Source organism: Nuphar pumila, chromosome 13, assembly GCF_984573655.1.
Source record: "Nuphar pumila chromosome 13, dmNupPumi1.hap1.1, whole genome shotgun sequence".
In the NCBI taxonomy this organism is placed as follows: domain Eukaryota; kingdom Viridiplantae; phylum Streptophyta; class Magnoliopsida; order Nymphaeales; family Nymphaeaceae; genus Nuphar; species Nuphar pumila.
In genome coordinates, this window is record NC_143261.1 from 26,187,422 (window position 1) to 26,257,500 (window position 70,079).

The following is a 70,079-nucleotide window of genomic DNA, read 5'->3' on the forward strand; positions in this document are numbered from 1 at the left end:
ATGATCTTCTTTCTATAGTGACCAAATTCACAAATGGTCAAGAGAATCTAGAAAAACTTCTTGGTTCTCAAAGATGCTCGGTTAATAAAACCGGATTGTGATATAGCTTCTTTGATACTCAAAATAGACCAAACTATGTGGTGAAAAATCAAAGACATTGTTCTCAACCTTTTCTTCATAAAACTAAACTTTCTAGTTCTAATAGAAATGCATCTAGAAATGATTATTCTAGAAATGTTTATTCTAAATCCTTTTATAGAAAGAATATTTATTATCAAAGGAAACCAAAATCCAAATGGATATGGGTTCCTAAGACTAACTCTCATGGACCCGAAAATAGAAAGGGGTCAAATGCTCTGTTTTCTGATTTTGTTGTAGGTACACAACATAAGGAGCAAATGGATATTGGACAGCGGCTGTTCCAAACATATGACTGGAAGGCCGGAGTTATTTTCCACCCTCCAAAATAAGGATGGAGGAACCGTCACCTTTGGTGACAATAACAAGGGAAAAGTGATAGGTATTGGTAATATTGGTAATCCAAAATTTCCCTTGATAGAAAATGTTCTTTTAGTAGATGGTTTAATGCATAATTTAATATCTATCAGTCAATTATGTGATAAAGGTTTTCATGTTTCTTTTGAAAATGATTTATGCTTAATTTCTGATTTTCAATCTAAAAAGATCATTTTTAAAGGTAAAAGAAAAAACAAGGTGTATGAACTATATCTAGATGAATTACCCTCTTTTAATGAAAAATATCTTATTGTTTCAAATGAAATTCAATGGTTATGGCACAAGAGACTTGGACATGTTAACTTTAAAATTATTTCAAAGTTATCCAAGAATGATCTTGTAAGAGACCTACCTAGAATACCATATAAAAAGGATCAGTTATGTGATGCTTGTCAAAGGGGTAAACAAATCAAGAGTTCTTTTAAAGCAAAAGATATAGTTTCAACAAAACGTCCTCTTGAACTTTTACATTTAGATCTATTTGCACAATCTAGAATTCAAAGTTTGAATGGTAGCAAGTATGCTTTTGTTATAGTAGATGATTATTCTCGGTTTACATGGGTGATTTTTCTAAAAAGCAAAAATGATGCTTTTTCAGAATTTTCTAAACTTTGTAGAAGAATTACAAATGAAAAATCTACATCTATTATTAAAATTCGTAGTGATCATGGTGGTGAATTTGAAAATGAATCTTTTCTAAAGTTTTGTGATTTACATGGTATATCTCACAACTTTGCTTTTCCTAGAGCGGCTCCACAAAATGGAGTTGTTGAAAGAAAGAATAGAACTTTGCAAGAATGTGCTAGAACCATGCTTCAAGATAAAAATTTACCAAAATACTTTTGGGTTGAAGCAATTAATACAGCATGTTATGTCTTAAATTATGTTCTTATTCGACCAATTTTACATAAAACATGTTTTGAATTATATTATGATCGTATACCAAAAATCTCATATTTTAAAATTTTTGGTAGTAAATGTTTCTTGTTAAATACCAAAGATAATCTTGATAAGTTTGATTCAAAATCAGATGAATCAATATTTCTTGGATATTCTTCTAGAAGTAAAGCATATCGTATTTTCAATAAAAGAACATCTTGTATTGAAGAATCTTTACATGTTGCATTTGATGAGAATTGTGAGCAGGTTATACCTCTAAGTGAAGAAGAAGTAATACTTCAAGAAGAACCCTTGATAGAGAGTACTTCTCAAGAAAATATTCCTCTTCAACCGGTTTGGAAAGAAGTTCCTAATCATCCACATGAACAAGTTATTGGTGAAATAAAGAGTGGTGTCCAAACTAGAAGGCAGTTGGAAAAATATATTGCAAATGTCGCTTTCATATCTAAATTAGAACCAAAGAATATCAATGAGGCATGTGATGATGAATTTTGGCTTTTGGCCATGTCTGAAGAACTTAACCAATTCACTAGGAATGATGTTTGAGATCTAGTTGATAGACCAAAGGATCATCCGGTAATTGGAACAAGATGGGTCTTTCGAAATAAGCTGGATGAAAATGGTGAAGTCATTCGTAACAAAGCAAGGCTAGTAGCACAAGGCTATAATCAAGAAGAAGGCATAGATTTTGATGAAACCTATGCACCAGTGGCTCGATTAGAGTCAATTCGAATGATGCTTGCTTTTGCTAGTTACATGAACTTCAAGTTATATCAAATTGATGTTAAGAGTGCATTCTTAAATGGACACATCAATGAAGAAGTTTATGTAGAGCAACCTCCAGGCTTTGAAAATGAGAAATATCCAGAAAAAGTCTACAAATTGAAAAGAACTTTGTATGGACTTAAACAAGCAACAAGAGCGTGGTATGAAAGACTACGAAATTTTCTAGAGCAATCTGGTTTTTCCATTGGTCGGGTAGACTCCACTTTATTTATTAAACATTTTAATTCAGATATTCTTATTGTGCAAATTTATGTTGATGGCATAATATTTGGTTCTACTAATGATTCTCTTTGTAAAGAATTTGCTAAAGCTATGCAGGAAGAGTTTGAAATGAGCTTGATGGGCGAATTAAACTACTTCCTTGGACTACAAATAAAGCAAACTGAAGAAGGAATCTTCATCAATCAGGCCAAGTATACAAAAGAACTTCTCAAGAGATTTGGGATGGACTCATCGAAATCAAGAAGGAATCCTATGAGTACAACTACTTCTCTTGATAAAGATGAAAATGGTAAAAGTGTAGATACTAAGATCTACAAAGGTATGATCGGATCTCTATTATACTTAACTGCTAGTCGACCTGATATTATGTTTAGTGTTTATATGTGTGCAAGATTTCAAGCTAATCCAAAGGAATCTCATTTAACTGCAGTAAAACAAATTCTTCGTTATTTGAAAGATACTTCAAATTTCGGTTTGTTTTACCCAAAATCATCTTCCTTTGATTTAGTTTCATATAGTGATGCAGATTTTGCAGGAAGTAAATCTGATCGCAAGAGTACTAGTGGAACTTGTCATTTCTTAGGAAATTCCTTAGTCTCTTGGTTTAGTAAAAAGCAAAATTCAGTATCACTCTCAACTACTGAAGCAGAATATATAGCGGCTAGTTTAGCATGTTCACAAGTACTATAGATGAAACAAACCTTAAAAGATTTCGGTTTGAATTACTCCACAACAACTATTTATTGTGATAACACTAGTGCTATAAATCTTTCGAAAAATCCTATTCAGCACTCAAGAACTAAGCATATTGAAGTTAGACATCATTTTTTAAGAGATCGTGTGTTAAAAGGAGATATTTCGTTAAATTTTATTTCCACTAAAGAACAACATGCTGATATCTTCACTAAACCTCTTAAAAATGAAGATTTTATGAGAATTAGGAGAGAACTAAGTATTTGCTCGTTTTTGGATTTATAAAAATTCTGATTTTTGAACAAAATCTCAAAATCGCACTATATTAGTCGATCGATAAAATTTTAGTCGACTGGTGTTTTATATTTTTTTTGGAATGTATCGCACCATGTTAGTCGACCGATATATTTCTAGTCGACTGATGATATTTTTAGAATAAGTCGCACTTTTTAGTCGACCGATAAAGTTTTAGTCGACTAAATTTTTTAAAAAAAAAAAATTTAAATGAAGGGACCCGACACCCCTTGGATTTGTTTTAAAACCCGTTTTTTTTAAAAAGAGGCATCGTTTCACTTCGTACCATTTCGTTTTTCTTAAAAACGAAACCCTTAAAAACGAAAACCCTTCTTTCTCTCTTGCCTCTCTCTCTTCCGAAAAACCCTTAGAGTGCCATTCGACTCCATTTTTGCTGGGATTTTCTTACCGTAACAGGGAGACGCCAGAATCTTCTGGCCGTGATCTTGAAACGCCGGAATCCTCTTGCAGTAACTGGCGCATCTTTAAAACACGCCGGAACCCTCTTGTGTGACAGTGCATTGCCGGAATCCCCTTGTAGCCGACTTCTCACTCGCCGTCAGCCATTGTATCCTCCTCTGGTTCTGTTGTTGTCTGAACTTTCATACTTTATGGGTTGTAATATTTTAAACTTGTATCTCTATTTTGCTTATGCTATTTCTGCCCTTACTCTTTTTTATTCTGATAAAGGGGGAGAAAAAGATAAAGATAACATTACATTGAAATTGCAGGAGATCTTGAGAAAAAGATGATATCAATTACATTGCAGGAGATCTTGCATGAGAAATGCAAAATTAAGAGAAAAAGAAAGCTTTGAATGAATGTATTTCTAAATGCATGAAGAAATCATGAATGGAAATGCAAATCAATCAATATTTGATATATGTGCTTTAAATGTGCTAACTTTTAATGTTTTGCAGCATATTGATAGGGTGAGTAAAATCTCCATCTATGCATCTAAATGCTTCATCTTTGATTAAGTTTGTCATCATAAAAAAGGGGGAGATTGTTACGACAATGAAGCCAAACATGATACTTCAAGTACAAGGTTTTGATGATGAGCAAGTGGAATCAATTGCATTTCAGCCAAGGCTATGAAGAAATTGAAGAATTCGATGAAGAATCTTTGAAGACTTGTGTGCAAATGTTTAATTCATTAAAAGTCTTAGATTCTTGTAAGAGCCTTACTTAGAATGCATATTTAGGTTGCATTTCACCTTAAAAGTCTTTAGAAAAACTTTTCTAAAAAGAACCCTCATGAAAATCTTTTTAGAAAACTCTTTTCTTAAATTTTCATGTTTATTAGTCGACCAATAGTCTTACCAGTCGACTAATTTTGTCGCGTCATATTTTCTAAAAAATCATTCTTGTCAAATTAGTCGACCGAAGATTTTATCAGTCGACTAGACAGAATGTCTGTTTTCTGGAAAATTAGCAGCAGTCGACTAATGGTTTTATCAGTCGACTGAACAGAACATGTGTTTTCTGAAAAAAAAATTAGCAGCAGTCGACTAATGCTTTTTATCAGTCGACCGAACAGAATGTTTGTTTTTCAGAAGATTTTAGCAGCAGTCGGCTAAAAGGTTTTTCAGTCTACTGATGATATTATCAGTCGACTAACTTTTCTCAAGTCGACTAAGTTTCAAAAGTTCAGATTTTCAAACGGCTCGATTAACAGATCAGTCGACCGACGATAACTGTCAGTCTACTAATAACTAACTATTAGTCGACTAACTGATGTTTCAGTCGACTAATTTTGTCGTTTTCCTGAAACTTCACAAAGGCGTGTCTTTTCATTTTTCAAACGTTTTGATCGTTCGAAATAGACCGTTTTGACACCCTTTCATACTCTCAACGTATGGAAAACTTTTAGCTATAAATATGAGTGCATTCTACACTAAAAAACAATCAAATTCAATAGAATTATATTGAATTACTTCTTGTTTTTCACTCCTATTCATTCAAATATTTGTTTTCTCACTCACCTGATATTTTCACTTCAGTTTTTCACTCAAATCACTTTGAGAGATTGTGAATTCGTGAGTAGAGTGTTTCAACAACCTCAAAAGCCAATTGCATCTCATTTGCATTCAAAAGGAAGGCTCATAGGTTGTATTGTAAGTTGTTATTTCTTTTCTGTAAAAAGGACTCCTTGGTGTAAAGGAGTTGTTTGCTTTCAGTAGTATTGTTACTGAAAGTGGGACCGGTTATGGTCTGTGTGATCTTGTAGTTTACAAGGTTGATAGTGGATAATCTCAAGCGGGTTTTGCTTGGGGACTGGATGTTGGTCGGGTTAGACCGAACCAGGATAAAATCTTGTGTTCTTTGTGTGTTTGCTTTGAGATTTGCAAAATCATTCTATATTCCGCAGAATTTTTTTTAAAAGCACTATTCACCCCCTCTAGTGCTCGTTGCCTCGATCCTAGTGCACTTTCAAAGAGTACTAGTGGAACTTGTCATTTCTTAGGAAATTCCTTAGTCTCTTGGTTTAGTAAAAAGCAAAATTCAGTATCACTCTCAAGAACTGAAGCAGAATATATAGCGGCTAGTTTAGCATGTTCACAAGTACTATGGATGAAACAAACCTTAAAAGATTTCGGTTTGAATTACTCCACAACAACTATTTATTGTGATAACACTAGTGCTATAAATCTTTCGAAAAATCCTATTCAGCACTCAAGAACTAAGCATATTGAAGTTAGACATCATTTTTTAAGAGATCATGTGTTAAAAGGAGATATTTCGTTAAATTTTATTTCCACTAAAGAACAACATGCCGATATCTTCACTAAACCTCTTAAAAATGAAGATTTTATGAGAATTAGGAGAGAACTAGGTATTTGCTTGTTTTTGGATTTATAAAAATGTTGATTTTTGAACAAAATCTCAAAAACGCATTATATTAGTCGACCGATAAAATTCTAGTCGACTGGTGTTTTAAATTTTGGAATGTATCGCACCATATTAGTCGACCGATATATTTCTAGTCGACTGATGATATTTTTAATGAGTCGCACATTCTTAGTCGACCGATAAAAATTTAGTCGACTAAAATTTTTTAAATTTTTAAATGAAGGGACCCGATACCCCTTGGATTTTTAAAACACCCGTTCTTTTTAAAATAAAGCATCATTTCACTTTGTTTTCGTATCTTTTCATTTTTCTTAAAAACGAAAACCCCTTTTGGTCTCTTTCCTCTCTTTCTTCCGAAAAACTCTCTGAGTGTCGTTCGATCCCATTTTCGCCGGGATTTTCTTGCCGTGACAGGAAACGCTGGAATCTTTTGGCCGTGATCTTGAAATGCCGGAATCCTCCTGCAGTAACTGGCGCATCTTCAAAACACGCCGGAACCCTCTTGTGTGACAATGCATTGTCGGAATCCCCTTGTGGCCGACTTCTCACTCACCGTCAGCCATTGTATCCTCCTCTGATTCTGTTTCACATCGCCAGACAGCGTTCTACTTCTGCCAGAAATCATTTGGAAGCCGTCATTGTTTTTGGTAACTCTATTTTTTTTAACCATGCCTAGTACGAAGTCTGCATCTGCAAAAGATACCCTTCACTATCCGTTTCTTATTCACTTGTTTTACACAAATTTACAAATGGATCGTCTCTTCCATCTTGCCTAAAATCTGTGGAGAATCGACATCCCTTTTTCAGTGGGTTGTTACTTTTGATTATTTTGGCTCAATTTACAGAAAGAGATTACTTCAATCAAGGATTTGCTCAACTCACTTTTCTAATCTTTGTTGTCTGAACTTTCATACTTTATGGGTTGTAATATTTTAAACTTGTATCTCTATTTTGCTTATGCTATTTCTGCCCTTACTCTTTTTTATTCTGACAAAGGGGGAGAAGAAAAAGATGATAGCAATTACAATGCAGGAGATCTTGCATGAGAAATGCAAAATTAAGAGAAAAAGAAAGCTTTGAATGAATGTATTTCTAAATGCATGAAGAAATGATGAATGGAAATGCAAACCAATCAATATGTGATATATGTGCTTTAAATGTGCTAACTTTTAATGTTTTGCAGCATATTGATAGGGGGAGTAAAATCTCCATCTATGCATCTAAATCCTTCATCTTTGATTAAGTTTGTCATCATCAAAAAGGGGGAGATTGTTACGACAATGAAGCCATACATGATACTTCAAGTACAAGGTTTTGATGATGAGCAAGTGGAATCAACTGCATTTCAGCTAAGGCTATGAAGAAATTGAAGAATTCGATGAAGAATCTTTGAAGACTAGTGTGTAAATGTTTAATTCATTAAAAGTCTTAGATTCTTGTAAGAGCCTTACTTAGAGTGCATATTTAGGTTGCATTTCACCTTAAAAATCTTTAGAAAAACTTTTCTAAAAAGAACCCTCATGAAAATCTTTTTAGAAAACTCTTTTCTTAAATTTTCATGTTTATTAGTCGACCAATAGACTTACCAGTCGACTAATCCTTTCACGCCATATTTTCTAAAAAGTTATTTTTGTCAAATTAGTCGACCGAAGGTTTTATCAGTCGACTGGACAGAATGTCTGTTTTCTGGAAAATTAGCAGCAGTCGACTAATGGTTTTATCAGTCGACTGAACAGAACATGTGTTTTCTGAAAATTTAGCAGCAATCGACTAATGCTTTTTATCAGTCGACCGAACAGAATGTTTGTTTTTCAGAAGATTTTAGCAGCAGTCGACTAAAAGGTTTTTCAGTCTGCTGATGATATTATCAGTCGACTAACTTTTCTCAAGTTGACTAAGTTTCAAAAGTTCAGATTTTCAAACGGCTCGATTAACAGATCAGTCGACCGACGATAACTGTCAGTCTACTAATAACTAACTATTAGTCGACTAACTGATGTTTCAGTCGACTAATTTTGTCGTTTTCCTGAAACTTCAAAAAAGGCGTATCTTTTCATTTTTCAAACGTTTTGATCGTTCGAAATGAACAATTTTGATACCCTTTCATACCCTCAACGTATGGAAAACTTTAACTATAAATATGAGTGCATTGTACACTAAAAAACAATAAGAATTCAATCGATTTGAATCATTTACTTATTGCTTTTCACTCCTATTCATTCAAGTATTTGTTTTCTCACTCACGTGATATTTTCACTTCAGTTTTTCACTCAAATCACTTTGAGAGATAGTGAATTCGTGAGTAGAGTATTTCAACAACCTCAAAAGCCAATAGCATCTCATTTGCATTCAAAAGGAAGGCTCATAGGTTGTTTTGTAAGTTGTTACTTATTTTCTGTAAAAAGAAGGACTCCTTGGTGTAAAGGAGTTGTTTGCTTTCAGTAGGTTTGTTACTGAAAGTGGGATCAGTTATGGTCTGTATGATCTTGTAGTTTACAAGGTTGATAGTGAAAATCTCAAGCGGGTTTTGCTTGGGGACTGGATGTAGGTCGGGTTAGACCGAACCAGGATAAAAGCTTGTGTTCTTTGTGTGTTTGCTTTGAGATTTGCAAAATCTTTATATATTCCGCAGACAATTTTTAAAAGCACTATTCACCCCCCCTCTAGTGCTCGTTGCCTCGATCCTAATGCACTTTCACTGCGGACCAAAGAAAGAATGCTGAAGAACAAAAGATGCAGAAGAAGGATGACGAAGAGAAGGCAAAGCAAATAAATACGGAGGAGAATGAAAAAAGAAGGCGGAGGAATAAGGCAGAGCAGAGGGAAAGGCAAAAAAAGAATAAGAAGGATTGAGAAAGGTATTTTAACAAGTTAATGATGGAGGATAGGGTAAAATTGGATAAGGGGACCTTAGAGAATAAAGCAAGGCGAAACAAGGCAAAGCTACTGAAGGAGGTGGAGGAGAGGCAAAGGCAAATGAATAAGGAGGAGGAAGAGAAAGAACATAATAAGCCTCAGGATGAGGAAGAAAAGGAAAGGCGAAGGAGGGAGAAGGAATTTGAGGAAGGTAAGGAAATGCAAAGGCAGGAGAAGGAGGATGAGGAAAAGAAGGAAAGGCAACAGAAGGAGAAGGAGGAGGAGAAACAAAAGGAAAGAGAAATGAAAAAGTAGAAGGAGGAAGTGCAGGAAAGAAGAAAACAAGACTTGAAAGAGGAAGAAAGGCGGCAAAAAGAGAAGAAGGAGGAGAAAGAAAAGGAAAGAGAAAGGAAGAAGCAGGAGGATGAAGTGCAGGAAAGAAGGAAACAAGACTTGGAAGAGAAAGAAAGGCGGCGGAAAGAGAAGGACGAGGAGGAAGAAAAGGAAAGAGAAAGGAAGAAGCAGGAGGAGGAAGTGCAGGAAAAAAGAAAACAATATTTCGAAGAGAAAGAAAGGCGGCGGAAGGAGGACGAGAAAAAGAAGAGAGAAAGGAAGAAGAAGGAGGAGAAAAAGGAGAGAGAAATGAAGGATAAGGAGGAGGTGATAAAGGAGAGAGAAAGGAAGAAGAAGGCGGAGAAAAAAGAGAGAGAAAGAAAGAAGAAGGATGACGATGAAAGGAAGGAGAGAGAAAGGAAGGAGAAGGAGAAGGCGAAAAAGGAGAGAGAAAGGAAGGAGAAGGAGGAGGCGAAAAAGGAGAGAGAACGGAAGGAGAAGGAGGAGGAGAAAATTGAGAGAGAAAGGAAGAAGAAGGAGGATGAGCAAAGGAAGGAGAGAGAAATGAAGGAGAAGGAGCACGGGAAAAGGAAGGAGAGAATAAGAAAGGAGAAGAAGGGCGAGAAAAAGAAGGAGAGAGAAAGAAAGGCGATGGTGGAGTCGGTAGAGAAGGAAAGGGAAAGGCAGTTGGAGGCAGTGGACCCACCAGAAAGGCCTAGGTTGGAGGGAGAACAGGAGAAAAGAGCGACCAAGGTAAATAAATTTGTTCTGTCTTTGAAGATTTAATAATATGTTTAACGATTTTGGTATAGCGATTATTGTGTTAGGTATTAATATATATAACAATTACTGTGATAGTCTGTGTGCAACCAAAATTATTTATAGCGATTAGTAGAATATCATTTATAAGTACAAATGGAACTAATTGACAATTGGTAGGAATAATATGTTATTTTGTGTTACAAGGAGGTCGCAAGAGAAGTAGAGCACCAGGTGAAAAGCTCGAAGGTCGGTGTCAATGGTCTGTAGTTATGTCGTGGTATGGTCAGCTGAGTGCATATCAGAAGGACCGATTACGAAATATGCACTTTGGTGCCCTTTTGAACTAGTAATATTTTGAAACTTGCTGGAATACCATGACCCACCTGGTAAATAAGTGGAATGATAAGACTAACACATTCCAGTTTAATTCTTTTGAGATCACCATGATTCTACAAGATGTGACAAGGATCACTGGCCTTAATTACGATGGCAGTGCTGTCCTATTACGACATTCAAACTATAACGCAAGGGAAAAATGCACGGCCCTTTTAGGAATGTCGATGAACGAATGGAGTCAATGTATTTCTGGTGGAATGAAGTCCACATCAATGAAAGTCTCATTTTTCCATAATAAATGGGAAGGCCGCTCCGCTACTTGTGCATCTGAAATAGCTGACCAAGAGTTGCGCGACTTCCTTCTTTATTTTTTTGGTCTTACATTATTTTCCGATTGTTCTGGTTCGAGAATAAGTTTCATGTGGTTGCTGTACCTGGCAGACTTATACGAAGTCAACAACTATGCCTGGGGTGCCGTTATGCTCGCACACTTGTACAGTCAACTCTACCATGCGAGTAATGGTACGAAAACAGTTGGGGGATTTTGGCCATTTGTTCAGGTATTTGTTGATTGCATACTTGGTAATTGTAGACTAATCTCATTGAAGGTTGTAGTGTATCTAATAATAATTTTTTTGTTAGGCTTGGGCGTGGGAACATATTATCCCATTGCGTTCACGTTGTGGCCCTTCGATTTGTGGTTTTCCAAAGATCAGTCGCTGGGCTAGAATAAACGTCACAATTCATAATGCTAAGTCCATTTTAGATGGGCTGCAACTGAATGAGGTAAACGTTCTAAAATTGTTTACAATCGTGTCAGCATTTATCATTGAGTATTATAAATTATTGTAATATTTAGCATTCTTAAGTAATCATCGTTGCAGTATTGTCTTCCGTAGTACATATCATTGTCGTCATATCATGCTTAAGTAAATTGTAATATATTTGTCACTCGTTATTAAAAAGAATTACCAATGTACAAGTTTTGTGGAGACCTTATGGAGATGGGGAGGACGATGACCAAGACGTTGTTGCAGAGGTTGTTAGATTGTCTGACCGCGATTTGTGGCTGTTTTGCAATTATGAAGCCGAGTTGCAGCATGGTAGTCGAGTTCTCCTACAATCTGGCTTGGGGCAGTCTATCCCAAATATGCCTTTGGAAGTGAGAAGAAAGATGAATAGTGGTGGGTGCAGGAACGTGAATTGGCGCGAACGCTACATGGACGAATTATTCATTTGGAACTCAGGTGGTGTCCGTGCCGTATCATATGATTCTAACGGACGACAATTTGATCCCTTCTATTTCGAAAGCTATTGGGAACCAATGCGCCAAAATCTGTCGATTGATAAAATTGAGAACCCATGCCTCCCAACTGCCCCCTCTCATGTTGCAGCCCAGCCTCTACAACCAAAACGTCATCTCTCTTTGGTTACAACAACGATTCCCTCAATAACAAAGCATGATGAAGAGCGAACACTTGCTACAAAAGAGAACATTGTCTCTGCCGCAAGGTTCGATCTTATGGAGAGGGAGAATAAGAAATTAAGGACAGAAATTAGCAATATGGGGATACAATTGAACTCAGTAGTAGAGATGATGACCAATTTTTTTAGTAAGATGAACACAACCCAGAGGCCACCCAGGATAGACAGTCCACCAATAAAAAGAGAGAGACAAGTGTATGATATTTCATCTGATTCGTCAAGTGCCTAGGAATAAACCCTGGGCATTCTTTTTTATCACGATAGCTATTTGTTGTATTTGTATAATTAATTGTCGTAACATGACATTCTTTTATTTTTTAATTCTTTATTATTACATGTAACAGACACATTTCGTCTGTGGATCTCATAAATAAATAAACTTTGATAAAAAATAGATGTATGTTGTTCAGAATCCGTGGCATTGCTCTCTTTTTGAGTCATTGAGTTTTTTTGGGTTTCAGGGAGAAGCTTATTACATCATCTTTCATTTTGGGGATGTCCTGACTTTTCTCTCTCTCTCTTTGGGAAGGGTATGTCACAAACTCCTTCATCTTGAAGACGCTCTGATCCTTCTTTGTCTCAGGAATTATGCTGATGATATTGGCTCAATGGTCAAAAATCTCTAGATGATAGCAGAAATCAAATATCTTTTAGGGTTTGTCGGGAGATTCATTGCAGTCACCTTGATCTTGACGGTGATTTGAACGTTCCCTGGAAGAATCCATCACAAACTCCTTTATCTCGGAGATGATCCAAATCTTCTTTGGCCCCAGGGGTCTAGCTCGCATATTCGTCTTCATCTTGACGATAATTGAGAGATCCCTTTTTCAGATATTTGATTTGCAGCTTAAATGACTGAGGAGATATGGATGGGGTAGATTCTTTTATTGCTCAGGATATTTCCACTGCCTTACTGCCAGAAGAATGGTCTTTAAGAATGTGTCATAGCTATTATCAATATCAGTTCACTTATAGCTTCTCAACATCATTGAATTTTCCTTTGTCGGTCATATCAAAGATTTTTCTTTATCCTCTTGGTTGACCAACAGAAAAATATGAATTTTGAGTCTTTTTTCACAAAAGCTTTACCCTTTTGGAAAAAATACTAAAGAAGTTTTGAGGTAATTCTTTATGTAATAAAAGCTTGAGATCAACAACTATTTTTTTATAGCAACTTTGGCAAACTGTTCTTGAAATCCTTGATGGCGAAAATTTTGGTTAACATCGAGTTTTGACACCCCAGTGGGATTCTGGAGGAAAATCCAACACGAAGCTGAATTCTGAAGGACAATACAAATTTGGAGTTTTGAAGGCAAGCTTGGCATAAAACTGGATTTTGAAGGTAAGCCTAACTCAAAGGTTTAGTTTTGAAAGAACATCTGAATCAAGTCTCAGATTCTACAAGGAAAGCTGAAAAATTCGAGTCGAAACTCGAGCCTTCAAGGGAAAGCTAGGAAGTTTGGTTTTTAAGGAGATAAAATTTGGGTCAAAAAACCCAAATCTTCAAAGAAAAACTAGACCAACTCGATTTTTTGAATAAAGAAAATTCGAGTCAAAACTCAAATCTTCAAAGGAAAGTTGGAAGGTTCAAGTCGGGGATCGAATCTCAAAGGGAAACTGGAAAGTTCAGATTTTGAAGGAAAGAAAACTTGAGTTAAAACTCAAATTTTCAAAGGAAAGCTGAAAAGTTCGAGTCAGGGCTCAAATCTCAAAGGGAAACTGGAAAGTTCAGATTTTGAAGGAAAGAAAACTAAACAAAAAAAAAAAACTCAAATTTTCAAAGGAAAGCTGGAAAGTTTGAGTCAGGGCTCGAATCTCAAAGGGAAATTGGAAAGTTTGAGTCAAAACTCGAATTTCAAAGGAAAAATCGGAAGTTCGAGTCAGAACTCGAATCTCAAAGGAGAGTCGAAAGTTCGAGTCGAAACCCGAATCTCAAAGAAAAATCTTTAATCAGATTGAATTTTGAAAATCGCCAGTGCGAGGACTGGGATTGAAAGTTTTGAGAATGACCAGTTCGAGGATTGGGTTATTTGACTTGCAATGAAGAAGACCATCATAGTTACTTGCATGTGGTCTGATTTCAGGATTATCCCCTTATTCTGAAGGGGAAGGAGAAATGCCTCGACGAACGAGGTTCAAGTTTATCCCTTAACCTGAAAGGGGAAAAGGAGATAGGAATACCTCATGGAAAAGAGGCATCAGGTTTATCCCTTAACCTGAAAGGGTATGGAATAAAGATTTGACCAAAATTTGATGAGAAATCGATAAAATTTAATAAAGGATATAAAAATTGGTAAAGTTGATAAAGACTGACAAAAGATAAATGAAAATTGATAAGAAATTGAGAAAAGAGTTTATTTGATCCTGCCTGCAAGTAGGTTTTCAAAACAAGTGTTTTTTCATAAAAAAAATGCCCCAGTATAACTGGAAAAGAAGAATAATGTTTGAAGAATGCTATTTGAGAAAAATAGGAGAATTTAAAAATGGGATATTTAGAAAAAGAATTTTAAAAGAAATGGTAACAAAAGAAGGAATTAGGTTGACAAAAATTGATATCCCATTACCAGGGATCACAGAAATTGCGACAATTGCATTGTCTCTCTGTGAGAAGGAACAAACAATCGAAATATAAAGGAAAATGCTATTTTGAAAAGGATATCTCTTGACGAAAAGAGATTTTATTAAAAAGGTAAACAAGAATTTTTGAAATAGAATCAGAAGATACACTGGAAGATATGAAGAAAAAAGAGTTTGAAAATAGATGGCAAAGATTTAAAATTTGAAGAATTGCAGGCAGGATCAGAGAATTTGAAGAAATCAAAAGAAGAAAGGAAAAATACACCTGGGTTTTAAAAACAAAGAGAAAATTTTGAATAATATACCCAGGGTTTTAGAAAATATAAGGTAATATATAAGAAGTAAATAAACATCACAGAATCACAGTTATACAAACAATGATGCACAAACAACACTCCCTAAAGGCTGACTCTAAATGTAGTATTTGAAATGACTTTTAGGACCTTAATCCTAACACTATGGTTCAGATCATCTGATTTCAATCAAAGTATGCCGATACACTCAAGCCAAAGCTTGAAGTACGTAGCATAAAAATATCTCTCCGGTTCTAAAGTAATGGTTTCCCAACATTCTTGAGCACCTACCGATATACCTCAGACTATGGCCCTTAGGTACGTGGTAGGGGGGCGCTAACCCAAATAAGTGGTCCAGTTGTGAGGCTCTCTTCCAAACTATGGTTTAGTGAGATAGCCCAGCAACGTGAAGACCGGGACAATATAGATAGGGATGTTTTTGAAAACATGTTCAACATGCAATAAAACCAGAAAGCTCTAATGCAAGTCCTAAAGAGATAGAATTTAAATGAAGAGAAGCATACACTTGCATACATTGTTTACATTCAATCCCTAGAATTGAGGAGAGTTGTATTTCAGACCTAAGTCTAAGTGAGCATGTATAGATCTCCTCAATATGGTCCTACCAAACCATACTTAAATCCTATATGCATTATGTCAGCTGGGACAAAATCTAGGCTCCTAAGGTTTGCATGGAAATGAAGCTGACATTTGAAGAATAAATACTTAGAAAATATCAAAACAAAGCAAAAGGCACAAATTCGACCGGACGAAGACGAGTCTCATCACGGTCGCCAACTTCTGTGATCATGCAAAAATTTTCCTCTTAATATCTTTTCCTTCTCTTTGCCTTTCCAGCCTCTATTTCCCTTTTTAAAGGGGAAAATAAAAGACAGAAAAGAAGAGAGAAAAGAAAAGGAAGAAGAGAGAGGAACCCTTTTGCAATGTCTCATTTGACCAAAGAAATGTTTTGAAAAATCACTCACCTCCGTTTTGAAAAATTTGCGGGAAAATGGAGAGACGGGATTCGCTCATCGGTACGAGGTTCAACCGTTCCTGGCACCTTTACCAGGGGTAATCGAACCAAGGATCGAATTTATGCCTTTTTTGCTTTGCTAAAATATTATCTAAGTATTTATTCTAAGTTCTAAATGCACATTGAATCATGCTTGTGCTATAATCTTGAACTTGAGAAGAATGCATATTTTTTTAAAAATGCTTCAAAAAATTTGAGAATTTCCAAGTGATTTTGGGAATGAATTTTTGAAAACATCCTTTAAGAAACGGCTTGAAAGTTCAGAAATTGATTTAAAATTTATTAAAGAATACTGTAAATCGCAACAATGATTTTTTGAAAGACGTGATAAATCGCAATACCGTAAATCGCAGGATGATTTGCTAAAAGTCATTGTAAATCACACAATGATTTATGGAAAGACACGGTAAATCGCAATAGCGATATACTGAAAGATGTCACCAATCAGATGACGATTTTGAAATTCAAGAATTTGAAATGAATTTAAAAGCATTGAAATCGAAGATTTGAAAATCGATTTTTGAAATTGAATTTAAAATTTAAAGTTGAATTTGAAAATCAAAAGTTGGAATTGAATTTAGGAGTTAAAAGATTGAACTTTAAACTTAAAATTGAAGAATTGAAGAAGTGAAGTTTGAAATTGAAAATGTAATTGAATTGAGAGAATTTAATTTGAAAATTAGGAATTGAAATTACATGAAATTGAGAATGAAATTAGAAAAGGATAACTTTGAAATGAAAACTGATTTTGAAAAATCATTTCAAAATTCACTTGGAAATTTGAAAATGGTTTCAAAGAGGTGAAAAATGTTGATGCAATTCTATCTTAAATGATGAATGCATTAAAAGAAATTTGAAATTAGGTTTGAAAAGCATATTTCATTCTTTAAGTGAATTGAAATAAGATTGAAGATATAATACATTTCTAACTATGGCCATAAAATGTATTATATAATATTCATATTTAAATTCATTTGAAGAATAAAATACATTTTGGTGCCTTTATAGAGTTTAAAATAAAATTAACTCTCAATATATCCTGGCTATGGCCATTGATATATGTTTTGAATTAATTTTAAATTAAACTCTGATAAAGGAAGAAAATATTTAGAAAAACAAGATGATTTTTGGAAAGAGATCCTGTATTGACCCAATGTTATTCGATAAAAGATGAAAACCCCAAGTTTTGTTCACATTTTGACTATGGCGATAAATGCAAATCGTCAACTTAGGATTTAATCACCTTTTATTAGAATGGTGCTCATGCCATTCGTGTTTCACCATAGTGTTATTGAAAATGAAAATAAAAATGCAACATATTGATTATGAGAAATGAAAAGTTAAACTACATGCTTATTAATTCTAAACTAAGCATAAAGTAAACTTCTCATTAATTGATTTATTACAACATTTGAATTGATACAACAATTGAAAACGAGATAACAAAAATAGAAAATCCTGCAAAATAAGCAAACTTGTTAGAAATAAGTGTAGGCTTTTATGGATTTTCCCTCAATTATTGAAAAATTGAAGAATACATCCAAAATTAGCCTTTTATGCCTCAAAGATAAAGAAAATTAAACAAAATAAACACATATGATGCATGATTTAATGAAAACATTTGAAAATGGTGCTTTGGAGTTTTGAAATTTTGAAATTGGCGCTTTAAAACATATAAATACATTTTAAAGCTTGAGTTCAAAGTGAGTTTAACCTTGAAATTGAGATTTTTATGAAAATCTATTGAAAATTATTGAAATAAAGGCAAATAAACTCCAAAGCTTGTTTGAAATGAAGTTAAGGCATTCCAACTTGATAAAATTCATTTTTAATTTATGAAATACATGAGTTATGTTTGAAAATTTGAATTTAAAAGTGATAAAATGCCCATTTTAACTTCATTTTAACAAAGGAATGCTTCTTTATGAAATCAATTTTTGAAAGATGCAATGAATGAAATGTCAATGACCTTAGAAATTTCTAAAAATGATATACAGATGCCTAACAATCTGATGAATGTTGTAGAATTGACAATGCTAAGCCATCATCTGAGGAAAACTCGAATTTGGATTCTCTTATCCAGATAAGACAAGATTTTGCAGAATCAGGATTTTGCAGATGAACCTGTCAGAGCATTCTGAGTAGACAGAAGTCTTAAACGATTTGATTTTAACTCAAAATGAACCCCTAGATTTACAACGTAGCAAGAAAGCATTTCTTTTTTACAGAATATCAAAATCATTCTTGAAATTAGAGTTATGATCAAAACATTAGAGCATTAATTTCAAAAACAAGAAATTAGATTTTAACAGACAGGTTTCAGTAAACTGGATGTTACAGAGACTAAATAGACTCGATTTCTCCTAAATTTAAAGGAAACGTTGCTCAATTCAATAAAAAAAACAACCCAATTTACAGAACTGAAAAATCGATTTTGGTTTGAAAATGGCGACTTCGAGAAGTCACTGTTTCCAAACAGAAAATGAACCTGTTACAGAATTTGAAATTATGTAACCAGTCTCGGTATTCAACAGGTTTGAAAGATCAAATGAGCATAAAAAGTTATAAAACTTTCTAGATATAAACTAGACACATAGAGTAAGAAAACCTTTTTTACGGATTTGGAAAATGATCTTTCGTTGAGGAGATATGACTCTTACAAAACGAATTAAAAACCTATGTCACTCAAATAAGGTAAACTGATAGGGATATGGTTTTAGATTTAAATGGGGTATCAAATAACCATAAAAATCTTTGAAAGTTCACAGGAATAAATTAGACTCCATAATAAAGACACCACTTTTTACGGATTTGAAATTCGATCTTTGGTTAAGGAGATATGACCCTGACAAGTTGGTCCTAATTCTGGTAGCGATTTACAGCGATTTGTATCACAAATCACTGCAGTGTTTAGCGAAAAACACTACAAATCGCTATAGTGAGGTCCAACAACACTATAAATCATTGTAGGTCTCCTTGGAGACCTAAAAATACTACAAATCATAGTTAAAAGATCAGACAATACTATAAATCATTGTGGGGCTCGTTGGAGACCAAAAAACACTACAAATCATAGTAGAAAAACTAGATAGCACTATAAATCGTTGTGGGGCTCGTTGGAGACCCAAAAACACTATAAATCGTAGTAAGAACTCATTGAAGACCCAAAAAAATATAACAACGATTTGTTGAAGAATCTTGCCAATCAGATAGAGATTTGTTGAAGGAGTGCTACAACAGTCATGATATGGGGGCCAAAATCAGAACATATACAAAATCTGGATACAGGGTTTTGGTATTTAATCAAAATAAAATAGCAATTTGCCATGAAAAATTCTAAAAATTTACAGGGATGAACTAGACATATAAACAAAGAGAACCCGTTTTATAGAATTTAAAAATGGTCTTCCATTAGGAAAATAAAATTCTCACAAAATGGATCAAAATCTGAACCATTAAAATAACATAGGGTGATAGGGTTGTGGTTTTTGACCCAAAACAGGTATGAAAACACCATAAAAATTGCTTAAATTCGATATGAACAAGCTAGATTCAATTTAAAAAACACTCTTTTTTATGGATCGGAAAGATCATCTCTGGTTAGGGAGAAATCACTTCCGCAAGTTGGTCCTGATTCTGCTAAAATCCTGACGATGCAAAATAATAGGTTCTGAATCTCGATTTTTAAAGTGGATCAAACAAACTCAGAATGATATGATTTTTGGTGGAAAGCATGAAGACATATGCATAAAGTTGCAGTAAAAAAATCAGATCAAAATGAGCTCTGATTACATACGAATCGATAGATCTAAAATGCATCAGAATTGAAAATACAATCTAGGAAGCAACTGAACATGATGAAAGCAAACTGCACATGCGTAGATGTTCAAACATGAAATCTAATGCCTTAAAACATGAATGAATGCATGTATGATAAAAAATTAAGACATAAAATGCATTAAAAGAAAACCAAAATGGCTGAGGCACAAATCTAACTTGTTGTAGCCCATTTAAAAAAGGATTTCATCTAAAAAGATCAAACTACTTCAATTCTTTTGGCTCAATCAAAATATGTTAAATAGAGATTAAAATGCAGCAAATAGGAAGATGAAAATTCAGATTCTAATCTATTAATCATGTTATGACAAGAGATTTAAAGGAAATAGAAGAAGAATATGCACCTTGGCTGAAGGGGTCTGAAAGAAAGGGCTGAAAGCTTCTCCAAATTTTATAAACTCTAGGTGAAGAGGAGAGATGAAAGAGAGAGAGACTACTGACCACCAATCGCTGAATGTCCTTCTCTCTTCCTTCCTTTCTCTTCTTATCCTTCTTTCTCTTTTTTTGCTCATTTTCTTCCTTCTTTTCTGCTTCTTTTCCTCCTTCTTTCCTCCTCCTTTTCTTCCTTTTTTTCTTCCTATGTTTCCTCCTCCTTTTCTTCCCCTTTTTCTAGAAAGTTTAGAGCTGAGGCAGCATCAGACGACCTTTCTAAAAAAAACATTTTTTATGATTTTAAAGGTTTTAAAATCTAAGTTAAACAAAATATAAAGGAGAATTTTAAAAATAGCAGATTTAAAAAGAAATTTTTGCAAAATGATGGTTGTTTTCAAAAGTTTTTTCTGAAAAGGGGCTCCTTAAGCTAAAAGAGGCTTTTAAAAAGGAGGTTTCTAAAATCGATTTGTATTTTTTTTTCTGTATTTTTTTTGTGTTTTTGAAATAAAACTCAAATAACTGAAGAGAAATAAAGGGGTTTACAACTATTTTTTGTATTTTTGAGAAATATTTACGAAAAAGAGGTTTTCTGAGAATTCAGGTTCGATTTCTTTAGAAAACGGATTTGGATCCTGGTTTTGAGGAAATATTCGAGTTTTGAACCTCGAATTGAGAAACACAGAGTAAATGGATCCAAATGGATACCGAATGGACTGTCTGAGCTTTTCAGAAATTATTTTGGTATTTTTGTAAAATTGATTTTGAAAATTGGATAACGAGGCTCAGATTGGAATTCTAGCACTGTATCCGGATCTGAAGTTGAGTCAGATATATAACATGAATTTGAATTCCAGTGAAGCTGAGAAATAACTGAAATTTGGATTAAAAAATGACTCAATTTATTCAGAAAGTTTAGGTCAGAGACCAAGAGGGAAATTTTATAAAATTTTGAAAATTTTGGGGTATTCACAGATTCCTAAACGACTATGTGGGTCTCGACATTGTCGAGTGGATGTTGCTTTGTGCTGACGATGCTCTTGTACAAAGTAATGGGATCGATTGTGGCATATTCGTAATGAAGCATATTGAAGCAATATACAAAGGAGAAGAACCCTTTTTCGACGATGTATGAGCTTTGTATCCGCTGTTATTGGGGATTCCTGTTATATATTGGTTTCACATTACATATTTTTGTTGCAGGAAGATATACCAGAATTACGCAAGGAAATATGCAGAAATTTGATTGAGTTTAAAAAGAACGGGAGACAAAATATGTAATATGAAACCTATCGATTGCTCTCTCTGTACAACATAACGAGCTCCGCCATCACCGTTCTCGCCCAACTCAGGCGGTGTTGTCGCAACATGGTGAGGAGCGGTCGGCGGAGGTGGAGTTGGCTGACGTGGAGCTGCCGGCGGTGCAGTCGCGGGCATTTAATTTGCGGTCGTCAGCGATGGCGAGGGATGCAGTCGGTGCGCTGAGGGTGGCCATCAGGAGCTCCCCCGCGTCCTCTTCCTCTCCTTCGCGAGGAGGAGGTTTCAGAGGAGTGGTCGTTCCAGTGACGGGGGTTCATCTAACTCAGTATCTGAATCGTCTTGTTTTTGGTATCAACAAAATCGGAGAGACAGACACAAAGAGATAGAGACAGACTGGAGATATGTAGGAGAAGGACTTCCGGTAGGAAAATTTTATAGGACTACAAATTTTGTAAATCTGTCTCCGTTGAAATATAATTTGAACATTACAAAACACTCTTGTAAATCATTGTACTGCTTCATCTACGAAAACTAAATCGTATCGAGAAATAGTTTTGTGTTGTATGCGCTTAACAAATGCTAGTAATGATGCTCTTCGGTAATTAAAAATACTATACAGTGAAAGATATTTTGTTGCTGTTCTGAAATCGTTGTATAGCTCTCATTACGTGAACGAAAAGCCTGGAAATAGATTTCCGCGATTTGTGGTCCACAAAGGCACGTAATGTTCGCTTTGAACAAATGACAAAGTATTTATCGATAAGAAAGGTTTGTTCTCAGAAATCGCTGTGTTGCTGAACTTGCGAGAATGAAATCGTAATATATATGCCACATCATGAACGAATGTAGTGCATGGCTAGATGAGAGTGACTCGCGACGACCAATGTCGAGGTGTAAATCTGTAATGTACACCTAAGGCGATTTGTTGGAACGCATGTGGACGAAGTTGTGGATTTATATAAGAACAAAAAATATTTCTACAATCAAACCCACACGCTACGTGCTCCCGTGAGTTGAACTACCAGGTCCAATCACATTGATTAGTTTTGAGAATAGCTTTCTGACGTGCCATTCTTCAATGTCATTAATGCGGAGGGTATTTTATTTGAGATTTGCCCTTTGTTTATTAAAATTGTCGTATTTATTTGAAAACTGACGGAGGGTGATAGAATGTTTCATTAATATTTGAATGACCCATCACACAGGTTAAGGATGTGTTCCACTTTGCTTCGCGAATAAGGAACCGACAAACCGACAATTTCTGCAAAAAATGACTTGTTCTTGAATTGAGTGTATAGGCGGCTTCGACGCAATTGTGTTATCCGTATAGACTCTTTTCATATGTATGCAATATCATAATTAAAGGAAAAGTCATTTTAAATTCAAAAAAAATTCAAATTCTTACACGAGATTTCATGGTAGTAGTAGTAAAGATGACGTCCGACCACCATTTCTCAACAGCAAACCCGTCTTATCGCTGTGTACTATTTGTAATTACGGAAGCGACATTAATGGCTCTTGTTCACCGCATTCATCTCGAATCTCTTCTGCGATTTTCATTCTGTGCGTGTCAGCAATAAGGCGATGTTTAAACATCAAACATTTCATAACGATATTGAAAATTATCATTTCGAACATTAGAAGGCTTCATTCATTGCAAACATCGCAATCTAATTCTGCGACTGTCAATCATGCGGGTTAGGCACCGTTGGTCGTTGCCTTTTAGATCCTCGTGGCGGCTCGGTTAGTTTCGCCTCCGCAATTAGAAAGGACGTCAATTTTTGGCAGAGTTCTTTGCGGAATCCAGGTATATCAACCTGCAAAAACAAATTCTAATGTGGAACCAACAGACATGCATTTAATCACTAATAACAGAGGCCAAGAAATGACATACAATGTCGAAACAGGGTTCTGCACCATTGTATATCGCTTCAATGTACTTCATTACAAATACGCCGCAATCAACACCATTATTTTATAAAGGAGCATGGTATGCCGTGCGATAGATCCACTCGCTAACGTCGACTCTCAAAATGGCTTTGACGAAATTGATCTGAGAATAATGCGGCCGAAAGTAAATTCATGAACCCAGTACACGACATAATACTCATATAGATGGAATCTTACGAGATGGAAAATGTCAAGCCGTAACCCACTGCCAACTTCCAATGAATTGTAACACCATAGTTGTTTTTCGTGTAAATCCATCACGTATAAGACCCAATGCTTTTCAGCATTCCAGAGTGTAGGAATCAATATTTGCAAATGGATCGTAAAAAATGCTGTTAGCACTGTTATGCTGTGACCTTGAACTCTAGGGGTGTTTACTTGCTTTTCCATTAGACAAAAGGTCTCCGCAATAATTACCGTTAACCCAATAAGGTAGGCCGTCTTTAAATCCACTGGAGTATGGCAAACGACGTAAGATAGTCTGCAAACCGAAACCTTATTAACAACAATGTTAACATATAAATCAACTGGACTAAATCAATAACCAAAAACAACATAAAATACAACTGATATACCATGAAATATGAGCTGACGATGCTTATAGTCTTGCTTGGCGCGTTGCTTTTAATATAACTGATGAAATCGGATATAGTCTGTTTGCAGCAAATATGTTGTTGTTAACGTACGTACACATGGCTTACGTATATATACAACTCCTACCACTTTCATATGAACAAAATTATTGATCATGTTGCACTGTGCGAATTCATTGTGCATTCTTTTGATGTCTTGCAGGAGTGATTGACTCAGTTCTCGCCCAACTTCGGCGGTGGATGTTCTACTGAAATGAACAAGGACATTGCAAAGAACAGTATTGAAATTACATTATAGAGTACACAACACAAAGCGCAAATACGGCATGAAAGAGACGGATTTTGATGAAAATGGAGACGATGTGTAGACAATATCGTACTGATTCGCCATTGTTGGTCATGTAGTTGTCTTCCTTTGCCTCATATGTTCGAGGGAGGAACTCCAGGTTTATAAAGGTATCGTCGGTTTGACTATTGCTGGTTCACGAAGTAGAAGATAATCACACCGTCCAGTGCTTGTGCGACTATCTATGAGCCAAAAGATCTACTGCTCAACCACCATGATAAATGAATAATGTACGATTAATCAAAAAACTTACGATACATCCTTTGCTGTCCGTACGCAACACATATGTGTATTGTGATTTGTAAACAACAAATGTTTCGTTCCTTACTAGGCCAGCCTATTGAGGACCTATTTCCCATTACCCGTAGAGTACTGTGGAACATGCGAGGCGTGTAAGTAGTACATCGATTGGATGAGGTGGTCTTATGACCTTGATCAATACAGACGAAGAAGAAGAGGAAGGAGAAGAGGAATAATTGTCATAGTCCACTGGATTTCAAGAAGGCCTACCTTACTGGGATAACGTTAATAATTACGGAGACCCTTTTGTCTAGTGAAAAATTAAGTAAACAATCCTCGAATGCAAGCTTACAGCAAAACAGTCCTAACACCATTGGTGGACCGATTTGCATATATTGATTCTTATACTCTAGCAATCTTAAAAGCATTCGGTCTTATAAGTGATGGATTACAATCGAAAATAATTATGGTGTTACATTCAAAGCTGTTTGTGATTGGTTTCCCTCCTTATTCAATTCCGCAGCAGAATTCCAAGCACGCCGCCTGATCATGTTGAGGTTGTCCTTCCTATTCGCTGGACAACGATTTGTAGTAGTGATTATCAGCTGAATGACAATTTGTAGTAGTGGTATGTCTGTGTCTATGAACTCAACTCCATTTTCATCCTTTGTTGTCCTCTCCTCTTTAACAGCCACAACTATCTTTTGATACTTGTCAACAAGCCACCGGTAGAAGGATGGCACACCCATCGCTGGATAGTTTGTGCTATGAGCCGGACAACGATTTGTGGCTTCTGCAAGAAGTTGATTCATGGCATCACTGAATGGCGATTTGTGGCATTGCAGCATAGTGATTTGCGGTTGTCCTTCGAATGTTAATCTAAGCGGGCTGAGAAGGGTTGTTCAAGTAAGCTTTTTTTGGCCATTGATCAAGGTTGCGATTCATTTTATGATCTGAGTAAGCTTTCACCTGCGTTTTTCAGGTAGGTGGTTGCACAATGTTGGACTTGAGTAATGATAATAAAAGGAAATCATTTTATGATCTGAGTTTTTTTTGTTGATTTAAACAAGTTCTTTATTTATTGAATTGCGATTTACATCCAATAAATAGAATGTGTCCCAACATAGTTGTCAATCTACTTCCAACATTGAAATAGAAAATATAAGACACATACTACAAGTTTCACAGGAAATGCAAACCTCATTCCGACATTGATTATATACCAAAAGACTTCTAAAGCGCAATTTACGATAAATAAAATAATAATCTATTTTACAAGATTTTTATACATACAAGTACACAGAAAAAGAAGGGCACTCGTAGCTTGTGAACATGACACTATCTTGGAAGTAGATTGGCAGCTATGTTGGGACACATTCTATTTATTGGCTGTAAATCGCAATTCAATAAATAAAGGACTTGTTTAAATCAACCAAAAAAACTCAGATCATAAAATGATTTCATTTTATTACCATTACACAAGTCCAACATTGTGCAACCACTTACCTGGAAAACGCAGGTGAAAGCTTTTTTACATCATAAAATGAATCGCAACCTTGATCAATAGCCCAAAAAAACTTACTTGAACAACCCTTCTCAACCCGCTTGGATTGACATTCCAACAATACCCACAAATTACTATGCTGCGATGCCACAAATCGCTATTCAACGATAACCACAAATCGCCATTCAGTGATGTCATGAATCGACTTCCTGTAGAAGCCACAAATTGCTATTTATCGGTTTAAGCAAATTCAACCACGGACCGCAAGTCGTCACTGACAAATCACTATAAACTCTTAACAAATCCGACAATGTGGAAATCGGGTCATGCAAAGAGGCATGACAGCTAAATTAATAGCCCACACGAGATTTCGGTGTCCTATACCTATCTGTCGAATGCATCAGAGCCTGTCATGCAATAGAAAGTATAAGACACTGCATTAAGTTTCACAAGAAATGCAAACCTCCTCCCAACATTGATTACATACCAAAAGACTTGTAAAACTGAAGCTATCGTTGCAGGAAATCTGGTCGGGAGGAATGAAGGTTTCAACGTTTGGTGTTACTTCTATAGGGTATTGCTGCATGTTGGACATTACACGAGTTAGATATTGACAAGCTTCACATAATGTAAAGCAATATAATGTCTTACATACCTGTTCATTCGAAGAGCGTTGTTGTTTTTTATTACAGGTTGGTTGTTTCTTAGTCCTTTTCTTGCCAACCAATTTTATTGCACCCTTTGCCCCCCGACGACTGCGATCAGAGGTAGGTTTTCTTTTCATACCCTTCGCTTCATAAATATGTCCATCATAATAAAAAACGTTCACTACTGACTTGTTGAAGATAATGTTTACGCTTCGGCGCAACTTCTCAGGAGTGTCAAGCGAAACATGATTTTCACCTACGCTGTTCGATCACATTATCTTCGACTGGTATTCATTCGCTGCAACGGACTTAAGGTGAATTAACTCCAAGTTTTCAAGTAACTACATTAAAGCTTTTCTCACGCATACATAACCTTATTCACTTCTCGATGCCAAATCAGCAACATGCATAAATGACCTACACAGTTGTTGGTAACGGGAGGCTATGTGGCACTTCTCGTCAACACCAGATTTACTCACATTGTCCATAACAATGGTTTCAATCTTTGCACGTCTCTTCCATCTCCGCATTACGTAAGACTCAGGTATTTCTTGTATCTTCGCTTGATTGAGTGTCTTTAATGCATGCCAACATAAAATACCTTTGAATTCGTACATTTTGCACGAACATTCAACTCTTCTGTTGTCAACATTGTACGTGACATGTGCTTCTTGCCTTTCGTGATGCTTTTCGCCCTGCCATAAAATATGGTATTTGTGCATATTCTCAGTTTGCACGAGTCCTTCTATTTTGCAATTCATGACATGTAACACCTCTTTCTTGATCCATTCAAATACAGTTAGTGTATACAGAGCTGCAGGTCGCATCAATATTTTCATGCCAAGAGTTAGAGGTCGTGTGTTGAAGCATTTCACGTCTTGTTCAAGCTCATTCTGTCTTAGACCGTCTATAAATAATTCATATTGTTCCATGAAACGAAACATTGTTAAACATGAATACAGAGTTTTCTTCAGCGTGGCATGCATAGATTCAGCTCTTTGTGTGCTTATCATACCAGCATAAAAGTATTGTCTTCCATATGCCAATGCCCACTTCTCTTTTTCTGCATATAAATTTTGTAACCACAAACAATCTTGAAGGTCGTATGTCTGAATCATTTCCTCCCAATCAGACATAAAGGTGATCTCATCTACGCTCTCAAGCACACACCTAGTAAACTTTTTGTCAAACCCTGTCTTCTGATTAAATATGTGTCCTATGTTCTTTGTTGCATTTTGAAAGATATGCCACAAACATAGGCGATGATGCGTATCTGGCCACACATGAAGCACTGCAGCCGCAATTGCGTGATCACCATCTGTAAGTACAACTTCAGGTTGCTTCCCGTTCATTGCCTGTGTAAATACTCTAAACAACCACTAAAAGCTTTTCTTGGTCTGGTCATACAAAAACGCCCCGCCTAATATACAACTCTGTGCGTGATGGTTCACTTCGACAAACTGCGCAAATGGCCACTGTTCAGTATTAATCTTTACTGTAGTATCAAATACAAGCACATCATTGAAGCATTCATAATCTACTCTTGACTTTGAATCTGCCCAAAACATATTCACAGCATATCCATCTTCTTCCACTTGCATTGCACTAAAGAAACCATGTTCATTGCTTGATTTATTCTGTAAGTAATCAACCAAAGAACATATTTCTCCTTTCTTCATGTTATCTGTCATCTTCCTTCTCAAGTGGTTTCTTAGATCCAAAGGTGTGAATGACACATTATCGCGACCACTGTCGATGTGGGCAAACAAATTATATGTCTTCCTTGGTGCAATGCTGGCGCTATCGGCTATTTCAGCCATTGCAGCATGCGCTACAGTTACTTTACGATGTGACCTTAACATAGGAGTCATAAATGATGCAGATAAATCATGATTATGATCACTGATTAAAGTACAAACTACAAATTTCTCATTCGGATGTCTTCTCAAAACCATTCTCGCTTGACATCCACATCTTGATTCTGGCATGCTCCTTGTTGGATTTCCCATTGATTTCTTCCGACCTTGCTTGGAACAAACATACGTCTTTCTAACCAAGACACTCAGTGCATTTTTTGACCAAGAAAACCTTCTTACACTGAAGCCAACTTTTAAGGCATAATCATTGTAAAATTTATATGCAGCTTCCTCGTTATTAAACTGCACTCCTTTTACAGGAACAGAGTCAAGTGTAATTCCATGTACATTCCCAGTTTCTACACTTTTATTATGTGTACTGACATCAAAATCTACCTCATTATTGAATTCCATTTCCACTACTGGAACATTCAAGTCTAGTGTGCTTCCATTTACATTCTCGGTGCTTACTCTTTTATTATGTGTACTATCATGGTAATTTACCTCATTATTGAATTGCATTTCTTCTACTCGAACATTCAAGTCAAAAGTGGGTCTAATACCTGCACCTTTCTTTTCATGTGGATCATTAGCGCAGATGTTCAATTCTTCAGTTGCGTCATTAGTATAGATGTTCAATTCTCCAGATCTTTCAATTGATTGAGTTACATCATCTTTATTACAACCTGATGATAAGCTCAACAAAGTTTTAAGCACTATATCAATTGGTGTTTGTAGCAAAATAGCAAACAAATCGATATTAACTAACAAAGATATATCTCACAAAAATGGGAGTATGTTACTATTACAACAGTTTGAGATACAATGCATATAATGAGTGAATGTAGGACACCTGATGGGGTAGAGGGCCTTCCTAGCATTTGTAAACAAGCATTCTTGTCAACAGGTCCCAGCGTCTTACAAATATCGATAAGTTTCCAACCATCGTAAGAACAAGATCTACCTGCAATAAACAAACAATGCCTTAATGGCACACAAGACGACATACCTTCTTCATCGATAGCATGATAAGATGGAAAGCTACTCACGCTGCCTTAATGGCACTGGTTGGAATGTTTGTGCATCATTGCTTTCTTCCATAATGCCTAACAACAACGAAAAAGAAGAGAAGAAAGTGGAATGTTTTGTAAGCAATATATCAATTTGCGTTAGCAAGCGCATACGTTTACTGCGATTTAATCAGGATGCATATAACAACGGATACTGATAAGGTTAAGCAAGTCAAAGCAACGATTTAATGAATGACAGTATCCAAGCAAGTGCGGTTTGATATTTGCTTATACTGAGCATCGAGTTGTCACTTACCATGCCAATAAAAGATACATGTCGTACATGTGTGTTGACGATAACGCTCTCATTATATCCACGATGCTGTAAAGCGAGTTCAATAGAAATCGCTGACAGAGCAGCGGTATGAATGCGAAAATTGCTCCCGCAATCGTGTAACGATGTGTTTCTGCACGCACACGTTTTCAAAGTTTGTGTACAAATATCTTAGAAATACATATTACAAAACATATAATATCTTACAAAGCGATATGAATATCGAATAATATATTGAAAATCGATACGGCAGTTCAGCATAATAACTTGCAACTCGACAATACAAAACCATAATATCTAAAAGGTCGATAAATATATCACACAATAAATTACAAATCGATACAGAAGAAATCGAGCAAAATAGCAAACAAATCGATATTAACTAACAAAGATATATCTCACAAAAACGAGAGTATGTTACTATTACAACGGTTTGAGATACAATGCATATAATGAGTGAATGTAGGATACCTGATGGGGTAGAGGCCCTTCCTAGCATTTGTAAACAAGCATTTTTGTCAATAGGTTCCAACGTCTTACAAATATCGATAAGTTTCCAACCATCGTAAGAACAAGATCTACCTGCAATAACCAAACAATGCCTTAATGACACACAAGACGACATGCCTTCTTCATCGATAGCATGATGAGATGGAAAGCTACTCACGCCGCCTTAATGGCACTGGTTGGAATGTTTGTGCATCATTGCTTTCTTCCATAATGCCTAACGACAACAAAAATGAAGAGAAGACACGGGAATATTTTGTAACACAAGGCAGACACGAGAAGGAGACAATGTGTTGTAAAACAGGATAAAAAACAAGGCGGAAACCTCGATTGGAGACGAAGGCAAAGTTTGGGTTGATAATGGGAGCTACTGTTACAGCAGATGGCGCAGGAGTTTCATGAATAGGGAACGTCTCCACTTTAAATAGTTAACATCAAACTTTCTGGATGGAGGACTTTTTTGTCCTTTTCTCGAATTGTATTTTCCCAACTTTTGAATGGAGGATATTTTTGTCATTTCCTCGAACCGTCATTTCAGGGTAAGAAAAGCAAGTAAGGGTGATTAAGTCTTTGCAACAGCACCAGAGTCTGATGCAAAGTTATGTCATCATACATGGGAATACGAGCCCCATGTGCCTAAATGTGTGCCGCTCATTCGACCCCTCGAACACAGACGTGGGATTCAGTGAATCATCGGGGGCGAACATACACCACCCTCTCATCGTACCCCCTATTTAGCCATGATCAACTCTCCGTACATGTTAAACTCTGATATTTCATTCAATAAAAAGAATGAAATAAATTTTGTTACTTTAAATGAATGAATGATTTTTACTTAAAATCTGTGTTGTGCCCGAGTTTAACGCTGTTTCAAAAAAAAATGAGGCTTCGGATATGTTTTTAAAGGAGTTATTATAAGAAAAATAATCTTTCAATATTTGGGGTGCCACAATACAAGTACATGCCACAATACAAGTACATATGGGGACGACATTCTTTTTATGTGGCTTGTAACTTGGGAGATATTAGGCTTGAGTCTCCCCATCACTAAAAAGTTCTTTGTTTTTTTAGGTTTGTGCTTGATCATCATGAGCTTGGACTTAGCTTGGCTCACCACGAGCTCAAGCTACGGGTTGGCCTAGACTAGACGAGCTTCAACAGCTAGCCCAAGCTCGTCTCGTTCAGCTCATTTACGAGCCTTGCTGAAAATGTCCTAATTCATACTCGAAACGAAATATCTGTCACCCCCATTGCAGTTCCCTAATTTGCGAAAAAGAGCACATGTGCACACCAAACATGGCGGCCAAGGGAAGTCTTTCCCGGATAAGGAAATGTATCTGCCATCTGCTCACCTTCGTTGATCAGATGGATGAAGAGTCGTGGAAATTCATCGTGCAGGATCTTCACTTGAGGTCGACATTTTTGTTTTGTGACTGAAGTCGGTTCATCGCGGCCGCTCCCGAGGAACAGAAGCAGCCACTGACAGAGCTAGCAAGCAAATTGATTTGTTGCATTGAGGAGGTATGTGAATTATGTTCACTAAAAAAGACTTGGTTGAAATTTATGATCTTCTAACAAGGAATTCATTCTTTTTGCAACCCTGCCATGTTGAATGATATTAGCACAAAAATGAAGTGTTTTGAAAGAGAAAGAAAGAAAAAATATAGTCAAATGACATAAAGTAGAGGCTGGGCATAGATAGCGAGAAAAGTTTAAATTGACAATTATTTGGCAGTGAATTTCTCACAACCTCATTTTCTAAGGTTTGTATTAGAAAATTCTCAACAAATTGAAAATGTTATAATATATACAATAAAATGAAATTTTTAAAAACTATGCAAAAAATAAATGTTTTTTAAGATTTTGCCGTTAAAAGCATGGTTATTATGATAAAATTGTCATATATGTATTTAATTACAATGTGTTACCATGGCTTGCCTAACTTTAGGCCTGTTTAGACAAATTAAAGTTGGGCTTTGTCTGGACCTTATCCAGGCAAAAATCTGGCACACTTGCACCTTAAATGTACTTCTATCTTTTCAGCTCTTTATTCTTAATTTTGTTGTGGGTGATGATTGTGATGATGTTAGTGTATTTGATGTTTGCAGCTAAGATGAAGCCATCAAGACCAGAAGCATGCAGCTGGCCCAAGCATGCTACAACGATGCCACTCTTCTGTTACAAGAAGTCTTGATAGCTCTCATCTCTCTCTCTCTCTCTCTCTCTCTCTCTCACACACACACACAGAGAGAGAGAGAGAGAGAGAGAGAGAGAGAGAGAGAGAGAGAGAAAGCGAGAGATTGGTGTTGTCAATATGCCCTCCTCTTCTTGATCAACGTCAAGACCCTTCTCCAAACATTAAAGAAAAAAATTGAAAGAAATGAATGAGAAAAAGATAAAGAATGCCTCACAGTTTAATTTCTAGAATTTGAGCAAATCAACCCAGGAGTGTAGCATTTTTTCATTTTATTTTTAAATTCTGACCGTAATTTGTAGGGATCAGCTCTTGAAGTGTTCGATTCCGACACACGGTTGGGTTTTTATAATGTTCAAAAAATCAAAGGTCCAAAATCTTTGTAAATTTTTTAGGCTCCAAATATCATTTTTTTTCATCAAAAACACATGATCTAGGTGTGGATTCTTCATAAATCAACCATGCCCAACACATTTATGGGGTGGCAACTGAAAAAGAACATGGAAAGGATAGAAAAACTCATTTAGCACGTATCAATTTCGCACTTACCCGTTTCTTCCTATAAAAAAGAAAGTCATGCTATCACCATCATCACCCATCACCTCCGGGGACACCAATTTTGATGGTGAGATGTTTGAAGGGAGGACAGTGTTTGTACCTTTATAACATTCTTGACACTTTTCTCCATACTAGATTCCACATCAATCATCTTTCATGTGTGTGCCCAGCAGCCCCCAAAGGGTTTGGAATAGCCGGACGGGGTCTAGGCTGCTAGGCAGGCAGTCTAGGCTCAAATCCCATCAAAGTCACCCCTTGCGCTAAACGTGGCGACTCTTTGGGGGTAAGGGGTAAGCCCACACAGTTTTACCCTGTCAGGACAGTGATCATAAGTACAACATGCAGACCTAGCGCAGCTAGGTCTATGATCCTGAGGGCGGTTTCTCGGTGTAAATATCAAAAAAATGTGTGCCTGGTGTATGAATTTTGAGGTGAACTTCCTAGACAAAGATGTGAATTAAAGCATAGGGTGGAGCCTAAAGCTTACTGCATGGACAATTAATTAGGTAAAGGAATATGAAAAATCATTGCTTAAGTGTTTTTTACCTTAACAATAGAATTGGGGAGATCAAATCATATTGATATATAATCGATTCAATCCGCACTGTCGATCTGCATGGGCCTACTCTTACAGTTTGCAAACGATGTGCAGTGGCAATTGAATATAACCATTGATGGATAGAAAGGTGGCGAGCCCAATAGAATTACAATATTTCGAGAACTGGCCTAAAAAAAGAGGCACAACTTTTCGTAACTCCATTGGTATAACATTCTCTCAAAATCCATTTAAGTCAGCCAAACACATCCAAAGTAAAGTTTGGAAAATGACCTTTATGTACGACAAAAATGATGTATTTTTCAAAAAAAAACTTATAATTTTCAATTTTTTTACATATATGCAAACTTCCCTCTCAAACATCCAAATATATGAAATTTCTCCTTTATTTGAAAATTTTCTCTAAAATATGTGAATTTTCTCACACATTTACTAATTTTCTCTCAAAATATGAGAATATGTGAATGTCTTCCAAAAAAATGCAATTTTTCTCTCAAAATATGAGAATATGTGAATGTCCTCATCCATGCTTCTACATTTGAGAATGTCCTCACACATTTGTGAACGTTCTCATGCTTGTCCCCCACCGTGATTTTTAGTAAAAGGAGTTTGTTGGGGAAAAAAATGATACTTCAAAAGCGCAATGGGTCTTTAGCAACACTTTAAAAGTACTGCTTTTAATGATGCTTCAAAAGCATATATTTGAGGAAAAATCACAAAATACAGTACGATATTCACATATTCTCTTATTTTGAGAGAAAATTCACAAATGTGAGAGAAGTTTAGCATATTTGAGAAAAACTTCACAAATAAAAGAGAAAATTCATATCGAATATTTGAGAGAGAAGTCCACATATCCGTAGAAAATTCACATGTGCCAAGTGTGAAAAAGTTTTTTTTACATCGAAAAGTGGGCATTGGGCAAATTTTCAAAAATTACAGTTTTTCACTAAACATGTCATTTTGTCGTACAGTAGTATCTCAAACGTTGGTCGACTATTTTGTAAATAGAAAGTGAGGCGGCTTCTTGTAGGTCACCCTTTTCAGCAACGACATCTTAAAAGCCTTTACAAATGGTCACACTTAAAAATAAATAAATTACAAAAAAACTGCCATCTAAAAGATGGAGGAGAAGCATTGAACAGAGCTCTTGATCATATTCTGCACCATCTCTGAGATAATAGGTACTCGGTCCAGTCACTGGATGCGACGTATCCATCCAGTGGGGGTTGCGGAGATGTGTGGCATCCACTCGTTGTGGGGAGTACACCCGCGCATTGGCTGGCCTCCCCTCCTGCCCACGGGGGAGTACACCCAACATCGACCTTGCGACAAGGGATGTCACCTGTGGATTTCGAACTTGTGACATCCTGTCAATTTGGGTGGCATTCACAAGTCACATCTACATCTACAAGATAAGCGGAGCCCTTGTGGGCGGGCGTCTGTAAAACATAATTATGTCACAATAAAAAGGATAGTCCTTTGGTTCTACTTTTTCTTACCTTTCTCCAGAACATATAGCTCTAAATTTTCTTTTACAGTACAGCAGGGTGGAACACACTTTGCCATGAAAAGAGGGACAAATTTGTTAACTCCAAACCTTTTGAAAAGCTGGGAGCCTTGTAACAATTTTAGTGACAAAAAAAGTCCTTTCTTTTCTATTTTTCTAGGTTAGATAATTTCAAGTTCATTTGAGTTTTTCCTCCAGAAATAATCTTAGAAAATGAGAAAATAGGTTCCTAAGGGGGCGTTTGTTTCACCCTGAATGGAGGGAAAAAGCGCCCCCTTTCAGGTGAAGAACCTTGATGTAGTACGGCAGCCTAAGACCAGGGTGGCTAGGTCTTCGATCCTAAGTGCAGTTTCTCAATATAAGAAACCCAAAAAAGAAAGAGAAAAAAACTACAGGTAAATGCTGTCTTGTGTTGGTTGATGCTTAACGCCCATGGGCACTGTGGGGATTCAATAAAAATTGAAATTTTGACAAAACAAAAATACCACTTCATATCAACCATGCTCAGCAGAATAAAGCTCCACTGTTTTGGTGTAGCAACGGCAACAAACTAAGTTACCTGCTTAAAATTCTGCCAGTTTGGTTGAAAATGAGTTCCACGGCACATGTTATGCTGCTGCATCTAAACCGCAGAATTATCATCTTGGTGTGAAAGCTCCTGCAGAATTCATTTTCACCAAATCCAATCACAGTTTAAAGACGAGAATAAGAAAAGAAAGGGAAAGATGACATCTTGCGCACGCCAACTCCATTTCCTATTAGAATTTAGCAATAGGAGGAAAGAGCAAAGCAGATATTTTATTTCCAGCAGCTTCATTCAGTAACTTACATTTGCAGTGCTCTAAATGAGGCCTTGCATGCGGGCATGTGCACATAGGTGCACTCGCAAGTGCATGCTGCGTGTGTGCATGTGTAGTGTTGTGTTACATTTGAAGCAGCTCCAACCAGCTCTTGTATTTTACACAAGCAGGCCATCCTACTCACAGACCGACCATCTCTCTTTCTTTAGCCCATCATCACATCAGCTCTTGCTTCAAGCGAATTGCTGGCTCACAATATAAGCCCCCCTACATCACAAGATAAATAAGTTCTCCAAGCAAATTCAACCAATCTGGAAGCCAGAAAGTTTTAAAGAAATGTAAACTCCACAATGAAATGGGGGAAGGTCAAGATCATGGAACAGATATAGGAGTCTAGTCACAATCAGACTGGATCGCCACCTCCTGAATGACCTAGCAAAATGAGAGACTTACACCAACAGCACCAAAGAGCATCCAGCTCAGCCCAAGGAACAGGATACAGCTGATGTTCATGTAAGACTATTTGATGCAGAGCAGGTCCGGAACGTCCCAGACGTCACAAACCCAACAGCAGTATGAAGACGATCCGGGTCTCAACTGGGTCCCAGACTGGATCCGAGACCCGGATCCACCAGCAGCTATAAAAACCCTCTCCTAGGGTTGCTTGCGGCAGCCTTGAAGTTTCAGAACACGTCGTTTACTATCAGTTTTTTCTTTATTTTTGATTTCTTCTCTGTCACGTAAGTTTTGACGCAGTCTTTATTGATTGTTTATTTTTTCATCCCTTTTCAGTCATTCTGTTTAATCTCTGTTAGGCACTGTTTTCTTTCCATGTTATATTGAACTGTTATTGAAATAAAGTCAACCACAGTTCAGCCTGAAAAGAAGTCGTTATTGGATCTTGGACCCAACTCGTGTGTGTGCAGGACCCAACCCGACCCATGTACTGGATCGGGTCAAGATCCGATTGTTGTGCAATGTATTTTAAGTCTGTTGTTAGAGGGTATTTTCGTACCCTAAAAATTATGTACTCAATATATATTTAATACAATGAAAGACGCAGGTGAATGGTCTGACGTCTTCTCTCCCTGCAGCCTCTTCTCTCAATACCTCGTTCTCTCTTTTCCTGCACAGGTGAACGTGAAGCCCCTTTTCTAAGATGGTATCAGAGTGGTAAGCCTGGCCTGAGATCGCCTTCTCCTCTGCATGCGCCTCCTTCCTCCTCGTTTCCTTCCTTCTTTCCTCCGTGTTATTCAGTTCCGGTAAGATCGACAACATCTCTTCCGTCAACATCTCCTCCTTAAGATCCCCTCCGTCAACATCTCCTCTTACCTTGCTCTTTAAGATTTGATTCTCTCTGGAATCAAAGCAGTCTTTCAGTTGGATCTGCCGACGTGAAGAGACGCAGACAAGTTCTCCTCTCTCAATCTGAATATTTCATTTGCTGAAGTTAATACTTGTGTTATTTCTGTGTGCATAAACTCTTGTTTTGAAATATTCATACCTCTATTTCCCTTTTGCTTAATCTTGAATTATCTCCATTATTGGGTTGCTTCAGTTTGAATATTGCTTCAGTCTGAATACTCTACTTTCTGAAATTAGTATTATGCTGTTTAAGTTTGTAATACAACTATTCTGAAACATTTACAATTTTGTTACACGCTTTCATTGAGTATATCACTGATTCAATTACTGATATTTAGTTTTGATTAGTTACCTCTTTTCTCTTTGATCATACCCGAATATACATTATATCTGTCTCTGCAAAAAAAAAAGGACGGAATATTCGGGTGACTGATTTCTTTGTCTAGTCCAGACATTTCTCCTTTTCTTTCCTTCTCTCAATATTTCAAATGGATTCACCTCATCCGCAGTCAGGCCTTTCCTCTAACTTTCTCGGCCAATTAGTCTCTGCAAAACTGAATAATTCCAACTTCTTGACCTAGAAAAGGCAGATTATTCCTTTTATAAGGAGCCAAGATCTCTCTGGTCATTTGGATAAATCGGTCTCACCCCCTCCAGAGTTCACTTCGCAGGAAAAGACGGACGATAAAGGGGCGCAATCTATTGTTCTTCTCAAAAATCCAGAATATGTTGCTTGGATGAAAATGGATCAATCGTTAGTGGCATACATCACTTCAACACTCTCACATGAGGTCCTTGTAGCCATTCCTGATGATTGTTTAGCCAAAGAGCTGTGGGACAAGCTAGTTCAGACATATTTGCAGATCTCTGAGGCGAGAATAATGTTCTCAAGCGAGAATTTTAAATGTTGAAGAAAGATTCAATGTCTATTATGGAATACCTGAACAAAATGAAAAACATCACGGATCAGCTGGCTATTGTGGGATGTCTTGTCAGTGATAACGATAAGTTGCAGCAAACCTTGAGTGGGTTGGGGCCAGACTACCATGCTTTGACGTCTTTATTGTGTCTCCCAGAGCTTCCAAAGTTTGAAGACCTTCGTGCAAAGCTATTGCAGTATGAAATGACCCTGAAAGGGTCTTCTGAGGACATTCATGGGCTTTCAGGAACCCAAGATGTATTGGCCACAGGGATGACTTATGATAGAGGTAGAGGAAATTTCTTTCGAGGAAAGGGAAGACAAGGGAGAAATACCTTTGGGGGTCGTGGTATACTTCCAACGCCCAATATACAAGGACAAATGCACATGAAAGGGCATATTAAAGCAAATTGTTGTTTCAACCCTCAAAATAAGGGAAAAACTCCACGAGCAGAGGCTAGGAGGGATGGAGAAGTAAAATAGTTGCGATTGGCAGCCTTGACAGGCTTGAATATGAAACAAAATGATAAAGGCACTTGGTATGTCGATTCCGGAACAACGACCCATGTCTCAGGTGATGCGGGTAAACTCTTGAATCTTACTCCTTATGTTGGTAAAAATAGCATAGTCACGGGAGATGGTTCTCATCAATCCATCTCACATATTGGAAATGCCATTATACCCATGTCCAAGTCCTCTCTTAATCTTTCAAATGTTATTCATGCTCCTAATATTTAAAAGAACATTGTTTCTGTCTCAAAACTTGTTGATGATGTTAATGCTTCAGTTGAATTTACTCCCTCTTCTGTTTATGTCAAGGATCTTCGCATGAGGAAGACATTAGCTGAGGGAAAAAGATGGGGCAACATGTACATATTTCAAGAAGATCCTTCCTTTATTCATTGTTCATTCTGCCTATTCATCCTTGAAGCCTCATCAACACCAATCTCTCCCTCCTTCTGAGTTTGTGTTTGCCATTTCTGAATGTAATAAGCCAAGACTTTGGCATAGTCGTTATTCATTCACAGTGAACGAGATGTTACTACTCTTCTATTGATATATGTAGATGATATCATTATCATAGGGAACTGCAAAAATCACATTGAGGAGGTAAAGAAGTTATTAAATACGAGATTCAAGATGAAAGATCTGGGGGAGCTGCGGTATTTCCTTGGGGTGGAAGTTGATAAAAGATTTGATACACTCACACTTACTCAACACAAGTACACGTTGGACATTCTCAATAGGGCAGGCATGAAAGATTGTAAGCCACTAGCAAGTCCAAGTGTCATTCATCAGAAATTGAGTTCTAAAGGAGGAGATATATATGGAGATCCCACTAAGTATCCCACTAAGTATCGTAGCATAGTTGGCATGCTGCAATACCTGACCTTTACTAGACCTGATATAGTGTATTCGGTTAATCAGGTGTCTCAGTTTATGCACAAACCTCATACACCGCATATGGAGGCAGTTAAACGAATACTTCGTTATGTGAAGGGTACAATTGGTGATGGGCTGGTGTACAGGAAAAGTGAATTAGATCCAGGAGGCGATCATGAGATCATCTCTGCCGCAGCATACTGCACGACTGCCACAGTCATGAATCTCATCTCTGCAGCACCAACGTGCATCGTTACCAGCAACATTCGTTGTGTCACGTGCAATCCGATCTCCTCACTGCATCACGTCAACACCCATTAACGTGGGTTGTATGCTGACCGAGTAGCATCAACGTCAGCCCCATTAGTGTCTCAACGTCGACCCCTTTCGCTGCACCGAAAGCACGTCAACACCGGTACCCATTACGTGAAACCGAGCCTTTCTTTGCTTCACATTGTTTTTGCGTTATTATATGTTGCACGACGGTACATTGAAAGCAGCAGCCAACGACAGCCTGTTAATGGGACAACATCGATTCCTTCACTGCACCAGCCCCTCACGTCGGTACTCATCAAAGCTAAGGTTGCGGTTCTCTCACTGCATCAAAATGGTATCAGAGCCCAGCCCCTCTTCCTTGGTCAACGGCATGTCGCAAGAAGCGAGGGACGATCCTACGAGCGAGAAGGCACGAGAGGAGACTGGCAACGAAGATCCGATGATGCGGATGATGGACATGTTGAAAAAGATCCAGGAAGATCTTCTACGCCTAGACAAGGATGTAGCCGGACTGTCAAAACGTATGGTTGGACTTGAAGATCGGCTCGTGGTCCTCGAGTCGTCGGGGAAGATGCACACAACGTCCACGCTGAAAACAAGTGGTGGATTGGGCGTCGATGTTGTTGGCCTCCTGAGTGCAATGGCGATCGAACCAGTCCAACCGAACGTCTGACAAGCTGCTGTGCAACCGAATGACATTGAGGCGGGCCTGCACAAGGATGTCGGCCGCGCGACCATCCAGCAGATGGTGTCATATCCATGATGGTTTCTTGATGCATTCAATTATGCCATTGCAACAAATATGGACATCTTAAATTTGCGTATTGGTGGACCTGATTACTTAGACCTTCCATTTGTCGAAACGGTTTGGGAGTTGACTGCAAATAATATTATTATGGTTTTGGCAATTGGGAATGACGGGCCTCTTTACGGAACATTGAACATTCCAGCAATAATTGATCTTTTGAAGCCGTTTGGGGTTGCTTTTGGGAACAAGATCCTGAACGAGGATTTCTCTATGGACGGTGAGCAGAGCCACTATGCATCCAGGACAGATATAGTGAAGTTTCCAGAAGGTGGTCCAGTTTTTGGTAAGCATGCTTGTATCGTTGGTATTCTAGCCAGACCCCTAAGACCGCGTGCTGGAGGGACAGAAATTCAGCTTGTGCTTCCATGGGGTGCAATAGCAGATGGTATAGATGGTCAGCTTCAAAACCAATCTACAGGATTTGATTTGGAGACGTCCAGGAATATCGATACATGTTGCCTGTCTTCAATGTGTCTGATTTATATGCTTACTGAGGAGACAAGTCGTCAGAGCCGACTTCTTCCCAACCAGGGGAGAATGATGCAGAGCAGGTCCGGAACGTCCCAGATGTCACAGACCCAACAACAATATGAAGACAATCTGGGTCCCAGACTAGACCTGAGACCCGGATCCACCAGCAACTATAAAAACCCTCTCCTAGGGTTGCGTGCGGCAACCTTGAAGTTTCAGAATACGTCGTTTACTATTGCCTTCCTGCAGTTTTTTTCTTTATTTTTTATTTTTTCTCTGTCACGTCAGTTTTGCAGCAGTCTTTATTGCTTGTTTATTTCTTTATCCCTTTTTAGTCATTCTGTTTAATCTCTATTAGGCACTGTTTCCTTTCCATGTTATATTGAATTGTTATTGAAATAAAGCCAACCACAGTTCAGCCAACGGTGGTTTTCTTGTTAGCATTTGCAGAATACTGCACGATTGCAGCAGTTGTGAATCTCATCTCTACAGCACCAACGTGCATCATTACCAGCAACCTTCGTTGCGTCACGTGCAATTCGATCTCCTCACTGCATCACGTCGGCACCCATTAACGTGGGCTGTGTGCTGACCGAGTAGCATCAACGCCAGCCCCATTAGTGTCTCAGTGTCGACCCCTTTCGCTGCACCGAAAGCGCGTCAACACCGGTACCCATTACGTGAAACCGAGCCTTTCTTTGCTTCACGTTGTTTCTGCATTATTATATGTTGCACGACTGTGCATTGAAAGGAGCAGCCAACGGCAGCCTGTTAACGGGACGACACCAATTCCTTCACTGCACCAACGCCCCTCACGTCGGTACTCATCAAAGCTAAGGTTGCGGTTCTCTTGCTGCATCACTATTTGACTAAGATTTGGGGCTGACTCTCAGCCCAAGTCATGCAAGAAAAGGGTCCGGAATTTAATGCTGGGTAACACTGAGGAAATGGCCAAGAACTGGGCATAAATTTTGTTTAAGCCGAAGTCTCTGAGATGTTAGAAACATATCTTGGCACAGGACATCATAAACTTGAATTCATGTGACTCTTGCTGTATAGTTTTTAAATAACTAGCACAAACACTGGCTATTCAGATGTTAAACCCCTGCAATGCACTTAAATTCCTGGTTTAAAACATTGGAATACACACACATGCACAGACAGCATATATATATATATATATATATATAGATAGAGAGAGAGAGAGAGAGAGATTCACCTGAGTGCTATTGGGCAGAATGGTATTTGCAAGTTCTTCATTGATTGTGACGTGTAATGGGGGCATCTGACTCATTATCCCGAGCATCTCACTCATGCTGTACACATTTAAGCAGGACCATCCACAAGACAGAAATCAGAAACAGCACATAAGAATATAAATCAGAACGAGGAAACACCAATGCTTGCTGACATACTCATTCAGGATAGCTTCAATATTGCTTCTGCTACGACAGAAAAGATCAATATTGTCCTGTACCTGAGTACATTTAAAAAGAAACTCCACATTAATTGGAAACAAAATGAGCTTTCCTGCAGAGTAACTATATTGCAAATTGATTCATTCAAATCTTCCCAAGAATTAATTTACATGAAAGTCCGATTGTTAAGATAGTTGAACAATGATATGAATCTACAGTAACATCAAAATAGAAAAGGAACATGTATTTTAACTTAGAAAATCTTTTAAACTGACTAGATACTAAGTACAGTTGACATTAATATTCCCATGAGAAACACGAAATCATGGACAGTTGCTCGCAGAAGATACAGCCCAAATGGTTTTCTGGAGGTGTTCATTTGAAACTGTTCAAAGAAGCACCATAATTAACCAAACCATGAAAAGAATGAGTTGTAAAACAAACTACATAACATACTTCTTGTTTGCATTTACTTCAGCAAAATATCGCAGCAAGCATCTGCCACTCTTTTATTTCATGATATTTTAATCACCGATTGATATATTAAACAGCCTTCGCTACTGGGGTAATATGTTCACATATATAGACATAACAGAATAACCAATTGAATATTTCCCAGAAGGTGTCCTATTACCTATATACACGGTTTATCAGTCTTTGCTTTTTGTCACGTTACTTGTTGAATGCATATCAGATCAGATGCCTTTTATGTGATGCCGCATAGACCTAACATTTTAAACTTTCTTAAAACCAATATGAGAATCTTATTATTCTTATTCCTCCCTAAGAGGAAGAATCGACAAAAAGACACTTTCTAAGAGGGATCAGCGGTGTGTGTGTGTGTGTGTGTGTGTGTGTGTGTGTGTGTGTGTGTGTGTGTGCAGAATCTTGGGAGGGCTAAACCTGCCAACAGGTAGGACCTGCATTGGACCCATATGGATCCAGACCCAGATCTGACTTTGAGATGTTGGTACCAGGCACAACTCTTTGGTCCAACCAGTTCTTGCATTCAGAATCACAAAAATCTGAATATAGATAGCATAAAGCAGATGCAATGAAATTTCAATTTCATATTTTTTAAATTGAAACAATGGATCTTAATTGAAACTCAGGTTGGACCTCAATCTGGTGTGAAATTTCATAAACAATACCTGAATTCCGCACACTTGAATCCTGTGAGACCAACCTGAATACTTAACGAGATATTTGATTATGCATGATTATGGTTGGAATCAGGTCATACCCTAATTTGACCTAACAAGTCAACCTTGGCAGTCCTAGAATAGGGTCGATACCAGAGTTACCGGAAACACATATGCATAAGGGGAAGCACGCTTCCCCGAGACGCGCTTCAGAAGCGCGAAACGCGGTGTTTCTGAAACGCACGGGGAAGCACACGTAAAAAAGAAGAAACACGTCCCTCTTTAAAGGGAAACACGTCCCCCTTTAAAGGGAAGCGCATCCCCCTTTAAAGGGAGACGCGTCCCCCTTCCATGGGGTACGCGTCTCCCTTTAACGGGGGACGCGTTTCCCTTTAAAGGGGGACGCGTTTCCCTTTAAAGAGGGACGCATTTATGAAATGTCTTTTTTACCCTTTTTAAAAACGAAATTAACACGTGAAAAACAAAAAACTAAAAAAAAGAAATTCTGAATAAGGGTAAAACAGACATTTAAAAAAAATCATGAAAACTTAATAACGAAGGCTCAGGGTTTTGTTTTTCACCCGACTCCTCTCTCTCTCTCTCTCTCATTTTCGGCCACCGACGACTGACGACCTCCGACGACCGACGACCTCCTCCTTTGTTGATATCCGACGACTGAAGACCTCCTCGATCGACGTTGGCAATGTCTCTGTTCGGGTATGTTCTCCTCTCTCATCCACTGACGTCCGACGACCTCTCTCTTTCGATTCACTCTCCTCTCTCATCAACTATTCTTGTGTTCAGACTCTTGATCCATCAAAGTGATAGTGATATTCATGTATACCTCTGTGAATGGTTTGTTTCGTGAGTAGAAAGTTGTAGGGGCTCAGGCTGGTGAGAAAAGCATTGGTTTCCAAAATAGGTTCTGAATGGTCTTGTGTCTTGATTAAAAAAGAAACCCTTGTTGACAATGGTCAACCCACAAAGGCGTAGCTAGGGGGGGGCAGAACTGGGCTGTAGCCCACTCCTGCCTCCCGAAACAGTTACATTTTTTTTTTAAAGCCCAGTCCTAGCCCATCCCTGATTCCATATGAAATAGATTTTTATCCATTTTTGTAGCCCAGCCCAGTCCTAGCCCAGCCCTGACTGCAGCAAATAGTTTGATTTGTCCATATGAAATAGATTTTTATTAATAATTATAGTCATTTTTTATTTTATCTCAAAAAAAAAATTTTGGGGCGCTTCCTCCGAACCCCCGACTATCACACAAATTTTTTTTTTGCTCCACCCCTTGTTTGCCCCCTCCCTCACATGAATCCTAGCTACGCCACTGTCAACCCAGGACTTTGCAAGTTGCTCTGCATGAGAGCTACAACACATGCACCAGCCATGAAAGTTCAGACGATAAAAAAATATTAGACTCTGATACGTGGAATCAGCGAGCGCAGTTACCATAGATATGTTGGTACACCCCTTGTGATACGGGCTTTAGACTCGAATGATCAAGATTGTTTCCTTGTATAGACTCGAATAGGGGCTATCGCCCCCTTGTACAGGAATAGCTGTGGGTACACCCCTTGTGATACGGGCGGAACACTGACTGTCTTTGTTGATTCGGGTATCAGTTTTCTGATTTGGGTTTTAGATGAACATAAAAAGATCTAATTTCTTTTAAGGACTTTTGTTGAGATTTTAATTTTGTTTAAATTAGATATGTTGGTTTAAATGTTGATCTGCTTGTTTCTTGTACTAGGTTCACGAATGATCAAGATTGTTTCTGTTTGAAATAAATTGATTAGCGTTATAGATTTTTAATATGCATCCTTCTAAAATGGGTTCACAGTTTCACAGTGATTGTAGTTAAATCGATTGATCGATGCTTGTGTTCCGATGTTTATTACAGACAGGTTTTCAAGAATCATATATAACCTTATGGGTTTTAGACACAAATTTTGCTATATGCATTGAGTCTTGGACTCTTGGCTGATTCATGTACTGATTCTTTAAATTTGATTTGATGGGCATATTCTGATAAGAATAAATAGAACTAGTCTGCAGTTCTTTTTAGATTGGATTTATCAAGCTTCTACCTATTTGTGATTTCCTGGTTTAAATTAAATTTGTGGTGTTTCAAGTTTCAACTGTCATATTTGTTTGAGATTTAGTTTAATTAAACTTGAATTTTAAGGCTTGATGCTTTCCTCTGTATTCATTACGGGTGTTAATGCTATTGGAAAAGGAAATCCGATTGGTTTCATAGTTCTGAAATTTAGATTGTGACTGTAAAGCTGTGTGTGATACATATTGTCTGGATTATTTTAAGAAATGAGCATGATTAGTTTATGTACGCTGACACTGAAGTTGTTTAGTAAACCCCACGGTATTTTACGGGAATTCGATTGCAAGGGACGTTCATGGTTCACTTTGGGTCTCTTTTTTTTCCCTTTTGTTTTGGCATTCCACTCTCCATCTTTTGTTGTTAATAATAGTTTTTTTAAAGTGTTCTAAAATGATTCCTATACTTTTATGATGCAGGTATATTTGCATGTTCTTTGCTTCATTAATGACCATCACAAGCTATGATCATGATAATTATGATGACGATGATGATTCTTTATACAATTTGGAGCATGAATTGTCTAGTAGTGTTGGGAAGGGCAAGACCAAGAGATTCTTCTGATTGTCCATATCAGTTTGAGGATAGAAATGAAAATTGTTTTGACGAGGAAGATGGAGAAGAATATGACTACTATTCTGAAGATGACCAAGATGATGAACCACCTAGCATGCATAAAACAACAGTGCTATGGCGCCATGTATTGAAACAAAAGAAGAGTGGGCAAGGAAAGCAAGGTGGAACCTAGGTTTTTATGTGCAGGCACTGCAAAAATATTTATCATGGGTCATATACTCGAGTTTTTGCACATCTCTTGGGATCTTCAAAGGGACAAAGTATTGGGATTGCCTTTTGCCCTGTAGTTGCAAAAAATGCATAATTGGCAAAAAAAATTAAGAGGCAAGTTCGCAGAGTGGAGGTTTCATCAAGTGCATTTGAGTTAAGGAGATCAAGAATTGATAATCCGAAGAAGCCTATTAGTATGACTACATCATCTAGTGGAAGCCGAAAAACAGTTGATATTCATGATACCTTTAAAAAGGTAGAAAGAGATGATGTAGATCACAAAATTATTAGATTTTTGTGTGCAAATGGCATACCTTTCAATGTGCTTTGATCACCATATTGGGAAGAGATGATATCTGCAGTTAGTAAAGTGCTTGGATATAAACCCCCATCATATGAAAAAGCACGAACAACGTTGTTTTACAGTGAGAAAGAGTGTATTCACAGAGAGTTAAATGAATTTCGAGAAAAGTTTGAGGAGTTTAGAGTTTCCATTGTCTCAGATGGTTGGACAAATATCAAGAACAAACACTTGATAAATATACTTGCCTCAAGCTGTTTTGGCTCGATGTTCTTATATGCAAGCGATTTTTCTAATGTGCAACAGTCAGCTGCAAACATTGCCGAGTTTTTGAAGACGGAATTTAGACTTGTGGGGGATTCTAATGTAGTGCAAGTGGTTACAGACAATGCAACAAATTGTAAGTTAGCAGGTGAAGAATTAAAATAAACGTATAAGTATATTTTTTGGTCACCTTGTGTTGTGCACACACTTAATTTGATCTTTAAGGATTTGGCACATGAGTTTCATTGATTGGGAGAAACATATTTGCATAGTAAAGAAATTGTGAAGTATATTACAAATCATTCAAAGGCACTAGCAATCTTTAGAAGCAATGAAAAATTAGAGTTAATAAAGATTGCAAAAACAAGGTTTGCTTCACATTATACTACTTTGAAGCGCTTGCTTGATGTGAGGGAGAGCTTGAGGCTCACAGTAATTTCAAATAGATGGAGTGAGTGGAAGCAGTCATGCACGGATGAAACTATGAAAAAAGGGCTGTTACAACAGAAACAATTGTTCTTGACGAAGAATATTGGGATTCTGTACGTTTAGCATTATTGATTACAAAACTCATATATAAGATGATTAAATTTTGTGATCAGGAAGGCCCTATAATTGATGAAGTGTATGAAGGCATGGACAACATGTTGGGGGAAATCAAAGGCAATCTAAAATGACAACCAGATTTGTATGAAAAGATTCATAAGATTGTCTCAAATAGATGAGATAGAATGAATGTGCCTCTCCATAGTCTAGCCCACGTGCTTACTCCAAAATATTATGAGTCGGAGTATCTCAAGATCCCAGCAGCAGGAGCGGTCAAACGAGTTTCTCCTGGTAAAAAATTTATTCTATCTATTTAATAAAGTTTAAAGTTTAATAATTTAATTATTTTATTTGTATTTTTTTGTTATAGTTATTAAATATTTTTTTTTGCAGAAAAGGATAATGATATCTTAGACGGTGCAATGCTCGCGCTTGAAGTGATATCTGTTGGAAATGAAGAGCTATCTACACTTTATAGGTCACAACTTATGGCTTTTGCATCAAGAAGTGAAAGATTTAGCCGAAATGAAGCAAGAATAGATGCACTGAATCCTACAATGTCGGTGCTTAATTGGTGGCGTTTTTATGGTGGTGATACCTATTAGCACATCTTCTGCAGAAAGAGCGTGGAGTACCTATAGTTATATTCACAATGTTAAAAAAAATAGGCTCAATGAAGATCGTGTTGATACCTTAGTGTATATTTATTCCAATCTTCGATTGATTGACAGATATAATTAAATTATGTTGTACTTTTGTTTTGGTATTTTTTTTTCTTTTTTTCTATCATTGATTATTTATTACCATTCATATTTTATATTCTTGTTATAAAAAGATGCAACAATCACTACAAAGAAGGACCTAGTCGAAAATGGGATATCAATCCAGAACTTCTTATTATAGAAGAAAATACATTGAGATTAGAGGACATGCGTTGGAGAGATTTGGATGATAGTGCACAACAATCAAACACTATTTCCAAATCCAAACATAAAGATGCACAACCAAGAGCTTCATTACCTCCAATAATCATACGTACAAATGAAATTGAAGACGATACAAATCAATCCAACAGAGTTAGTAGAACTGCAGATATACAAGAGCGACCATCAGTTCCTCATGGTCGGATTGATCATTTCTTTAGCCGGAGACCTAAGCAAGGTATGTTGATATTGTATTTTTTATATTTTAAATTATGGTTTTTGAACATATTAATTTTTTAAAGTATTCATTATAGGAAATGAAGGAAGGAGCGGAAGACATGGTCATGGAGGATAAGAAGCGCGTGATGATGCAGAAAATTCGCGATCTATTGCTGACTTGAAGGGAAAGAGAAAGATGACAGATTAATGAACTCCTGAATTATTAATTCTTTTTTTTTGATGATGTAGTTGGAGTAGTCCAACTTAAAAACTTTTATGTTACTTTTTTGTCATGGTCTTGTAATCTTTTTTTGGTATACTTTTATTTTGAATCTTGCATGATGAAGTGAAGTAGTAGATTATGTTAATTTTAAGTTTAGAGTTTAGAACTTTGTAGCTTATAATTTACAATTTAGAAATTTATAGCTTAAAAATTTAACCATATCTCTATGTAATCTTTGAGTTTATTGATTTCTCATTTTCTATGTTTCAGAGATGACAAGATTTACAACATCAAATAACAAGTCATTTGATTCTTTCGTTGAAAAAGGTACGCTTTTTAATCAAATTTATTTGTTTTCTTAATGCATTATTTAGTGTTTGCATGCATTTGTTAAATGGTTGCAACAAGAATGTGAATTATGATCTTCTCTTGATGTATGATTTTTTAAATGCTTGACAGTTGCAATATGATGCATTTGTTAGATAATTACAACTTATATTATTTATTGTCTATATACATGTTTTATTTTGTCAATGATGACATAAATCTTATTTTTTGATAAAATAAAAATATATAATTATATTTTCGCTTTCCTTTCGATTTTTATTCGCTTCCCTTTCGCTTCTCACTCGAATCCTATGTTGTTTCCTTCTTCGCTTCTTAGGTCGCTTCCGGTTCGCTCCCTAGGTTGCTTTCGAGACGCTTCCTAGGTCGCTTTCGAGACGCTTCCTGGTTCACTCCTAAGTCGTCCTGCACTTCCCGCTTCTTAAAATTTTAGAAGTGCCTCGCTTCCTGCTTTCGCTTCCCGTATCGCTTCCCGCTCCCACTTCCTCGACTGGCAACTCTGGTCAATACCTTTTTGTTTACCGACCAATAGTCTTTCCGTACACATTTCTTTTCCATCCATTAGTTTATTTTATTTTCCATTGGTTTATGCATGCTTTATTCATTTATAAGAAGAAAAATTATGATGAAAAGAGAATACTGCGATCCAAAAACTTGAAATCTAAATAGCACCTTTAAATCCAAAGGAAATTCTATGAAATTACATCAAGTAGTGTTAAACAGAAAAGAAAAACAGCATATACCCCTTGAGGAAGACTTTGGATCTAAGCGCAGGCACAAAGTTAGGCTGCTCACTGGATCGTGGCGACCTGGCCTGGTCTAGGCTGACATTTTGGGCCCAGTCTGAAGACATAGACCTTGGTGCCCTCATAAACCTTAATAGGTCCATCTTTATTCAGTTCAACAAAAAAGAAAGGAAAAAAAAAGAGAAAAAAGAGGAATCATAACAACCTTCACACCCCCAAATCTCTTGTTTATCCAATGCCTCTTTAGTTAGGATTTGGGATGGTGATAGCCATTGGTAACAATGGACAAAGACGAGCTACAGACAAAGGGAGGGTGATCAGAAAAGATATCGCTGTTTTTCTCAATCTGCAGGGTGTATTAAATTCTCTTTCTTCATTTTCTTCATCATTCTCTCTACTCCCCGTTCAGTTTTGACTTACCTTCCCCTCTTCTCTTCCAGCTGTCTCCCACTTTTTCAGCGAGGTGGAAAACTCTCTCTCTCTCTCTCTCTCTCTCTCTCTCTCTCTCTCTCTCTCTCTCTCTCTGGCAGGAAAGTGACCAAAAAAGGCCAGCAGGTCATCTGAGAAGGTTAAAGGACTAGCCTTGTGCAGATGCCAATAAAGGGAAGGACCATAAACAACCTGACAGACTGTTAGCACAAGTCCATTCCTGTCCAGGCCATGCAAAAATATGAAGGCCATGGCCTATCAGGTTCTCTCAAAGCCAGTCCCTAGATCTGCTGCTGCTTGAGTTTCATAGAACATTTTCTGGAGCTGCATTGAAATTTCAAAGGGAGTAGAATATGTTCAATGAAAATATCAAAGTTTCATCAAAATTTTATAGGCCACAGTTCCCCATGCTGAAAGATGTAACTGATGGAAAAGCAGTCTTAACACAGATCCTGCCCAATGCCATCATCTAAAGATAGCCTACAAACCCAAACCCAACTCTTTGCACACCTATTCAACCACAGCTTACAGACCCTACCTTCTGTCACTTGTCTAAACACAACTTAAAGGTTGAAGATGTAACTGAAAAGAATGCAATTTGTGATATTCCATGAAACAAAACAAAAGGTCTAGATAATTTACCTTGTATGCTGCAAGATTGGCAGCAATCTGGTTAAATACCCGGACATTTTCTTCCAAAAGATGTCTGGTTGTGCTAGTCATTGTTAAAGCCATTGCTGCAGAAAGAGCATTGCCTCATAAATGTAATAAAAAAAAAGAGACTAAAAAACTATAATAGAAAAGGGATAAAAAATTGCATGTTATCCTGAAAAATCATTTCAATATTACCAATAATAGGAAGAGTGTTCAATTGTACAATAAAAAGTTACATGTCTGTGTATGTATATATGGGAAAATATTTGCTACAAACATTTGTATATATAAACGCCTCTGGATCGTCATGGTGCAGGTTGTTTCGATCCAATCAAAAGATCATAGCCGGATTCAGCACGTCCAATAAAGTATCAGCTTTCGAATCTTGCTTTTTTTGACAAAAAAGCATGATTTTGTAACATGGGAAACTATTGCACATTGTAGGCCGTTGATTTTTGAAGCCTTATAAAAACATACCTATGTGTTGGATGATCTAAGAGCCGATTCCCACTAAGAGGAAGAACATGTAGATCACATCTGTAGCACACATATATATCAAAAGGACCAGCAACTCCCCCACATGGCCCAAGAGAATGCTAAAGATAAAAGGCTAAGCTACCAAACATACACTAAGCATATCAGATAGAAGAACCTTGATGTATCCATAGCAAGGTCCAAACAAATGACTGCCGCACAAAAATCTTAGTTCAGATAGGAGAATCTTGCTTTTATCTGTACCAAGGTCAAAGGCTTCTCTAGAATATGGAATTCCAAAAAGGAAAACATTCTTCAAGTTATTCGAATCGAAAGAGAAAAATAACGAGTCTAGAAAGAACCACAACATTTCCATTATCTATTCATAAAAGAAGACAGCATAACATCTGCCACCTCTTACTGCTTGTCTCTGAAAACTCCACTGGGTACCCAAATTTATCTCTATCCACAATCACCTTGCAGATGGAGTTAGAATAAAGAACACAATTTTCTATGAATATCCCAAGAGTATTGAGATGTGTCTGCTTTCCAGCTTTTTCTTCATCAACATCTAGTTCTATCAAAGTAACCTGTGCTTTTTTTTTATGGAGAGAGAGAAAGAGATCCAAATTGAATAGCAGTTTTCACTTTAACGTAAATTACACATTATGTTGAAAGAGAACCTTATTTTCAAGCAATAATCCTAATTTGATACAAAATGCACTAAGATAATAGACATTCCAAAAGTATGCTAAGTTGAGGATAATAGCAGACTCCAAAAAAGCAATACGAAGAATATTACCTACCTTGGCACATTAAGGCATTGCTGTTGTCCATCTGATGCATCACGAAGGGATATGTAGCCAAGTTTGACCGAGAAACTGGGCATATGTTTGTCCTACTGGTAGAATCCACAATCTTCTCCTAAAGAATTGCAGCTTGATTAGAAATTTGAAAAACCATACTTTGACATGATCTATGTTTGGGGAGAATATTTTTATGGTTTATGAAGGTAATACAAAAGGAACAAGTCTATCAATGAGTCTATTATGATACTGCACCATGGTACCCTATTGTTGCTATCGTTTTCATATATCTGATCTTCAAAAGCTACAACTAACTCTTGGAATATGTTTATTGTAGCATATTCACTATTTCCATATGCTAAGATGAAGCCTAATTTGATACCTTGGGCAACTACTTGGCCATGAAATTCGTAGTTTATTATAAACCATTAACTTTTTACCCTCTTGGCCTCTTGAAAGGTGGATCTTACACCTTAGATATGATTGAATCTAACAAAATAGTAAATAGACCATAAGAAACATATCCGCAGGGATCTGCCTACACACGTACATGCATATATACATAGTTATTAGTTACATACACACAAACATATATATGTATGTATGTTTATATATATATATATATAAACATACATACATATATATAGTGTTTTCTTGAAGGATATTTTCATGGGGACACATGCGTTATAGGATAGCGATGTGGAAAAGTTTGTGATTGATGGTGCTTTGAAGAAGCTCCAGGTTTTTGTCACTCCAAGTTCTTGGTTCAATTGCTAAAATTAATGCCTTTATATGGCATCATAACTTGGATCACTGCAATCATTGGGCGTTGAAATCTTTATATAATAAAGGAATCCACAATAATTGGTTAACATGTAATATGAAAAAAGAAGTGTCAAACTTCCACTAAGATTATTACATGATTGATAACGACTGGATCATCTCATTAAAAGATAAACTATTTACAAAATAGATATTAATGACTCCAGGAAAAAAGAAAATGATTAAAATGGAGGAAAAAAAAAACATCTACCTTTCTATCTTTCAACTTCTTCCCAGCATAATAGTCTTCTGGCTTCCTCCTCTTTCCACTTTCCTTCCTTTGTAACTAAGATCAAGTTTTATAACAGGCCAATGATGAGGACAGAACTCAAGACAGAATGAAGGTCCATATGATCACACTAAAAAAAAAGGCAGAAGCAGGGTTGGCAATGTTAGACCATATGGATGAGGATGGATTGGTAGGTATTTGAAGTTAGAATATCCATAACCAGTCCTTAAATGAACATCTTTGGTTTTTCGCAACCAATACAAGAGAGTTGCATGTACAAAAAATGTATGTTGTACGAATTTAAGGGTGCATGTAACCATAACACATGCAATTGCTTTCATCTCAATGGATTCTTCATTCTAGTGATTGGAGCATGCATGTATATAGTTCTACCCATAATTCCATCACAACATGAAATGCCATGCTGTAGGACATACATTTTTCATGTAATTGCTATCTTAAGCATATAGAGATGAAACATCTTTCGTGCCAGCTTAAAGAATATCATGTTAAGCTATAGTTCCTTGGCTGGTAGGAAACTAGGAAATCTAATACTAAGCACACTGATTGGCCTTTCCTAGCTAAGCTCCATGATTTAAATGTTCTAAGTCAATAAAGAAAGAAAAAGATCATGCTTTTAGTTAAAAAATCATGGATACAAAAGCAGCAAAAAAATTAATAGACGAGTAATGTTGTATCAATAGGAAATCAAAGGTCATGCTTTGGAATGAGTTTGAAGAGAGAGAGAGAGAGAGAGAGAGGTTATAAACAATCCTTATGAAGTTCTAGAGAATATAGGAAGGTATTTTCCAGATTGATTCTTATAAAGAACTATAAAAATGCTAGGATTCTAGGATAGCAACAAAATGCCCCTGCAAGCAAGAGATTCTGGAAACAAATTCCAGAACTCTAGAAATGCAATGCTTCACAACCCTAGAACTAAGCAGGCCCCTGAAGTTCACATAATTATTACGCCATAATATAATGTCCTGTAACAGGACATTGCAGTTCATGCCGCCTAGTGGAAGATTCCCTTTCATAGCCCAGAGAAAAGCAGCACCAAGCAAGTAGGAAACAAACTGAATCAGATACAGGTCAGAGAATAAGAGGGGCAAGCTGTCATGGAATTGATTGTCGTTTGTGTTTTGATTCACACAGTCAACCCAGCAAGCTGCATTGCCAGACTGCTATCAATAGATCACAACGTCCAGCAACAAGCAAGGCAGCAACGCAACCATATTTTTGTTCAGACAAGAAAAAACACATGGCATACATACTCCAACCACTCACACCCTCTCACAAGCCATGACCAACATGGTATTTCTGTTCCAAAAAATGTGGCAATATAGTGCCAAGCAATTTATGGATATCTCATGTTAGAACGAGCGCTTTGAAATTTCAAATGGTTTACTTTTTGCATTCGATATAATTTTCCATATTATTCAAGTAAGTTCATAAATCACAATATAATACTTTTTACTTTTTGCCTCAATTGTATTTCTCATGCTCCCCAAGATAAACAGAAGTTCCAATCTCACGCAATCCAAGAAAAAAAAAGAACGCTCACAATACATTTAAACAGCACCAGACAAACCAAACAGACAAGACAAAGAGTGACTAAGAAAGCTAAGCCAAAGTACAGCAGAAAATTCCATTAAAAAACTAGCCAAAAACAGGCATCAAAGGACAAGCAACTTCAGAATTACAAGCTCAGTTCACCTCTAAAGATGGCCAATTTACAGTCGATTCACGGCAATATGGTGAGAAACTACCGGGGCATTGTTATCCGTGAAGAAGGAAAGAAAAAGTGAACTTACAGTCATCCAATGACACCTAAGAGCAACATCACGCACGTTCTTATTTTGCAAGTCAGCAGCAATCTTAATGTACTTCATAATATTAGTCTCATCAGCATATCTGAGAGGAAAAAAGAGAGAAGAAAATGAGTACCCAGTGGTATAAACTTGAACTCCCAAGACCAGGCAGTTTTATGCATGTTGGTATAAACAAGAAAACAGAAAACGTCATGTTGAGTTACAAAGAGCTGAAACAGACGTTAAAAACATAGCAGAAAACCAACAGAGACTTGCTTGCATTTGGTGTCGACATATAGCAGCGTAGACTCTAGAGTCATTGAATTTATGTTATAGAAAGTAATGTTACTAAAGTTCAAAACATGGAAGGAAACCATGACCCTAGCACATAAAACAGTAGCATGCTAAACAACCAATACAGGCATTTGGATAAGGAAATTCAAACAACAGTCCCATTAAACATGTTTAAGTAAATGTTGAAAAGCACCAAATAAATCAAATTTCACATGATTGCGATTTCAATTTCCTAAAAATAGAATAAAGACAAAACCCAAGTCAAAAATGTCAACGAACCGAAGCACTCTTAATTAGGAAAGATGGTGTCATTCAAATGAATGAATTACCATAAGAATTAAAAAAGGAAAGCCTTAAATTCTGCAAATACAACAAAAGAAATAGAACACCGACATGATTAAACATAAAAAAAAACGAGAGAGAGAGGACTTGATTAGGCCTTCTTCCAGTACGGACTGTTCCTCAGGCGACCACTCAACGGTCAACCCAGCGTCGCGCCTGAGCGTGGAGAAAGCTTCACCGAACCCGCCGGAGTCGGGCGAGAGGATCCCCGCGGAGCTATTGGTTGCTCCCGAGTGGAAGGAGACGGCGTGGCGATTGAACGCCGTAGGAGGGGGCATCAACGTCCCCTGGTGAAACCCCATGTTCGAATTCGTCGCCATTTCCCCCTTTTTCTTTTACCTCCTCATGCTCTGCAATCTTCTACACAAACTTTGAAAGAAAGGGATGCTTTGAGCTCCAAAAAAATCGCAAGAGGGGAGTTGGGGAGAGCGGAGTTCGCGCCCTCAGTACCTCTCCTGCTTACATTGAAAGAAACTTCGCAGCTAAAAAGGAGAGAGAGAGAGAGAGGTAACGGGGAAACGTAGAAAGGAGTGTCAGAGGGAGGTGCACGCCCTCCCCCACCAGGGAATTCGAGACTAAGAACGAGAGATCTTTCGTTTTCCAGCACTAAGGATCTCTAAAACCCAGAGAGAGAGAGATTTACAAGTGTCCAGCCGGTAGAGAGAAGATATATATCTAGAGAGAGAGAGAGAGAACGGGGGGATGGGGCCGCTGGTTTTATTGGGGGAAAGAAAAGGGAACCTAAGAGAGGTCTTGGAATTCAGCAACAGTGCAAATCCCAAGAAGGCATTGATGCCAATAATTGTGGAAAACAGCCCTTCTCTGCCTCTGGTCCACCACCCACAACACCTCTTGATTCGCGTGCAAAAGAACCCCACAAAACTGTCTCTGTCTCTTTTTCTCCATTAACTTTGTTTATATTTATCGAAATTTACAAAGATAAGAGCGGGATAGTAATAAAATAACAAGAGAGGAATAGGCCACGGTCTTGCTTCCCTCTGTTTAGCCGTCGTTTCTTTTTTAAATCCTTATTAGCAACCCTTCTTTCTTAAGTCAAATTACAAAAAATGACTTTTCTTTGTTTGACCAAGGAATATTTCTCTTCTCTTTATTTATATATAATATAACATTAAACTAAATCTGTTCATATTTATTTATCTAACATTAAATTAGTTTTCTTAACATTAGATGCATTTAACTTATTAAAAAAATCAAGATATATCATAAATCAAGATACGCATATATTTTCTATAATTATTTATATATAAGATTAGTAATTTTTATTTTCTACAAATATATCTTTATAGATGTGATCCATAAGAGTGGACAACGGGCCGGGTGGCTTGCATTTCACCGGTGTCCTAGCACGAATTGGTCGGGTTTAGGTATTTTTTTTAAAGAGAGTCAAACCTGAGTCAAGCTTAAACTTAACTTGACAAAATCTCAGGTATGGGCCTCACACACATATACATTTATTACATTCAGTCATATCATACCCTTTGACAAAATTTATACGTGCAAGTTTTATATAATCATGTTGACTCTAAAGATGTGTTAGGTATAGTTTGTGTATTAGGAATCACTCACTTGATCAATTGATTTTGACAAGAAAAAATGAATCTTTTAATCCTGAAATTTTGGTGCATTGTTGAACCATTGCTTTTAGATAATCTTAATACATTTGTTTATAAGGCAATGTAACTATTTTAAACGTGTTTTTTTATTATACTTAACATGTAGATGTGACCTGTTCTAAAAAAATGGTTCGTACTAAAAACTATGGCACAGTTGATTGTGATACAGGACTGAAAACTAAGATCGCACTATGTTCGTTTTATATAGGGAAGGCATTAAGAAATCCATGTTCTCACCTTGAAAACCACGTTCTCTTATTGACAGGATCAATTTACATGGGGTTTAAACCATGTATGACAGGATCAATTTAGCTCTGTCTTCTTGGTTAGGAGCAATCTGTTGAGAAATTATCTTAATGGTTATGGCAACTAAGCTCATGAATGCTCTGTGTATTAGATGTGTTATCTTTAAAGCAGTAATTGCCTCACTTAGGATCAATGTTCTTGGTGCAATAAATATTCACGCAACCTTATTTTCATGATACAATCAAGTTTTTGGCTACTCGCGAAAGTTGGCTCATGCCTTGCACTGAGTGAAACTGAACAACTCAATACAGACTACCTTAAATAACTGCTTGACCAGGTTAGGTACACCTTATGCTTAACATAGGTTTAGACCCTAAGCTCAACTTAAACAAAATATTAAGTCAAGGTCTGAACCACTAGGGATAGAAACAAGAAGAGCACTAAAGAGAGAGTTGCAACCCCATTGCCAGGTCACCAAGAAGATCTATGACTACTGCTATGATCTAAGAAATCAACTAGAAAACTAAAACTAATTTAATAAAAATAAAAGAATAACAAGAATAATAAGTTTAAGGTTTCTTAATCATCAAAAGTGTCTCTCTCCCTCTCTTCTATACAATTTATATGAAAAAAAAATCTTAGCTCTATCATCTGGATCAAATTAATAAAAAATCTCTGAATTATATCAACGCTTACAAGGATTCGTTGGACCTTCGATTCAAAGTTCCATGAAATATGAATTAGAGTGATGGGTTGTATGCACTCTTTCTCCGTCCTCCCGTTGCAGTATTAGACTTACAGGCAATTTGTTATGCTTGACTTGGTTTTGGATCCAGTAATGACTCCACATTAGAATTCAAAACACAAATAAACCATGACCAAATCACCCTCTTTGAAATTAACTTCATGTCGACCTTGATCCCACATGAGACTTATTATAACGAACCTGAATTTTCAACCTTTTTTTACAAAAAAAATAAGAACATTCAGTGAAAAAAAACTTAATTTGTGAAAACTGGCTGAAAAGAAACCATTCACATACTTTGAACTGAACTCAAGACTCAAAACCAACTAATCTTTTTCATTTCACTCAAAAGAGAATTCATTTATACATAGTTCAGTTATAAAACAACAAAACATAACACATGAAAATCCCAAAACACAGAGTGATCTCAAGACTAAAATAAGACGATCTAGCTCCAGAGATTCTCGATCATCGCATCGATCACCATCAAAGCTCACCTACATGTGGGTACCTGAAAAAGAGAAAGTAAAGCAGGAATGAGACCAATCAATGTCTTAGTAAAAAACTTGACCTTCTATCTCATGATAGTGAACACGATAAAGTCTACAAGCAAATCAGACCTACCAAAGATCCAAAGTACAACCACAAGTGATATACCCGTCCCTTTGTGAAAAAAATTTAACATATCCTCTAACTCTAGAGGAAATACCAACAATACATCACATAGACCAAGACATGCACAATCCTAAATGCATGCACATATTTTAATTATTTTCTCTATTTAGGTTTTTCTTTTGCTTTCTATATAATGCAAATGCTATTACTTTGTTTCGATATTAATAATTGTTTTCACGAGGGCACCATCTCCTTGAGCCGCTATAGGAGAACTGGTCTACATGGAGGTGTATTTTTAAATATGAGCATTTTATGTATTTTATTAACTCTACTCCTTCGTTAATGCGTTCTTATTTTCTGGACAAAGTTATAGTACACTATCGCTAGCGTATGTAGTATGAACCTCCAACACAAGGAGTCATGTCCCCTAAGCCACCGTGGTTGAATACTGATCCACCCTCATAAAACAAGAAGGGGCCCACAACAACAACATACCACTATTGTTGAGAAGAAACTCATCAACAACTCAACATCAATAATTCTAGACGAGTAAAAAGTCACTCAAGGTGATAGGTTACCCCATCTTTCAGGATATAACCACACATCTTTATATAACGTGTTTCACTTTATTTTTAGTTCATATGCATTAATGTAAATTATCTAAGTACCCAAACCAATACCTTGGGCCCTTGCCCAACAAGCTACACATAAAATTTTTTATGCAATATGCATTCTTTTTGTGTGAATACCCTTCATGCATGAGGTCATTCTTGTACCCTAATCTGCATCATGCCATGCATATAACTATGCAGTGCCCACATCAGCACTACAACTTTATATTGCAATCTTTGTAAATAAGAGTACAACCAGATTATGAATGCTTAAACCACATAATGCCATGTGCCATGAACACACTACTCTTATCAGTCATACTGAAAAGAAAAGAGTTTAAACTTACATATATGCATCATTCTCATATATGCATGCTAACATAATTATGCATTTCAACATAAATTGGGTCTCTCCTTGGACCATCCAACACATATCAGTGCATAAAGCTCAAAATTTTAGCAAACACAGGTTTACTAGCTTGTTCTCTAAGTGATTCACTAGAATAAAAGGCTTAACAACCTTTATCCAAGCTCAAAACAACATAATATCACATTCTGATGCACAAGAGTCGACTCATAGGTCAAACTAAACATAAACCATAATCAGGAGTTGACTCTCTTGGTTTCTGAAGTCAACTCACAAGTTAAATAGAATATAACACATATTTAAGAGTCGACTCTCCAGATTTCAGGAGTTGACTCACAGGATAAAGGGTCAACTCTTCAAAGAGTGAGTCAACCTCATAGGAGAAAAGGTCAACTCTCTTAATGCAGGAGGTTGATTTTGCAGTAAGTAGGAGTCAGTTTTTCTAAAATGAGTCAGCTCAAACATAAAAAGGGGTCAACTTTTGTTTTTAAAGATATGAGTCAATCTTGTCCAGAGAGAGGGAGGAGTCGATACCCAGAAGCAGAGGTCGACCCTCGAGTCTGCCCAACCTTCTGCAAAGCAGCAAGGGTCAACTCCTACACTTTGCATAATCTAGTAGCTCCACCAAAGCCTTGTTTTGAACTACAAAATTCTACCTAACGATGGTTTTATCCTATCTAACTTTATTCCAACATGCTATGAGTTAAAACGAACAAGCACAACATATATGAATCATAAAAAATTCAAGCTTAAAACAAATTTAAGAAATCATAACATGAATATGAATTTGAGCCACTCAAGCTAACACACATGCATATTTCATCCCAAGATTTATCTCTAACAACTTTTCAAACACAAATTTTATTATCAAAACAAATACATATTATTTATAGCATAACTTTTACCCAAAATCCAAAACATCAACATAAGTAGAAGCATGTAAAACTAAAAAACATGCTCAAATACCCATTTTCACATGGAATCTGGTGTACATATAGTTTCTTAAAAAAAATATTTCTTCCAAACTAACAGTCTATTTTTTTTTAAGAGACACACTTAAAAACAATCAACATGATAAACGACATTTCACTTCATGTACATAGTATAAAAATTAGAATTCTAAACACACTTTGCAATGTGAATGAACTATAGAAATTTCAGTTCATCTAACATGTACAAAGTCAGTTTTTTAAATACTTTGAAAACAAGGAGCTATAGAAATTTTAGTTCATAGAACAGTTACAAAAAACCAGTTTGTGAACACCTTATGTAGTAATGATAGAAATTTGCATATACACTTTTCTTAATAACTACAAAAATATGTTTCTTTGTTCTTAAAACATAACTTGAGTAACTATTTGAGAAAAACATAATTAAATTAAATCCAGGAAATACATAAGTGCAGATAAAAATATACAACAACATTGGTCGAACCAATCAATGTACAATTGCTTCGAGCTGGTTGCACCAAAACCAAAGATAAATAGTCTAAAAATCACACATAGTCCATTATACTCATCGATAATCCACTCAGAAGTTGACTTTTTTGAGAACAAGAGTCAACTCTGAGCTAAACAGAACATAAACAATGCACATGATTCGACTCTCATGGTTCAAGAGTGAACCCTCAAGCTAAACTATACTTAAAAAACATGTTTGAGTTGACTCACCTGGTTTCATGAGTTCGCTCACTCACTAAATGAGTAAACTCATAGCCTAATGAGTCGATTCTCAATGATGCAAGAGTTGACTCACCCAAATAAATGAGTAGACTCTTTCACAACCTCTCGACAACATTATACAAAACACAAGTTAGAGGAGTCGACCCATGATCTGCAGGAGTCGACCCTTGGGTCAACAAAATATGCAATTTTTACAGAAATCGACCCTGGACAGTAGGAGTCGACCCTTGAGACCTTCTAGTTTGGTTTTACAGTTTCTGAAATTTGAAATCTCGGGGTTCAAAGCACCCAACTCGAATGAAGCTCAACCTCAATATATTTAGGAGTGTTTCAAATTGATTATACATATCAACACATACAAACATCACCAAAAATTGAATCTTTAACATGTTTAGAGCATTCAAAACATGTTCCAAACCATGTTATTTCACAAAAGCATATCACACATTACATGCAATCCTAGCATGCTCACTACTTACGAGAAGAGAAATCGAGCACCTACTTTAAATCACTTATCTAACAGGTATAAGTAAACTAAATGCACTATTCACAACTTGCACATATACGAACTCATACTCCTAGCACACATGAACAAGCGAGTTTTCCATACCAAAGCAGAGTTCAAACACAAATTGGAGCATCTCCAGACACCATTCAAGCTACAACAACCTTCCAACAAGGGTGCAACTCGACCGCAATGTGGTGGTGAAAGTACTGGGTTGTCCACCAAGGGAGGGAGAAGGTGAGAGTGTAGGGAGAGAAAAGGTGTGAGAGTAAAGGGAGAGAGCACAAGAGAGAGAGAGAGAGAGAGAGAGAGAGAGAGAAGAAAATTTATAGCCTAAGAGGGGTTCTTACAAGGTTCCACATGAAATTGGTATGGGCCTTGGGCAAGCTGAATCCAAAAGGTCTAGATATGGTTGGGTTTCAACCAGATCTCAACCAACAATGCACATGGGCTCCTAGTTAGTCCACTAGTTGGGTTAACTAGGTCCCAACCTAGTTGGCCTAACCTACTAGAAGACAACCAACACAAAGGGTCTACCACATGGTTGGGTCTTGCTGACCCTGGTAGGCAAAGCCGGACCTGTAAAGAGGCCAATGAGGCTTGGGCCTCAGGTGAATGCAAATTTTATTGTTATTTTGATTCGGAGGCACTGCCCCAGAACTCACCATTAATAGGGGGCCCATTTTTTCCCTCCGCCTCAGGCCCCATGAAACACAGGTACGGCTCTGCTGGTAGGTCTGACTTACTGGGGTTGGCTGAGTTGGGTAGCAGCAGCTGCCCCAACTACAATAATCAATTTGCTCTCCAAAAGCAAATCTTGGCCAAACAAGCAAAAGAATCCAAATCTAACATTTTTTCAAAATAAAACTAGACGAATGTCATTCAATTAATTCAAATAATTTCATATATGTCTCCCATGCAGTTGACTGACCCGATCAACTCTTAGTTGAATGACTATATCATCTGAGATGAAAATACACTCAAAACAATCCAGAATTAATTGAAATTCCCTCGAAACTTCTCAAGCATGCTCTGAACTCATTTTAACTTCATTTTCGATGAAACAAAGATCATTGTTCTTAAAAATATATTTAAGAACATAACTAGACACATCAATTGCATGAAAAATTCATTTTTATTGCTATTTTTATAAATTAAAAAAAAATCAAGAAATTATCATATATTACACTTATAAATCGCATAACTTTCTTGCTTCCTCTTAACTTGGAAATTGACTTCTTGCATATAATCAATCACATCTTGGTCAGTGGGTACGACCTCACCAACTTGGGAAATCAAAGACAAATCCGGAGTGGACATGGGTCTAATTAATATATGGAGTTAGGTATGGTTTGTGAAATTTCATACCAGACCTTGGCCCGACCCGAGTTCCAATTAAGATCTGGAAATTTATAATGCAAAAAATGGTAAGAAATATTATTTTATTGGGTATGGTCCGAGTTGGATCTGGTTCATGTAATCCTTATAGGATCTGGGTATGGTTTCTCTTATGGTGGGTTCTATTAGACTTGGGTCTAGACCTGATACCATCATCTCAAATCAGATGTGGGTCTGGTTTTCTTGACTACAAAGCAAACCTTTGACACCCCTACTCTCAAAGGTAGTGTTTCGCTTTGGTTATAAATAAGACACTTTTATTTATGTTTAAAATGCATGATTTTTAATGTTTAATTATGTTTTATTTATTATTTATAAATTCTAATATAAATAAATAAAACAGCCTCTTCTAAAACCAATAGATTTTTATTATCTAAAGATGTCAATGCTTTTATTAGTTATTATAAATGCCCATCTAAAGACAGCCTGCAAACCCTACTCTTACGGGTGTCAATGATTTTGTTATTTATTATTTTTTAGTGCAGAATTCTACAGAGTCAATCGATTGGCCAACAATTTAGGTGAATCGGCCTATACTGATTCTTAAGTGAATTGTTCTAAATCGACCAAGAAATAATATCTATTAAAATAAGATTTAAAATTAATTTTAAGCTATTTTTATATTTATTAAAAAATATCCAATTCAGGTCAGTATCGTATCATTTTTTGGCGATATGATACATAGCCCATACTTGTAAAACCTGAGATTTTTTCTTGAAAATTAAAATAAATAAATGGTGAATTATTGATGCATTCATGACTATAATAATGAATTCTTGATTTTTTTGATTTTCTTGATTTTAAGTAATTATGAATTTTTGTCTTAAGTTATGAAGAATATTTCAAGAATAATTAAAAAAACTAAAATATGTAGACTAAACAAGAAAGTAAATCATTTGTATATTTTTATATTATAAATTTTGGATTTTGATCTAGTGTCATTGGATTGGACCCATAGTATAGGACGCTCTAAACAACATCATTATTGTTTCAACAAAATTTTTGGCCAATCAATAGCTTGTTTATTAAATCAGAGTTGATCTTGATGTTTCTCATTTTAAGGGCATCAAAATCGCCTATTTACATGCCCAAATTGGTATTAATTTGAGCATTTTATCCTCGATCGAAGTTCATGCCTAATTATAAGTCAAAAATTAATATTTTTCAATATCGACTAAATTTTTTATCAATTCATACATTTACGATTAAATCTAAAACCACCACAATAATCTACATTTTGAGGGCTATCAAAATGACTATTTAAACGTCAAATTCGGATGAGTCTTTGGGTCTGTAAACTTCTCAGAAGGTTACCATGTCACTAGAGCCAAAGCCAAGGTAAAAAGCCTCTACTTTTCTTTTTTAGCTTAAGTAATTTCAAAATTTAATTAATTAGGTCTAATAATTTATTTTTTATTTTATTAATAAAATAAATTAATAAATAATAACTTCTTATATTAGAGATGAGACTCTTATCTAAGCTCATCTATAAATAGAGGCGCTCATGAGAAGGATGAACAAGGTTAGTTCTCTCTCTTTTTTTTCTCTTTTTTTTCTTTTTGTCTTGGGTTTTCTCTCTCCTTCAAAACGTGTAAGAGCCTTAGAGAACTCTTATTCAGCCATTAAATCTGCACTTAGTCATTGGGTGGTGATAGAATAGGAGTCAAATTATTCGTTTCTGCGTTCGAACCGTGAAAATTGATCGTAGACAGGTAAGATTTACATAGCCAATGTTTTGTATATACTTAGAGCATGTATGTTTTGATTATTTGGATTTCCATCAACTTTTAATATATTCTTGATCTGTTCTTTATGATTTCATGGTTGAAGAATTCGTTTCTTGGATTGAAAATCTCAAATAATGAGTTTTTCCTAAAAATGATTTTGAGAAACGTGTGAAATTAGGGTTTTGTTATTATTTTATATTAGATTTAATCATAATATGATTATTTATGATATTATTCATGTATTAACCTGTATTAAGTTAGATTAAACAAAAAATAATCAGATGCTAAAGGTTTTATAAACTTAAAAAGGGCTTTTACAAAATCATTTTCTGAGAAACCTAAAGCTATGATGTCTGATAAATTTTTTCTTACTAATTTCGGAAACAAATCGATAACTCTATGAATACCAGTCTAAAAAATCTAAATAAAAATACTACGCTCTTTTACACATATTTATCTTGAATTTAGAATCTTGTTTCGCTCATGTTGAACCTTTATAGATGTAGATATGCCTATTTTAATAGAGCCTCAATTTCTGGCTTTATTTACAAGATGATTTCGACTCATCTTTGATAAACATTATAAACGCCTATGAAAAATAACTCTAAATATTTTATAAAAATTTTGGGTGAGTCTCAATACCTAATATCAGACTGTATAAAAAGGTTTTTGTCAAAAACATTCTAGAAAAAAATTAAAAAATACTTTAATCTGATTAAAATCTTGTAGATTACAGATTCTAGATCAAAACTATGTCAGGACAGGGTTTTGTAAATGATTTTTAATTATTTATGTATTTATTTATTTTATGAACAGTTTATTGAGTTGTATTTTTGACAAGTACATGTAACCATAATAAAATTATCATGATTTTATCAATGTTCTGCTATTCTTGACAGATTTTATAAAAGTGGGTTACCAAATATTCAAATTTGTTTTAGCAACTTATACTTGTTTTTAATTAGCAACATGTTAGAGACTTATGATTTTAACATATTTTTGACATGTATTGAATATTATCAGTGACTATATATCATATTGCGCCATGATTAATGCGATAAACATATGATAAGATCTGATTGTGATGTTTATGTGAATCGTATGTGTAATACATAACTCTTTTTGTATTGTCCTACAAATATATTATTCTAATTGATTCTAAAGGCATACTTAAATGCGATATAAATTGTTTGGACTCATATGTCTTGTTTGTTTGAGAAATATATGTGTATAATGTATGCTGAGATGGTCAATAAGATTTTGACGTACCTTTCTTATGCAATTATATCTAAGGTGATATATTGATTTATGTAGTAAAATAATGTATATATGACTTTCATCTTGTGTGCATAACTCAAACTACGTAGGAGTTACGTATGTTGAGGTTTAGTTGCTTCATATTATGAAATATGCATGTTCACGTATGCATGCATAGAACTCGTGTTTTGTTTACGTATGCTTCAAGGTTCAATTTATGAAAATACAATGTTTCTTGTGGCGATGATTGATGTGTAGGATACTATTCTTCTGTATAATATGATTTAAATGCCACGTGATATGAAATTATGAATGCATGCGATAAATGTCTAAGTTCAATAATAAACTATGGTTTATGAAACCTTATTTGGTTAAATGTATGATTTTATGATTTTAGTACCATATGAAGTGATGTATGATGTGATACTTATTGATTTATACATGCTTATGCCCGTGTTGGTGGCTTTAGACCCTGAAAGTGGTCAATTGTATTGATGCATGTATGACAATAGTTTTCACTGGATATGATACTCGTTGAAGAACTGTCCTTAAAGGATTCTCTGTGAGGGTGTATATAACAAAATTATGTAATACGCTAGAGCGGTAAGTCCTTATGAGGAAGTGCATTATCAAAGAACGGGTAGCTAGCGAAGACGGTATATTTCTGTGAGGAAGTACATTGTCCAAGACCAGACAAACCATCCATCTAGAGCAGTAACTCCTTGTGAGGTCGTACATTTTTCAAACCAGGTGATTCAGTGTAGATATTGTAAGTATTTATTATAAATAAATGAAATGTTGTGATAAATGATGATGATCTTCTGAGCTGATTGATATAGCTAGTTATGAATCTATAGATTTGACTTTTCAGTTGTAGCATGATTATATGTTGAACTCAAATGTGATAATCAGATCCTTATTGATTTTAGATCTTGATATGAGATTATGATTGTGACGCTTATGTTAGCATATAGGTGAATGATATATTATGCTTACAAATGACTAGGTTGACTTATTAGGTTAATGATGCTTCCTATATAGTTTTGTTGCAAATGATTGCATTATGATTGTCTGATTCAAATTTATCACACCTATGTATCATAAATATCTAACCGATTTACTTAAAAATTATGTGCATGTATTTCACGCTTGAATGACCAAATATGATTTGACCTATTATTTATAAGAATTATGAATCTATATAAAAATGATGCAATGATTTGAATGTATGAGAGCAGAAGTGAGTGATCATGATCATTGTTGTGACATTGGTGTCACGCCCCCGAGTAGAGTTCTCTTGAAGCAGTCATTTTCTCTCACAGTTTTTGGGCTCCATCCTTGAGGGATACGACTCGGGGGGCTACTCTGGCATGATAAAATACATAGTATAATAAATATCCGAGATAGTCACCCTATTTTGGGTTGGTCTATGTCATACCCAAATAGATCAAGAAATTCAAGATGAAACATAAATTGCTTGCTCACATTACTTTACTGTACTTTGCTTTATTTTATTTTATATTACTACAAATTATTGTTGTTCCTGAAAGTTGGTGAATTCATGCTCATTGCAATATGTTTTGTTATCATCTGGAGTTAGATGTTAGCATATTTAAGATTGTTATTTCATATTTTCCTTATTGATAGTTGATGCAAAATTCTAAGATACATATATCATGCAAGCTTTATTTGTTGTATATTTCATTAGCTATGTGAGTTTTACTAGGACTTTTTAAAGTCTCATTCTTTTAAAATAAAACATTTTTCAGGAGACATGTGATGGCCAGAGCGAGTGCAGGAAGTTGAAGGAGGTTGTAGATACTAATGTTTTCGATGATTCCAAGGGTTTCTTATTTTATTTGAATTTTAATACTTTCTGAATTGTTAAAGAACTATTTAATTGGACATTTGATTATTAGTTAAATTCTGAATTTCAGTTACTTTGTGCATAGTCAATGTCTATTCGGATATGTGATGGTAGTAGTCTCTTAATGTAACGTGCCTGGAGATTTAACCAAGAAATCAATTTATAAAATTGATTTTAAAAAAATAATTATTTTTCTGCTATGTTTACTCACCTAATAATAACATAAAGATTTTATCATTTGGATGCTTTAACTTTGAACCTTGTTCTAAGAAGCTACTAAACGCCGGTGCATGCACAGGCTGACTCCCTAGAGCTTGATTCGATTAAAGCAAAGCCAATGATGAAAAACTTGATATATTAATAAATTTTTTTATGTAATAGTTTAATCAGATTCGTTAATGGATGGTTTTGTACTGAATCTATTACTAGGAGGCTAAGGCACACTTGCGCTTGTGATCAGGCGAGCCGTCTAATACTTGTTACGGTTGAAACAGGTTTGTTGATAAGACTGTTGCATTATTACATTTTAGAAAAAAAAACAAAAAAAAGAAAAAAATAGATTCAACCTTATAAAAAAAATTCTTGTGTTTTTTATTTGAAATCGTTTGGGCCATTACAATACTCACTGATACTGACAGCACTGGCGACCCCATTTCCACGTCCACAACCACACCCAATATTGCAACCACCACCTCTCACCGACGATGCTTTGTCATGCATGTTACTCAATGTCCAACATGCAATTCTAATTTTTTTGAGATAATGGAGAGAAACCACTGTCGCAATGTAAAACTCGATGAGTATTTCCTTTTTTAAAGGCAAGCTGGGGTTAGGCAGACCCTTACCAGTTACACAACTATACCATTGGGTTTTGAACCTGCAACATCCCAACACAAGGTGACGTACACTAGATTCTTCCTACCAGACAAGAGTAAAACTCCATGAATACTTCTTTTCCCGGACTCATGATAGTTTTTCATTGACTTCGACCTCGACCTCGCGACAATGGACATCAAACTCACAACATTCTTCAACTTGAACACTTTATGCCAACCCACACCTAGCCAAGCGTGCAAAGCTCTCTGTGGCAATTCTGACCACTTGTTTTATCAAATGAGTTTATGGTCAAATAACAAAAGATGCTGTTTTTATTTTTTTTAAAGCTACTTATAAACCCAATTTCTTTTTATTAGCAATAAACAAAAACTATCCTAAACAAGGCTCAATAGAAAGATTGATACCCATAAGTGGACTTCATGTTTGTTGGTAATTGGTCAGGTTTGGGCACCATGGTGGT

The 70,079-nt window shown here is 36.3% G+C and overlaps 1 protein-coding gene across 3 annotated transcripts; it reads right to left on the reverse strand.

Annotated features, from left to right (window-relative positions):
• Window positions 1-34,793: 34,793 nt before the first annotated feature.
• LOC149818153 (uncharacterized) lies at window positions 34,794-57,024 on the reverse strand. Of its 3 annotated transcripts, XR_016427326.1 has the most exons (10): window positions 56,216-56,963; window positions 55,496-55,595; window positions 53,661-53,735; window positions 52,628-52,745; window positions 51,336-51,430; window positions 42,651-42,712; window positions 42,455-42,551; window positions 36,043-36,280; window positions 35,773-35,871; window positions 34,794-35,048 (listed from the first exon to the last, which is right to left on the reverse strand). XR_016427326.1 is itself a non-coding variant. In XM_089985277.1 (8 exons), exons 1-8 carry the CDS (start codon window positions 56,446-56,448, stop codon window positions 36,230-36,232), a joined length of 831 nt encoding a protein of 276 aa, XP_089841403.1. In that variant the 5' UTR covers window positions 56,449-57,024; the 3' UTR covers window positions 35,988-36,229. The 3 variants fall into 3 exon arrangements, 1 of the variants encoding a protein (XP_089841403.1); XR_016427325.1 differs by lacking the exon at window positions 34,794-35,048 and having other exon boundaries at window positions 35,604-35,871; XM_089985277.1 differs by lacking the exons at window positions 34,794-35,048; window positions 35,773-35,871 and having other exon boundaries at window positions 35,988-36,280; window positions 56,216-57,024.
• Between the last annotated feature and the right edge of the window lie 13,055 nt (window positions 57,025-70,079).

Excerpts from the sequence above, each read along its gene's own strand:
- LOC149818153 (XM_089985277.1), bottom strand. The coding sequence starts at position 56,448 with ATGGCGACGAATTCGAACATGGGGTTTCACCAGGGGACGTTGATGCCC. Across the intron at positions 53,736-55,495 it reads TTAGGTGTCATTGGATGACT|TTACAAAGGAAGGAAAGTGG; the intron begins GTAAGTTCACTT and ends ACTTGATCTTAG. Across the intron at positions 42,552-42,650 it reads ATTGAAGCTATCCTGAATGA|CATGAGTGAGATGCTCGGGA; the intron begins GTATGTCAGCAA and ends AAATGTGTACAG.